The 72,089-nt window shown below is 32.2% G+C and overlaps 3 protein-coding genes and 1 long non-coding RNA gene across 4 annotated transcripts; all 4 read right to left on the reverse strand.

Moving 5' to 3' along the window:
* Window positions 1-20,692: 20,692 nt before the first annotated feature.
* Window positions 20,693-35,805, reverse strand: LOC134258411 (uncharacterized). Its single transcript, XM_062740959.1, has 7 exons — window positions 35,694-35,805; window positions 34,098-34,169; window positions 29,224-29,350; window positions 25,075-25,169; window positions 24,174-24,242; window positions 21,190-21,340; window positions 20,693-20,747 (listed from the first exon to the last, which is right to left on the reverse strand). Exons 1-7 carry the CDS (start codon window positions 35,760-35,762, stop codon window positions 20,704-20,706), a joined length of 627 nt encoding a protein of 208 aa, XP_062596943.1. The 5' UTR covers window positions 35,763-35,805; the 3' UTR covers window positions 20,693-20,703.
* A 223-nt stretch (window positions 35,806-36,028) lies between these two features.
* Window positions 36,029-38,702, reverse strand: LOC134258418 (uncharacterized). The gene is made up of 3 exons (XR_009990156.1): window positions 38,550-38,702; window positions 36,436-36,456; window positions 36,029-36,042 (listed from the first exon to the last, which is right to left on the reverse strand). It is a non-coding gene; the product is annotated as an uncharacterized LOC134258418 (long non-coding RNA).
* Window positions 38,703-43,356: 4,654 nt separating this feature from the next.
* LOC134258425 (uncharacterized) lies at window positions 43,357-51,869 on the reverse strand. The gene is made up of 10 exons (XM_062740975.1): window positions 51,816-51,869; window positions 51,250-51,267; window positions 51,107-51,133; window positions 50,921-51,015; window positions 49,196-49,267; window positions 48,869-48,995; window positions 48,380-48,474; window positions 47,388-47,456; window positions 44,902-45,055; window positions 43,357-43,486 (listed from the first exon to the last, which is right to left on the reverse strand). Exons 2-10 carry the CDS (start codon window positions 51,263-51,265, stop codon window positions 43,425-43,427), a joined length of 717 nt encoding a protein of 238 aa, XP_062596959.1. The 5' UTR covers window positions 51,266-51,267; window positions 51,816-51,869; the 3' UTR covers window positions 43,357-43,424.
* Window positions 51,870-59,103: 7,234 nt separating this feature from the next.
* Window positions 59,104-66,459, reverse strand: LOC134258434 (uncharacterized). Its single transcript, XM_062740987.1, has 10 exons — window positions 66,388-66,459; window positions 65,807-65,826; window positions 65,646-65,678; window positions 64,950-65,050; window positions 64,448-64,519; window positions 62,886-63,042; window positions 62,263-62,357; window positions 61,800-61,868; window positions 59,485-59,617; window positions 59,104-59,253 (listed from the first exon to the last, which is right to left on the reverse strand). Exons 1-10 carry the CDS (start codon window positions 66,420-66,422, stop codon window positions 59,201-59,203), a joined length of 768 nt encoding a protein of 255 aa, XP_062596971.1. The 5' UTR covers window positions 66,423-66,459; the 3' UTR covers window positions 59,104-59,200.
* Between the last annotated feature and the right edge of the window lie 5,630 nt (window positions 66,460-72,089).

The raw sequence follows: 72,089 nt of genomic DNA on the forward strand, positions 1-72,089 counted from the left end.
GTTTACTTAATGCCCATACCCGGGGTAGGGGAACAAAAATTGCATTTCAATTAATCAGTAATATTCAGCAATAATCAGTAGTACCCCTACCACACTTGAACCCCTGACCTTTAGGCCTTGATATTTGATAAATACCAAGGAGCAGATTTCAAACCATTCATTCATTTTCAGTATATAAGTAGAGGCCCCACCACTCTATGGTACCCCTGACCCTGGGGCCTTGAAATTCGCAATTCTGGAAGATTAGGGCCCTTGTCCATCCTAACTATATAGTTACTTCATCTGCTTAATACCCTGGAGCAGAGAAGAAAATTTTCAAAGATTTAATGTATTTTCACTATATAATCAATAGAGCCCCGCCATGACACCAGAACTCCTGACACTGGGGCTATAAAATTCACAATTTGGGAAGAGGCATTCTTGCTCATTATAACTAAGTACTTAGTAAGTTTATTTAATTCCTAGGAGTAGAGAAGAAGTTTTCAAAGAATTCATGTATTTTCACTATATAATCAATAGAGCCCCGCCCTAACACCAGAACCCATGACCCTGGGGCCATAAAATTCATTATTTTGGTAGAGGCACTATTGCTAATCATAACTATCTACTTCGATACTTTATTTATTACCCAGGAGCAGAGAAGAAGATTTTCAAAGAATTCATGTATTTTCACTATATAATCAATAGAGCCCCGCCCTAACACCCCTGACCCTGGGGCTATAAAATTCACAATTTTGGTAGAGGCACTCTTGCTCATCATAACTATGTACTTAGTTAGTTTATTTAATACCCAGGAGCGGAGAAGAAGACTTTCAAAGAATTCATGTATTTTCACCATATAATCAACAGAGCCCCGCCTAACACCAGAACCCCTGACCCTGGGGCTATAAAATTCACAATTTTGGTAGAGGCACTCTTGCTTATTACAACTATGTATTTAGTTGGTTTATTTAATACCCAGAAGCAGAGAAGAAGATTTTCAAAGAAATAATGCATTTTCACTACCTAATTATTTAGCCCCGCCCTAACACTAGAACACCTGACCCCAGGGCCATGAATTTTACAATTTTGGAAGAGAACTCATTGCTTATTACAATCATGCAAACAGTTTGACTGCTTGATGTCCAGGAGTAAAGAAGAAGATTTTTAAAGATTGCATTAATTTTAGTGGTTTTGGCCCAACCCCTCAGGCCCCAGAGGGCAGAGATCATGAAATTCACAATTTTTTTTCCCCTTCACCCATAGATGCTTTGTGCCAAATTAGGTTGAAATTGGTTCAGTGGTTGCAGAGAAGAAGCTGAAAATGTTCAAATGTTAACGCACGACGACGGACGAAAACGGATAGCAATAGGTCACCTGAGTTTACTCAGGTGATCTAAAAAGAGAATAAGTGCGGGCCAAGGTCAAATCCGAGCAAATTATGATTATTAAAGGTGGTTTGAGTGCTTTGTGTTTCAAAATTTGTTTTGGAATAATAAAAGAATTTATGACTTTTTTAATTAACCCAATTTTAATTACATAAAATGATGCAAATCACATTAAATGGTTATGTAATTATAACCTAATAAAAATTTGACATGCAATTATGAATATTCGATTATTGACCCCAATAATATTTTAATCAATATCAATTAATAACTCCCATTACTTTTCCTATTAATGATGTAAATGATGAAATAGTCTACTTGAAAAGGACAAGGAAGGTCCAATTTTTGTTTCCTTGACACCAGAATATTGGCTCGAATCTGTGATTTTGGATAATGCAGATCATAAGATTTTAAAACCGCACGTTTTACTGAAGAAAATGCAGCTAAACCAATCCGTCTATTCCTTAAACTTCAATATGCCAATAAAAGAATTGACGCTGTCAATATAGGTAATATTCTGAATCACAAAAGTCAAGTCTTGTATTTCACCATATTTCAAGTTAAAGACTAAACCTTGTATTTCTTACAAATATACGTCGGTCTCTTTCTTTAGTTTTCACTAAGATATTGAAAGAAGTGAAGGAAAAACTTCAAGAGTACTGTGCAACAATATATTCAAGGAGTGGTGTGAATCAAATGTGGATACTCAAAAGTTGCAAAGAACTTTCGGAAAATTTGAAATCACAAGATTTTACCAAAATCAACATCTTAAAAACTTACAACTTTTCAACTTTATTCTCAACCATTCCCCACAATAAATTAAATTAAGTTCAGACATTTTTGACATCATTGTCAGCTGCTTTTTTAAATGAAAATTGAACTCCTAAATTTACATACATATTCATGTACCTGGTCATTGGTCATTTGCAAAATTATTTTAGTAAAACACATTGTGATTACATACACAGGTTATCTGAAGTTGATATAAAAAAGATGTTTGAGTTTATGATTGACAATATCTACGTGATTTTGGAGACCAGGTCTTCCAACAATTTATTGGAAATCCCATGAGTACCAACTGCGCTCCGTTAACAGCAGACCTGTTTTTGTGTTCATATGAAGCAGAATTTGTGCAAAGTCTTATTCTTGGAGGAGTAAACACTTGTGCTGTGGCCTTCAACTCAACATTTAGATGTATTGATGACGTATTGTCAATTCCATTCCTATGTCAATACGATATATCCTGGTGAGCTTGATTCGATACGCAAGAGCTTGCTCTACGTATAAATAATTTCTGAAACGATGTAAATTATTGACAAACAAGTTGATGAAACAAGAATATCAGCAGTCTCATTGAAAGGCATCATTTCGTAAGATCTATGGTTGATACAATGACCTTGTCTGCAAATTCAATTTATCTTTGAGTCAAATGCTGACAAAACTTCTTCAAATTAATTGTTAGTCCATTATTTATACACTGAATTGACGACGGATTTTTCCGTTATTTGCCGATCATGACAAGGAGCACATGGCGGGTGTGTACTGTCGTCAGGGGATGATCATTTCTACATGGAACCTAATCTGTTGTTATGATATTTTGCTCTGCTCCTATTTTGTATTGTTTTATGAACTTTGATTTGTCTTACGAAACATTACCAGGGTTAAAGGATTTGTTATGTTCCCGATGTATAATTTAATCTCATATTTTCAGCTTTCACTGCATTTCACTCCCGGTAATTTGCTTAGGATTTCCGACATTTTTAAAATTTCATTTCTGACAATTTTATTTCATTATAGAAAATTTTTAGTATTTCCAGAATATATGCACGGTTCCATTATGGCATTTTTTTGTTTGCAAAACAGGTGGAAAGAGAATTTTAAATGAATTTTCAAACTACATTTTCAAAATATAAATAAATACACATAATACAATGCATTTTAATACAAGTAGTAATGATATTTAAGTATTTTCCCTTGTGCTACATGTACATAGGTATGTGATGTCTTCATATTTAAAACATTCTTCTGTCTTCAGAGAATTCCTTTAACGATGATGAATATTTACATGGCCGTGTAGGAATGGGGGAGGGACCATTATTGCCGAAATATAGAATACTATAGAAAACTTCTCTACAATACCAGTATACTTGCGCCCCCTCAATAATAATGTTTGACGATTCTTTATTTTATTTTTTTTTTTTGTTTGCCAAGGAATGTTTGGTAGTTGATAGCGCCCCAAACTGAAAAAAAGTATGGTTGTGACCCCCCACCTCACACACACACAAACACACTGAAATTGCATCCTATGGGCCTGCTTTTTTTTTTTTTTTTTTTTTTTTTTTTACAACGAATGGTTTCTGTATGCTTTTTAATTTCCACTCTTGCATATCTAATTTCAAACTTAAACCTGAATAATCAAAAAGGTGGTGAACACTTTCATGTGCCTCGGGGATTTTTAGGTCACATGAGTCACTCAGGTGACCTACATGTATTGCTATCTGTTTTCGTCCGTCGTCGTACGTCGTTTGTCGGTCGCAAACTTTTGAGCAATTTTAGCTTCTTCTCTAGAACCACTGAACCAATTTAAACAAATTTAATATATAGCATTTATGGGTTAAGGGAAACAAAATTTGTAAATTTCACGGTCCCTGCCTCCCTGGGGCCTGGGGGGCGGGGCGAACACTCTTAAATTCAAACAATCTTTATAAATATTTAAAAACAAATTTACTCCTGGACATCAAGCAGTCAAATTGTTGGCATGATTGTAAAAAGCATTGAGTCCTCTACCAAAATTGTAAAAATTATGGTCCCACTTTTAATGGTTGGGCGGGGCTATATAGATTAGATAGTGAAAAATGCATTATTCCTTTGAAAATCTTTTCTGCTCCTGGGTATTAAACAAACAAACGTAATGTACATACATATGTAGTTATGATGAGCAAGAGTATCTCTCCAAAAAATTGTGAATGTCATGGCCCCAGGGTCAGGGGTTCTGGTGTTAGGATGGGGCTTTACTGATTATTTAGTGAAAATGCAGTAATTCTTTGAATATCTTTTCCTCTGCTACTGGATATTAAACAAACTAAACACATACATCGTTATGATGAAGAAGGATGTCTCTTCTAAAATTGCGAATTTCATGGCCTCAGGGTCAGGAGTTCTGGTGTTACATATAGGGCTGTGCTCTTTTGATTATATAGTGAAAATACATTGATTCTGTGAAAATCTTCTCTGCTCCCTGGTATTAAACAATTAAAATAAGTACATAGTTAAGGTTAAGAAGGTGCCCCTCTGTTAATCGTTAAAATACATTAATTATGTGAAAAAGTGATGAACAACGTCTAGATTATTCATGAAGATGTGATTCAGTTGCCATTGTTAGGGGCAGATTTGGAAATGTGCGTGCTCTTGATAGAAAGCTCTGTTTAACTAGCATATTATAATAATTTTTCAAAGCAAGGTAATCTGTAAGCCTGGATCTTTTGCAAATTTGTATATGGATAGATACTCCTGAGACACTGATAAACTGTTTAGAAATCTGTTTAAGTATTTTGAGGCAAAACAGTTTAAATGCATTGCATAAATATATTTGCTTAAAATCACTTAAACTTCATAAGTCCATATATTATGTAACATACAAGAATGACGTTCAAATGTTGGTCAATGTTTAACTACTGTTTTGTTCTACTTCCAATAGATAAAAATCTAGCATGTAATTCAAATGCAGGTCAGTCGTATTGTTCTTCACACAAAAGATAGTACTGAGGCCCTAGAATGCATAACAAAATTTTAATACAGGTCAGTGTTTAACTGCTGTTTTTGTTCTACTCCCAATAGTCCGATTCTAGAATATAGTTCAACTGCACACCCCTACTAATGTTATTGTGAATTAAATTCAAGACACGTGGTTTATATTTACCTATTCAAAGGTTCTATGATAGAACCGGTTTTATAAATAACATTGGCAGTAAACAGGAAATTGTTATAGTCTATTTCTTCTAAAAACATGTCCTGTGGAAAAATGTTTCCACAACGTAATCTCCGTAATGGAGGAAATAAAAGATGAATGAATGAATGAACAGAAATGGGTGGCTTAAGGGAGGATTTAATAACAATTAATGCATCTTATCATAGTTTACTGCAAAAATTACAGCTCACTAGCGACTGATACGCTGGTAATAAAAAATGTGTAATATCATCTACTTTCATTTGACAAACCTTTGTTTGCCTTATATGGCTATTGCTATTAATGCGCACAGAGGATCTTACCACGGGCAACTGACCAATCGTTGACTGCATACGTTTACGCCAAATACATGTTTACATTTTACTTCGAACACGTGGTTCAGGTCAATCTATGATCATGTCAATGGATTGCAAAATAAAAAAAATATTCTTATGAACAAAATGCAAACATTAGAAACTATGAAAAATATCACGGGCGTTTTTAGTTTGTTGTTAACCATGTTAACTAGAGAAGAATATGTTTAATAAAATGTATACGTAGTTAGTTTTAAGTTCAGAACACCAGCACTTCAGTGGAAAGGAAAACGAGCAGCTTCTCGTTATACAAGCATTTAACACTGTTTAAAAGGACAAAACATTTTTTACATAACTATACTCGTAATCACGTGTGTTGGCCAGGGAATCCACCTGACAATTGTATTCACCGATAGTACAATAAAGGAATTTATCAAGCGTAAAATTCCTGTAGTATTCGTATAGTAACCCATAATGCAATTCTCATTCATTTGATTGGTCAGTTAAAGTCACATTGCTGCCCCATTTGCTAATCTGACGCCAAAAAATATAGTCCGGTTCCCATGCAAAAACATTTGGCAAAAAAGAAGCTTTAATTCATGACAGCAGAAAATGCAGAAAAATCTTAGAGAATACTTATAATTTAAACTTGAATGAATTCAAGAAAGATCGATTGAAGTACATTTCTACAGAATTATATTTTAGGGTTGTGAAAAGTAAAACGCAACATAACTTTTCTGTTTACCATGTCTCCACGTGCTAATCACTTCATAGCCACATTTCCGTGAATAATTTACCCTATCTCGTTGAAGTCTCGCTAACTCTCGCCAGAACCACTGCCAGAGCTACTCTGAACTCATCGGGTTTTATAATTTGCAGAACACCGAAAAATGAAAGGTTCCGAACACATTAGTAAGGGTGTGCAGGTCGGTGTTAAACTGCTGTTTTGTTCTATTTATGATAATAGTTAGATACTAAGATGTAGCTCAAATACAGGTCAGTGTTTAACTGCTGTTTTGTTCTACTCACGATAAATAGTTAGATACTAGGATGTAGTTCAAATACAAGTAAGTGTTTTACTGCTATTTTGTTCTACTCTTACAATTGCAAATACCTTAAGGAACATGTTCATTCCCACACTGACAGGTCAGTGAATAACTGTTGTTGGATATTTAATACCCCTCCCCTGACTTAGTTTGCTTGCTGGCTCAATTAACAAAACCTTTTGATTTTTCTTTTACTCTGAAATTAGTTTTCTTCCATATTTACATGTATAACTAGTCTTATCTTTATTTATTAACATTGCTCGGATATCATATTAATGCATGCATTTCCTTTTTTGTATTACATGTAACTACATTCACGTGAAATTGTGGTAATGGAATAATAAAAGGTAGATTTTTCATTTCATTTCATTACTTTAAGATGCAATGTATGAAGAGGCCAGTGATTAACTGCTTCCATATAGATTTGATGTGTGCAAGCTCACCTTGGATGGCACGGATGTGACTTGCATGTCAAATCTTACATGGATATGACTTGCACATCACATCTTGTGGCCTTTTTTGTTTTGATGTGCCATCTTTTTACTAACGATAATTGCTTGTCGTAAAATGCGACTAAATGGGGCGGTCCTTCGGATGAGACCGTGTAAACCGAGGCCCCATGTCACAGCAGGTGTGGCACGATAAAGATCCCTCCCTGCTCAAAGGCTGTAAGTGCCGAGCATAGGCCTAAATTTGCAGCCCTTCACCGGCAATGGTGACGTCTCCATATCAGTGAAATATTCTGGAGAGGGACGTTAAACAGTATATAATCAATCAATCTTTTTACTAACTTTTTCATGTAATGTTTTTCTTGTCTTGTATTACACTTTTTTCTAGTCATTCTTTGGGGGATCAAACATTATCATATTTTATATTTACGTAACCGATAATCAAAACTTATGAATCTGACCCCCTTCTTGTTTGTTAAATTGATCACATTTATACTATCATAGTCAAAAATGACATTATTAACCTCTAGGAAAGTGTTTTATTTGACTTTTAAAAAATTAGCAAAAACAAGCTGACCTTGCCTGTAAGCATTAGAAGACATAATTACATTTAGGCTAGTTTGTGTTTATACATGTAATATACGAGTATAAAACATATTTATTTGAAGCATATCATTCTGTTTTTAAGAAAATTACTTTGATACTCTATTCTGGCCAAAGCCCACTCGTAATTGCAATGATGTGTACAAATGTATGTTATCACTCATTTTAAGGACGCTCTATTTTTATCTTGTTCTTCTATTTCTTGATACGATTTTAGGGAGGGGGCGTCAGAGGTTTTATTACATAATTCTTTTTGCATGCAGAAAAAGGAAATGTACATAAATACAGTTTTAAAGCTTTTACTCAACAAAAGTAAGTATTCAACTTGAACAAAATTTAATTAAATATTTGCAGCATTTTGAGTTAACTGATTGGTAGATAAAAATAATAAAATTTGTTTGGGACATTGTGATAAATTGAATTTTTTAAGAGCATTCATGAAAAGTCTTTGAGAAGTATTTCATTAATATATCCTCTTAAAATTTTTAACAGTTGGATTTAAAATTCCACAACTACTTTTTGTTATTTTCTGTGGTATTTGTCATATTTTATATCATAGCATGTGCGCTGAAGTCAGTTCAGGGGACAGTTGATACAAAAGTAAACCATTTTTTCTATTGTGATTTTTACACAACAAAAACCCAGTTGCCTATCTCTATAATGCTTATACAATTTTATAATTTCTTATTGATTAATCTCCACTCGAAAGAGACGTCGTAACAAATAAAAATACGACAAAATAAAACAACCACAAAATAAACAAAAGTCAAAACTAAAGGAAATAAACCCCACGGCAAGTTTGGCTGAAATGGTTTGCTCCTTAGAAGAGAAAGACATTTTTTTAAAAAAAAGTTTTATGATAATATTGATCGACAGACAGCACAACATAAACAGACAGACAGACAGAACTTGGCAATACCATTTTGAATATGTTAAATCAAAGAAAGAATTATACTGGAAAATTTTAAACAACAAATTCTTAAAATTGAACATACTTACTTCCGTCACTAACCTATCAATTTATCTTGCATTGTAACTCTTTGCTAATAAGAACGCCTCTATATAGGTAAAGTTCAAATTCTTTGAATTATGACCTGTGCACGATAGGGGACTTATAGGTTATCTCATTTGTGGAAACGAAATCTATTCAGTGTGTGTTTTCCCTTACGACATTGTTCATTTCAATATATACGTTCTTATAAATGCTATTTGAAGTGTAGAAGTACAAAGAATGGAGGCGTACAAGGCGAGGGCAATCCCCCGCTCTGAAAAAAGACATTTCTTAATTAAAAAAGTAGTATTTTTCAAAATTTTATGATTTATATCATCTTTTACATATCAAATTTTGTATTTCATTGTTTTGATAATTTATTAATAATTTATTTTTTACTCATGTTTTTAAGACATTTGAAAACAAAAAAGAAAAAGCTTCATGTATGATTCGAACTCTCTCCATAGCGCATGCAGGTTTGATCCAAGACCAACCGCTTTAACCACTACGCTACGAAGTATATGCATTCTTGACGTCTTTCAGTGTGATTTAAATGAACGGGTTTGTTGAAGCGTAAATTTTTTCAGAAAAGTTCGATTTTCATTTTTTTTTGACAAATTAAATAGATTTCACATTTACGTTTCCATCATTTAAGCGTTCATGAAGAATGGAGACTTGACCCATTCATGTTCAAAATTCGTTGTTTATAGCTCTATTAAACCCGTTTTCCACTAAATATGCTTAACTATCAACTTTGAGATAAGGATTATCAAATGATAAATCGTTCACTAAAATAGAATAATAATTTCTTTTGAAGATGACATTACTGAGAACATGATTTTAGAAAAATATAAATTTTTTGTGAATTTTGAAAATTGAGAAACATTTTGTCTCATAGCGGGGGATTGTACACGCCTTATACGCCCTCCTTCTTTCATTATGATACCCATATATTTCGAAACATAAATTTTATTTTATTTTTAGACCTCAATATCACCAAACTACATTTTGAAAAGTATCTAGTCCTATTTTTCCTTCAAAATTCCGTATTTCCCATTTGGAATCTGTTGTAAAATATTTAAATTAAGACTGATTTATTCATTGAAAATAAATGCAGATTTTTTTTAAATTTTAAAACCTATTCAAAAGGTCGAAACATCAGGTCATTTACATAAAGCATCATTCAATACTCCTAGAATATATTCTATTCCTGCTTAAATTCCACTATGTAATTTATTTTTTCATTTGGTTTTTCCGAAATATACAGGGCTAATAAGTTAAGACTTGATGCTGTCATGAGACAGTCCTACCCGCACTAATGTGTTTGCCTCTAAATACACACTCCTTCATATTGGGCTTTCCAAGGAAAAAGGCAAAATAATTCTATGATCTACACAGTAGATATATTCGTCATATCGAGCATAAAATTCTCAGGTGACCGATGATCGTGCCTCTTATATGCATTTTCATATGCTTGATTCATTAGCAGTCTGAAATAACAGAATTTAATTAATGATGTAAATCAGATTTTGATAAGTTTTTTGCCCACAATATTAAAACTTTTTAAGGTAGTTCTATACTCGGCACTATATGGGCTCAATCTTTAAAAATCTGCTTTTATAGGATAGACATACATCCCAGCAATGGATAGACACAAGAAAAATTATATGTCAACATGTTCACTTTTCCGCTATAGCCTATCGGAGTATATACCGCGAAATGTAAAATACTGAAATTTTACCTATCCTAGATTTTGTTGTATATAAATTAATTTAAGTCTAAATATTCAACTTTAATACCCAAAATAGAGCAGAAACATGTTAGTAAACAATATAATGTCATTGTTTTGCATGAATTATTATAAATAGATGCACTTTGTTAGGCTATTGTATCAAAATTTAATGTGAGAAAATATGCTTCACAGGACAATCTAGGTCATTTAAAAAAAATTATGGACTCAAACTTCGTAAATTTGCATTATTTTTACTAAATTATATTTATGAAAAATAATAAGCTCAAAAAAATTATATGTTGACGCATTACTTTTCGTGGTATGAGCTCTACACTAAAGGGACCCCCTATTTTCTTTCTTCCAGAAGTAATATATTGCCGCATATTTCTGTAATACTGTTTATGTTTGAGTGTATACTTGTCTGAACAAGGCTGTACATAATTTAAAACAATAATTATACACACCCAAAACCAAATGTACCTAAAATTTATCTTATTTTACTCCAAAAAAAAAAAAATAAATAAATAAAACACACTTGTCTTTAAATTGGAGACGATGAAAATGAAAAGTAATTCATTGATTCTCAGAAACTGGATGATTTTGCTAAAGAAAGTAACGAAGTGTGCTAGAAGTGAATCAACTTTTGTCAAATACTTATTCAAAAGATAATTTTGCATTGGGATTCGTGGGTAAGCAGGTTGGGGGAGGAGGTATGCGTTTTATGCAATAATTATTATTCAAAGTAAATTTTGTAATGTTTGATTAGTAAAATCCATTAATTGTCTAAGTCAAATCGTAATCATTACTTTTCTTCCGAATTATCACAATTAGCTTCACCTTGGCCGCCGACAATAGTCGCCTCGATAGTTTGATACATGTTCTGATGTAGCATGTATATGGTCCGTGTTTTCGGCGCGGCATATAAAAAATGCATCATTCACAGAAATATCGTTTTATTACCTAATTATTCTGTCAACCGAAAGTTGTTCCCAGCCTTCTCTTTTTAATCAAGATTATTTGATTTTATATCAAATAGTAAATTATTAATTTAGGACAGGGTTTTAATGTTTGGTAGTTGGGCCGAAGTGTACACAAGGTATTACATCAGGAATATACAAAGATGTATTACGAGTCAAACTGCGTACGAGTTAATCATAAATGTGCACCGGAAGTTATCCCCCTTTTCAAACCAGCAAATATTGTTGAAACCAGACGCTTTTTTCTACACTAAGTAATCAAAGGCCATCACGTCCACAGAACCGAAATTATGCCACCAGTTAGAACGTCAGTGACCAAAGGAGCGTCCAGGAAGCGGAGGGAGACTATAGGAACCCCATCGAGAGGCAAAGGGCACCGGTGCAGGCATAGCACTAGGCCCAGGACAAATCTCTCGCCAACACGCCGGGCCCCGGCCGAGGCAACAGGCGCCGATGGAATTCCCACACTTCCTCTGCCATCCGATACTATGCAACCGATGTTGACACCACAAATAGAACAAAGCATCCCTGGAATCCCCAGTGGAAGCGGTGAGTCAAATTCAAATTTTTCGAGTCAACCACTACAAGATATCAGTTGTTATGATTCCGTTGGTTCACACGTCCCTCAGAAAATAAAAAAAAAAAAACAAATATGGGAGTGCAAATTTATAGAATTTCACTGCTTACTAAAACAGCTTGTGAATTACAAGATTATGAATCACAAGGGGACATACAAATTAAAGAAGGGCGGCTATGCATTGTGAAACCAAAAACAAATACCATTCTCACAATCGATAAGTGGACATCGGCTTTTATTATATTTACAAGCATAATGTTGGAGAAATTTCCAAAACGGGCTCAAGAACTACTCAAGTATCTCAGAGATATCAGAATCGCTGCTACTAGGTCAAATAATTGGTGTAAATATGACGAGCAATTTCGTTTAAAAATGGCCAACCAGCCTCAGTTGTCATGGGGTCAAATTAATCAGGAATTTTGGCTTTTGTACATATCTAACAAGGACGAAACTATTCAAACGTATAATCGAACCTCTTCTCAAAGTCAAAGTTTTTACCTAAGCAATCCAAACCGTACTTTGGCATTTTAGTAGGAGGAGTAGAATTTTGAAAAATTGTTTACAGACAGACAGACGGACGGACGACGGACGCATTACTTTTGCATAAGCTCTTCTGGTCTCTGACCAGTAGAGCTAAAAACATTTGTTGACCGTGTCCTCGGGCAAAATGAGTTTTGTCGCCCCTCGACCCAAGTTTAGTTCGAAGATCGACGAAATGCATGTTGCTCTCGAACTCGGTCAATTAATGTATAATATTTCTCGTACATGTATACAGTAGTTTATCGTTTCGATTCAGCGCATAAGTTTTAAAGACGGTCGTAATAACATTAACCAAACTTTGTAAACGACTAAAAGGATTATGATTGAAGTTGTTATAGAAAATGATTTAGCGTGCATGTAGCTGAAGTCCTGTGCTCGCTGGTCTGAAAAAAAAATGGAATGGACCACGCTCACCATAAAACTACATGGTCAGTTCTGCCGTTAGTGTGCATGTCGGTGTAGCTCGCCGGCTTTTGACTTTCTTGCTTTTCTTATTTTATTTTTAAAAACAATATTCCAACAGAGAATTCGAAGTAAATTCATGTTATATCATAAAACAAAATTGTAGAGCTATTGTTCTGATACAGGCAGAAATATAACCAGAATCTACATGATACGCGTATTGAACAAACCGAATTTAACCTTTACATTTCACAATGTCAAGGTTTTGTGTTATCGTTCCTCTTCACAACGTTGTATACGAGAGTTGGAATTTCATAATAAAAAAAATCTTGACGTTGTGTGGATATATCGATTGGTACATAGATGAACTAAATACTTGTACTTAATTTTACCCACGTAGTAAACAAGGAGCGAAAGGTACACTGTACATATATCACACGGTTTATTCATTATTAAACAGCATGTCAATTCTCGGAAAAGTTAACAGGGTTTATTTCATCTTGTACAGTGTGACACAGCAACTTCCATGGAGCAGATTAAATACATAGGAATAACAAAAACAAACCTCTTTCTTTCCTATATATCTTATCTACACTGTACTTAACAAGGTATTCTTGAACGTTGCACCCCCCCCCCCCCCCTCCACATGTCATCATGTTTTGGTAGTTTGTTGTATCAGTTTTGCTTTTGAATAAATAATATAATGAAAGGAACAGGGTGCAGCCCCCTTGAAAGACAGATCACTCTAAAAAAATTTTAAGAGGCGGGCGGTCTTACCAGATAATAAAATTGATACATTTTACATGTTCTAGGGGTCTATATAATGATATTAGCGGTGACAACAATATCATTATATTTGGAATATTTAAGTCACTTCTTTATAAATACACGTGTATAAGACCGAAGCACTTATAATCATTGATAAGCAAAATATAGCTGTACCCTAAGCAATTGTTTAGTTCATTGATAATTAATCACGCGTATATTTTTTTACATAACAAAAAAGTTGAGAGAGAGAGAGAGAGAGAGAAGTAAAAAGTTATGGTTGGAAGAGTATATAATTATGTTTATGGTTAAAGTGGAACATCAAGTAAGACCTAACCATTCATTTAGTAGTTAGAGGGTAGGATGATTAATTAAGATTTTTTCGACATGAAAATATATAAACGTAAACTGAGAATATAATACAAATTAAGAACAAATACTGTGGTTTCATCAATTTTCGTTGGCATCGATTTTCGTGGATTTTGTAAGAAAGACATTTTCGAGGATGCGTAATTTCGTGGCATTGCCTACACAAACGTATGTTATATTTCGTAATTCAATGAACATTTGAATTCGTGGATCTGCTCAACAACGAAATCCACAAAAATTGGTGCTCAACGAATATTGATGAAACCACAGTATGAGCTCTTTTCCAAACTTTTCACCTTTACACAGAGACATCTCGTCAAAGGTACATAATTATAGAGACGATCGATCGATTGATTGTAAACTTGTAGTTTAATGTTTAGGCCTGTGGAGAATATTTCACTCATATCTTGCCCTATGCTCGGCACTTATCCAGGGTCATTGAGTAGTGAGGTAATTTTTTTCGTGCCTACTACGACACGGGACCTCGGTTTATACGTTCACATTTGAAGAACCTGATTCCACGTCCCACAGTAGGATTCGAACCCGCGACGTAAAGATCAATTCCTTACTTCGTGACTCTATAGAGCATAATGCTCTAACCACTGCAATACGCTGGTTATTGTCAATTTCTTAGCAAATATATAAAATGCGTGTCTTAATAAGGATTTTAGTTTGGCATGTATGCTTTCTTGGAGCATAGACATAAGGCGCTTTAGGTCTATGCTTGGAGCACATGTATACTTTGTGATTCTTGACAATAAAAAAGTATCTTTTAATTAATTTTCTATCCTCTGCCCTTTTGTTATTACGATACAAGTACGCTTCAGATTAAATTGCTCAAAGGCCTATATCAATATCAAAAATATTATACCCCCATTGTGACGTCGTTATTTTTAGCTCACCTGAGCCGAAGGCTCAAGTGAGCTTTTCTGATCACATTTTGTCCGTCGTCCGTCCGTCTGTCCGTCCGTCCGTCCGTCCGTAAACTTTTCACATTTTCGACTTCTTCTCAAGAACCAATGGGCCAATTTTAATCAAACTTGGTACAAAGCATCCTTAGGGAAAGGGGAGTTTAAATTGTAAAAATGAAGGGCTAAGTTCCCTTACAAGGGGAGATAATCAAGAAAAGACAAAAATTGGGTGGGGTCATTAAAAAATCTTCTTCTCAAGAACCACTGGGCCAGGAAAGCTGAAACTTATGTGGAAGCATCCTTGGGTAGTGTAGATATTAAATTGTTAAAACCATGACCCCCGGGGGTTGGGCGTGGCCACAATAGGGAATTCAAGTTTTACATAGAAATGTGTAGAACAAATCTTTAAAAATCTTCTTCTCAAGAACCACTGGGCCAGGAAAGCTGAAACTTATTTGGAAGCATCCATTGGGTAGTGTAGATATTAAATTGTTAAAACCATGACCCCCGGGGGATGGGCGTGGCCACAATAGGGAATTCAAGTTTTACATAGAAATGTGTAGAACAAATCTTTAAAAATCTTCTTCTCAAGAACCACTGGGCCAGGAAAGCTGAAACTTATGAGGAAGCATCCTTGGGTAGTGTAGATATTAAATTGTTAAAATCATGACCCCCGGGGGTAGGGCGTGACCACAATAGGGAATTAAAGTATTACATAGAAATGTATAGAACAAATCTTTAAAAATCTTCTTCTCAAGAACCACTGGGCCAGGAAAGCTGAAACTTATGTGGAAGCATCCTTGGTTAGTGTAGATATTAAATTGTTAAAACCATGGACCCCGGGGGTTGGGCGTGGCCACAATAGGGAATTCAAGTTTTACATAGAAATGTATTGAACAAATCTTTAAAAATCTTCTTCTCAAGAACCACTGGGCCAGGAAAGCTGAAACTGATGTGGAAGCACCTTGGGGTAGTGTAGATTCTAAATTGTTCAAATCATGACCCCCGGGGGTAGAGCGGGCCACAATAGGGAATACAAGTTTTACATAGAAATATATAGAACTAATCTTTAAAAATCTTCTTCTCAAGAACCACTGGGCCAGGAAAGCTGAAATTTATGTGTAAGCAGCCTGGGGTAGAGTAGATATTAAATTATTAAAATCATGACCCCCAGGGGTAGGGCGGGGCCACAATAGGGAATCCAAGTCTTACATAGATATATTTAGGAAAAACCTTTTAAGAATTTTTTTCTCAAAAACTACTTGGCCAGGAAAGCTGAAACTTATGTGTAAGCATCCTGGGGTAGAGTAGATATTTAATTGTTAAAATCATAACCCCCAGGGGTAGGGCGGGGCCACAATAGGGAATCCAAGTTTTACAAAGATAAATTAGGAAAAATCTTTTAAGAATCTTTTTCTCAAAAACCACTTGGCCAGGAAAGCTGAAACTTATGTGAAAGCATCCTTGCTAGTGTAGATTCTAAAGTATTAAAATCATGAAAGGGGAGGGGGTAGGGGGGCATGATAGGTATAGCAAGAGGGGAAATCGGGTAAAGAACTTCATCACCCAAGTTACTCAGGTGAGCGATGTGGCCCATGGGCCTCTTGTTTTAAAATGACGTACTTGTATTTTCTAAATTGTTTTATCGATAAGACTTTATAGACAAAGGCATTGCAACTAAATGTATAAAATAACATTGACTTGATATTCATAATATTGGTGTGAAGAATTCATCCTATGAAATAACGATTTTTCAGCGATAACTGGCGAGTATTATTATGTCTTATAAGCACCATTCTGTCTTATTTATTGGTTTTGGTGGTTTAAAGATTAACACATTTTTGAAAAATAAACATAGTCCGCAAAATAACACCACCGTAATTTTTTGCATAAAGAATGCTTCTGCATCAATATGCCATCTGAGAAAATTTCAAAGTGGTGTTATGATGCGGACCTATTGAAAAATGCTTTCAAGTAGTTGATTTTTAACGATTTTTCCGGAAATACGCATTCCATGCATGTTTTGACCGCCATAAAATAGTTAAACGGGGACACATTCTAAAAATTTTGGTTTATATTTTAAGCAAGCATATATCCAACATTTATTTCCACTATAGAGTTTTGATTCAGTTGAAACTTAAATAAGCGGAAATTCTCGGGGCCAAATATAATAAGAAGTGAATTTTATTCTTTTCCAAGAGGTGTGTACATGTAAACATGTAAAGTTCAAGAACAAATTTTAATAAATTAATTAATAACAAACTATGTTTAAACATAGCTTTTCCATCTATAAGTGTAGCCTATTTAAAAAAAAACCTACGTTTCGTGAGATCGAGGGTGTGTATGTGTATGGTGTTGGGGGGGGGGGCATTTTTTAATTTAAAAAGGTTCCAATTATGAGCAAAACGTTCACACCATTAATTAGATTCTATTTTTCAAGCACATAGGCGTCGGAGCCGGGAGGGTGGGGGGGTAGGGGTTGCTTTAAACCTCCTCCCTTTTTTGCAAAGATAGACATTTTCTATGTATTGAAAATTGGGGTTTACCTTTTTTTGTTGGTCTAGCCCCCCCCCCCCTTTCAATTAGCCCCCCCCCCCACTTTCAATTTCCTTCCGATGCCTAAAAAGTTTATAAAATACTGAGTCATAAGTCACAGGGTCTGAGAATGTTTTACTCTATGTGACAAATACATGTACTGTGTAAATTATAGAATTATTTTGACTTTTCCTTGGAAAGCCCAATATGTACGGGTGTGTTTTAGAGGCAAACATATTAGTGCGGGTATTACTGTCTCATTACAGCATTTAGTAATTGAATTATATTTCATGAGGTTGACAGGACAGGACTTATGATAGTCGGTTAGTACACGTTTAAGTATAGATTGGGAAAGATAAACCGAAATGAAAAAAGGTTAGATTAAAGTTAAAAAAGGGTCAAAGATCATCGCTTGCCACAATAGACAATTTTCCCATTGTGAAGTCATCTCCTGTTGTCGACATGAGATTCAATTACAGGCACAGATCCAGAATTTTTTTTCGGGGGGGGGGGGTGTCAAACCTCAGTCAAAAAATTCCAGCCAAGAATTTCCTAAGATGCAAAAAATAAACAAATAAACAAAATAAAAACAATGATGGTGGGGTCCATGCGTGAAAGACGTCCAAAATTTTTTTTTGTTTTGTTTTTACTTCAGTATACAGTCGAATTTAAATAACTCTGCAAATTCCAGAAGGGGGGGGGGGGGGTCCGAACTCCTTAACCACTCCTTGAAATGATAAATGATCGTTTGACTCCGAAATAGTGGAATTTTTTCCCATTTGACTCTAGGCCTCTACATATTTTAATTGTTTCTCGTGTTTATATTATGTCTGTTTCTTCTAAGTTGGGCTAAACACATGGCTTCAATATTTCATAGGCAAATTCCTTGCAACACGACCTTTTGACTGGGTACCACCAATTTTGACCTCTTGATCTCTTGATCTTGGAGTTTGACCCACTTTTACAAGAAAAATACCAAACTTTAAACTTAGCCTAAAATTTGAACAGTTGATGCTAGGGCTCTCATGCTTAACATGTGTATTCATTATGAACTTTCAACAGGTATGAATTTCTTTAACCTTGACCCCAGAGTTTGAACATGTGTATTCATTGTGAACTTTCAACAGGTATTTTTTTTTACCTTGACCCAAGAGTTTGACCTACTTTAAAACTTCTTAAAACTTGGCAATAACTCTGGAACAGGAAGTACTAAAGATTTATATTTTATTTTACATGTGTGTATTCCTTGTGACAAGATTTTCGTTTTGATAGCAACAATTTTTACGCTTTGACCTTGGAATTTTACTTACATTTGAAAAACTTCAACCTTCACTAAAAACTGCCATACAGGGGCATAAGTGTTTCAGAAACACATCTTGTTTTCGTTATTTTTAAGTGATGGTGTCTCTATATGAGTGAAAAATTCCCGAAAGACATGTTTGAACAACAAACAAACAAATTACTTAAAAAAACACAGTTTTCATTACTGAATATGTTTTATAATATTAATCAACAGATACATGTATACTTCTGGTCATATCTCTAGTTCCCCCTTTGCATCAGGAATGATGATATAAATATTTTAAAAATAATCATTATAAGAGTTGAAAAGATTGTGCATATTAAAATTGATAAAGATCTGCAGTTGAATTAGCTATACCAGTTTAGCTTTATTTTGCTTCTCAAAGCACCTTGATTAACTATTTTCAATCATACTGTTTTCAGAAATGTGCATATTTTTCAACAAGGATACATATCATACATTATCAGCTTCTAAAAAAATACATGAAAAAACAGCTTTTCAGAAACTGTAATCCTTTCCAAATATTTGCGAATCATACGTTTTTAGCTCATTTGAGCTTTTCTGGTTTCCTGATCATATTTTGTTTGTCGTCCATCTGTTTGTCTGCAAACTTTTTTTTTACATTTTTAACTTAATCTCTAGAACCATTGGGCCAATTTCAACCAATTTACATAGAAATATGCAGGGTACTTCTTCCATCATAAATCTTCTTCTCACGAACTGAAAGGACATTTATTGTCCCCCATTTTCGCAAAAGATAGGGGATATTAAATCTCATTTGTATGTCAGTCTGTCCGTCTGTCACAGTAAAATTAACCATGATCATCATGGTCAGATATATATATTTAAATGCACTTTTTAAGTTGTTACCAAATATTGCTCACGTATTTTCCTGAGGTATATTCGTTATCATATACGCTTAACCAGGCGTTAAAAGTATAAGAATTGTTAAAACGTATTTAAAGAGACTTAGTGTACAATGTAAAATTAGTGTCACACTACAAATAATAATTTACAAGTGAACTTTCATTCGGCAAAATGTGTTATACTTTGCTGTTTTTTTTTTGCTATCAGTTACGATTTAAATAAATATACTTTTAATATTTTACAAGTTAACAAAACTGTGTTGCTTGGGCAAAAATTTGAAATAGGATTCGATAAGAGTTATTCCTCTTTATTAATACAAATATAAGCCGCTACTTCTTTATAGCTGCAGAAATTTGGCTTTGACTGATAGAAATGCTTAATCAGAAGTGTTCAGGAAAAACAAAACATTTATATCTACTACTGAATGCCAGATGTGATAAAAAAAAATATTTTTCTGGTAATGCATTTTGAAAATACTTTGAAGAGTTCAAAAAAATACGATGACATTTTATGAAATCAGTATTTAATTTTTAACCTTAAAATAAGTTATTTATTGAAACGTCCCTATGAAAAATTGATGATGCTAGATTCTTTTACAAATTCTGCATCGTACGTGATCAACAACCAAAACATTTTTTTTTTTCATTTTTCATACATAGTTCTTAGTGCAAGATAGGTCCATGTTTGGAATATTATAAAACTCCTCATTCAATTTCTTGCTAAATGATTAATGGCGATGAATTTGCAAACGTGGAAAATATCTGAAAACATTTGGTTGACCTTAATATTAATTCATGTATATAAAAAATACACTTTAATCATAACAAAACATGTAAAGCAGTGCATTGAAGAAAGTAAAACAAACTTGGTCATACCTTAACTTATCGTCTTTACCACTAACAACAGCAGAATGATATGTTATGTACATGTAATACAGCTGTAATGAAACACACAGCGAAAGGTGATAGTTTTATTTAATATATAATACACCAGATTGCTTTCTCTCTCTTTAACCTGTAATTGTTCCATTGTTGAAGTCCGAGAGAGTCATATCTGTTAAAATGTAATCATGATTTATTAGGGAAAAAGAAACAAATATAGAAATAATGATTAATAGAATAAAAATATAAATAATATTATATAACAAAATTAGATGACTTTTGATTGAGAATACTTTTTCGTTTTGATAAAAAATGGATTTTTTTTGTTTTGTAGTGAATTTCTAAGAATTATACATGTATATTTAAAGAAAATTACCACGTTTTACATGTAATAAGAATGTAGAGATATTCCCGAGGACAAAATAGTGTTATGTTATAAAACATGATCTCTTTGTCGAAATAATACCACCACCCACAGACTTATATAAGTTATTCAGAATCATCTCAGGCGCAATGTTATGATCCTACTGATGTATGACAGTACTTCTCAAGAGAATATTTGGGAAAAAATTTGAACGTTTGTAATCAAAAGATTTAAACAATTTGGTCCTTACTTGCTTTGACTTGGAAACAGTCTGCGACGTTACATTTGTTTCCTTTACAACAAGCATCACAGATTGGCATGCCTTGATCACCGTGAATAACTCTACCAGGTCGATGGAGTGAATCGGTTTTATTGTTATTTGCTACCATTGCATAACACACCTAAAAGAGGGATAAAACAATTCAGTTTGTAACATCGTTATTTAAGTTTAAAGTAGGAAAATTAATTTTGTAGATCAGTTGCAAGCGTAATAACGAGAAGAAATTAAAAAACTGAAATTATTAAACACAATATATAGCATGCAGTTTTCACGACCGTGAACAAAACTAAATTGGTAAGTGATTTTTCAATCGTAATCAATAGTTTAGAGGTGTTAATTATATACTAAGTTCAATCTATTTAAACAGTTAAATCAATAACCTGTGATTTGTTTAACATAATTTTTGTACAAAAAAAAAACCCAGTGTCACACTTGTAGGCTAGTACTACTTATACCAACGGGAAGTCCTACAAATGTACTTAAAACGAACCTTTTACTTCCTTTGGGTTAGTCAACTTAGTAACTGCCAATAAGATTTTAGTACAAGTATATACAGATATTTCCAATATTTCTCAAATATTTTTTCAAAGAGATGAACAATATGGACAATGAATGCTAAATCTGAATATTTCATTTCCGTTTAAAAACCGTCATATCCTTAAATTCAGTTTTGAAGTCTGAATTGCCATTAAATGAAAAGCATAGTTTTTATTCATATTAAAAAAATTCTTGAAAGTTATTGAACCTTAAAGAGACACCGTGACGCACAAAAGGAAAAATTGACAAACGTATAATTTTTGCATGACCCGAGTAAATTTTTTTCAATTTCTAAAAGTATTAGGTTTCAGAAAATTACAGGTCTCAGAACCTATAAAAATCTATTTTATGGAGAAAAATTAAAGTAAAAATAATTTCAGTATGCCCCATAATGAAAATATTGCTAAATACTTCTTCCTCCCCTTGTACGCGTGCGAAGAAAAGTTGAATAAGTTACCATAGTTACCATGGTCTCAAGTACCAGAAATGAATGTATGTAGACCAAATTTTTTTTTAAAATAGTTGTTAGAATATATCTCTCACCTTTGCATGTTCCAATTATATGTTGTTTACAAGTTTGAGCTAAAAAATAAAGTGGCGTGACCTTGACATACAAAACTACGAAACGGTAAATACAACCTTTGTTTTCCGGCACTTGTATTGTGCAGGCTTTTCTTGCTTTACAGACCGTCTTAAATGTTTAAAATTAGGCATCAAACTTGGGGATAACGAATTGGAATTTTTCTTGTATATGCATATTTCCTATACATACAATGATGAAATCCAACTATATTTTTGCCTTTTCACTTCATAATAATTTATTTTCCTTTCTAACTTATCAATTAAGAATAATGGCACATCAGTATTCGTTATTTTCACCGTTATCATTGAATGTAGAGAAAGGAAGATATTGTTATCCTGCCATTTCTGAAGAGATTAAAACTTTTTTCATAAAGAAATATTGTTAAAATATATTGTTAATGAAAAGGAAAATCCAAATTAAAACCTGGATTGTTCCGTGTATGATTATATATATAAAAAAAACCAAACAGAATAACGAGATGTTAAGGACAGACGAGACGTTCCTTAATAATAGATAAAGAAGATGGGCGCATTTGGCGTGTGATCTGCAGGAATTAGTTGTACGAAACATTTATGGTTTAAATGTCCATGATTTGGTTGGCTGAACATAGCTGGTCAGATTTTACAAACGCGTCCAAAGGTTTTTTTTTTATAATTTAGTTTGAAAGTGTGTGATTGTAACATTTTGTCCGTTTTCCTAGGGGATACTATAACATAGTACTTAATGTTTCACAAAAAAATAAACACCTAAAATATTTAATGCATATTGATGAATGATACGTGAACATGTACATTATATAGAATAGAAGATTATTATTGATTTCGCTCGAGAACCAAACTGAACCAAAATTTATCTAATTCAAAATTTTAATACATCAGTACATAAAACGAAACTGACAAAATAAATGGTTGTTTGCATGAAAAAAAATTAACGCCCCATGCAAGGCTCGAACCCAAAACTTTTCTATTCGAGTGCAGCGCACAGGTATCCCAACTTACTGAGCTCTCACAGCTACACATAGACAAACGATTTTAAAAGGACAAAGAAGCACCACATTCACACATTTGGATTTTTTGTGAAAAGTTCGTTTTTCGTTGTCTCTGGGTTTTCTCTCCATTTTTTAAAAAGTGTATTCGTTTCTTTGAATTAAAATACACACTTTTCAATTACGCCCAGATTCCTGCCGAATGCCAATCAAATGCGCCATCGTTCTTTTTCTAAGAGTTTGTCATTGAAGTATTGCTACTTAAACATGTTTACTCACAAAAAATTGAGGTACCTTACCAGGCATTTCTGCAAGATACCAGGGGTAGTTTTTCTTATATAATCCTTTGGGGAAGAAAAATAATTTTTCAATTTCAAATGTTTAAGTGTTTGGATTTTTTAAAAATGTTTAGAAACTGGTTTAGAAATCATAATGTACGAATATTTTACATACATTACGAAGATATACAAAACAGATTTTGAGGAACGTCTCGTCTGACCTTAATATCTTAACTTGTCTTAATTACTTTATCTAAATAACCTTTTATTTAAGAACAATTTGTCGATAAATCCCAGACTGCTTTAATTCATGAAGTTCAACAAACTATTTTGATGTAACATTAATTTGTTCATTAATTTTTAACTTAGGGCTATATTTCAAAACACTACAATTTATAATACAAATTAAAAAAACTACAAAGATATAGTTTCTTTTTCATATTTATTGAGACTTTTAACGAGATTTTCTGTAATATAGACCATATCAAATGAATTGAAAACATTCATATTCCATATTCTAATTATTTTACTTAAAATTTTATTTCGTAAGTAAACGTAAAGCGCAACTTACGCGTTCTTCATAACATCCAAAGACATAACGCACTCTCGTGCCAACAATGCGAATTCCCGTGAAGCAAACCTACAAGAGTTAATAAATGATTCTTTTTTAATTCACTATGTTATATTAACAAAGAAAATTCTTAAAACAGAGAAAGGATTTGAATATAAAAACTCTGTGTACCAGAAAAAAAGGAAAATTTGAAATGACAATTGTAGCTATATATATGAGTGTCGTTCAATATAGTTTGTCATAATAAATGTAAATGTTTAAAATTTATTTAATCACAGTCGAAAAGTCCTATTAAAGAATTTCTAATCACAGAAAAGTCCATGATTTTCCAATTCTTTTTGCAAACAAAATTCACTTTTAAAGTAAATATGGTCACTACACTGAGCTGAAATGAACCAAGAGGATGAAAATAATAGCGTGAAAGTGAAGCCTTATCATGCTTTTGTATCTCCTCTGAAAAACGGATGAAAATGTTACAATCTGAGAAGATATTTCAAGGTAAATGGAAAACAAAATCTTATGGCTGTGTTTCTAAAATTTGACCAGCTATGGTCAGCCAACTAATTAATAGATATTTAAATCGTAGAAAGCAATTACAGTTTTGGGGGCACATCCAAACAATTTCAGTTGCGTTGCATGGATTACTATAAATTACCACAATTCCTTGACAAGCAAAAAAGGTCAATAAACGTTTTTATTGAGAGGGAATAAGCATATAGTAAGTAACTTTTCAGTGCTTCTTGGAAAAGTCCAGTATGACAATATGAAATATAAAAGTGCATTGAAAAAAGTTTTAAGTGAGATACAAACTCAGACGGTCACTGCACCTCGTCTAAGTCCCGTATCTGACGTTTTAAGCAATGTTCGTCTTGTTTCCTTAACATATACTGATTATACTCGCCTCATTCGGCGGACAGGTAGCTAGTGTATTACAAGATTGGACGTCAGCATGTACTCCATCGCAGACAGCACAGGTGTCCGGCATCTGAGGTGGGGCTTTAAAAATTAAAGGATTGCTTTAATTAGTACAGGTAGCAGTTTTAATATTACCGATCGGGATATACTTTTTCCTCACTTCTGCTTGCTCTAATTCGATGGTATTTTCAAGTTTAAAGCTAAAGACTTTGATATTGTTGTCATTGACAATAAACATTAAACGAAAGGTACAACTTGACTTCCTGGCCTTTGCATTTTATAACATTTTTCTTGTTTTCAGGTCAGTTGAGCTGTCAAAACTTCGCTTTATCCACATTTCACATAAATCTTTTGTTCTTAAAAGAAACATAATTTTGACTAAATTTGCGACTTCAGGCAAAAGTACGGAATCCCAATAGTGCAAACCAAAAATAAAAGAAAAACGAAATTATTAAATAAATCATTTCGTTTTTCTTTGTTTAATAATTTCGTTTTTCTTTATTTAATAATTTCGTTTTCTACTTTTAATAATTTCGTTTTACTGTATATATTAATTTCGTTTTTCAAGTAGAAAACTGAAACTAAAATACTGAATTTACAGATGTGCATGGTAAGGGCCTGAACCCATAAATCATTAGCGCACGCGTCTGTTAGACCTGATTTTGTTTCGACAATAAACAAGTGTGATGTTTGCCTTTGCATTCACCGACTCCCTTATCGAATATATAACCATTACAATACATGAATGGGGGAGAATTTAACCTTTGGTATCTAATAATAATATTGTGTAGATTTATGTTTTTATCTTGCATTAACATAATTAATGTGAACTTTAACCAGTCTGATAATTTGGCCAGTAATTCGGTGAGATGTTGACGTTAACAACTGGTAACATTAGCTTTCTTAAACCCTCTGCTCGAAAGGTCTAATGATCAGCAAATAATGAACAGGGGTGTGCAATTAGAAAAAATCAATAACTAGCCCACGGGCTAGTGGCAGCTATAAAGTTACTAGCCCCAAGTGAAAAGTTACTAGCCCAAATATAGGGGCACAAATTAAAATAAAAAAATATACGTTGAAAAGAAATTAATTGTTGAAAAAGTCAGGGTACTGAGGTCATTCTTTTTAAGATTAAAGTTTAATTCTCACTATGAAATTAAATCATGTATAAATAATAATGAAAGAAAATTAAAATGAATTTAAATAAATTATCTTCCCTTTCTCTGAACATTGCACCACAGGTGCTTGAGGACAGGACCCCCCCCCCCCCCCCTCAAATATAGACTTCTTGTATCCCGGCCTTTTCGATTTTTTTTTTCTTAAACTATCCTTAAGTGACATATTTGTGATGTAATCCATACCATCAAACCGAAAAAATACGAAAAACAAACAGTTTATAAAAATTCGTAACCCACTATATATAAAAATAACTGTTATTTTTATATATAGTGGGTTACGAAGTTTTATAAACTGTTTGTTTTTCGTATTTTTTCGGTTTGATGGTATGGATTACATCACAAATATGTCACTTAAGGATAGTTTAAGAAAAAAAATCGAAAAGGCCCGGGGTCCTGTCCTCAAGCACCTGTGCATTGCACTAGCTCATTTAGAATGAAATTTAATTCATTTTGTTTTCATCTTAAATCATTAAATACAATATAAATATATTTTATGTGAGTCATAAAACACTTATCTTTCAGTTGATTGAGTGATCGTAAATAATTCAATGAGATATCTGTATGTATTTACCAAAAACGAAAGAATAGAGGAAATTCGGATTAGGGAAAAAACGATCGTTTTTGGAAGTAAATAAGTCAGGTAGTGCTGCAAAACAGATAAGATTATAGAGATTTATTGAGAGTAGGAGCATGTTATCAGAAAAATTTTTACTGGTTGGGAATTTGATAGCAAAAACGAGTGAAAATACAGTTTGTGCTTTTCATGTATTGCGTGTGTAGTTTTAATTTTTACTAGCCCGACGGGCTACCTCCATGCAGAAAATCACTAGTCCGACCCCAAAAAGTGGTAGCCCCGGGCGTCGGGCGATATTAGTTGCACATCCCTGAATGAATCTGGACATGCAAATAATGACTATGGACATGAAACGTTAAAGAGATTATCCTAATAAATTACACAAATATTTAAGATAAACATGAAGGTTTACATTCCGTTGTTTACAACATGTACTGTTGAATTCTCAACATTTAGGAAATTCCCATGGCTTTACAGTACATGCATTAGAAAATGCCGTAAAATAATACGTTACCGATCGAACTTTGTGGGTTTGTTTAACATTGTAAAAAAAATATTTAAAGAGAACAAGTGCAAAAATTAAAACAAGTCAAAGTGGTTACAATAAGTAGGTTTTAATGATTGCTTACTATATTAGAAATAAAGCAAAACACTTCTGATTTCTTGTTGTTAATAAATGTCAAACTCTCAATCTGTACTATTTATAAGTCAGTGGTACTGCATGACTACTATAGTACTTGATTTCACATATTCTTAATCACAAACTCTCAATCTGTATTTATAAGTCAGTGATATTTGTGCACAAACAATGTACACACTTGCACAAAACAAATCCCACAAAGTAATCAAATCACTTTTCTCTTTATAGTTTCAACAACGTAGGATTCATGGGTACACAGATAGGACGCTAGGTTAAGTTCGGGGGAATTCAGTAATACGATACTTAAGGTCTTGACCTTCTCGCGATTCATGAGCTTTATTTGAAATGTTATTAATTTTATGCAAACAGAAACAGCCATCCTCGCTAAGTCCAGGCTTACAGACTCCAACAATGATGTGGGGATATGACACAGCAACAAATTCCCGTAAACAAAATTGAATAGTTTATGAATTGTTTACGGAAATGGGAATTTTAGGCTGTGCGCACATATTTTTTCTACGTTTGTTAATTTGATATTTAGATCTTCTTTAATTTTTCATTGCCATGCACCACACACTTGTAATTTCGATATAAGGCGTAAAGAGTTACGAGGTGATGCTTTATTACACATGCGCTTTATGGAATTATTCATGGGTTCAGGCTCTTACTATGCACATCTATAAATTCCGTATTTTAGTTTCAGTTTTCTACTTGAAAACGAAATAAATATATAAAGAAAAAAGAATCTAATATATAAAGAAAAACGAAATTATTAAAAGTAGAAAACGAAATTATTAAATAAAGAAAAAACAAAATTATTAAATAAAGAGAAACGAAATTAATATATAAAGAAAAAACGAAAATAATATATAAAGAAAAACGAAATTATTAAAAAAACGAAAAACGAAAAGATTTACCGTATAAGTGGAAATCCTAGCGAGACGCAAATTTAGCGATTTCTCCTTTAAAATTTGTACTTTATTTTTAGCGATATGTAATTTTAGCGATATTGAAAACTTCATTAAAGAAGCTATTTAAAAAAAGTGGAACTGAATTTAAGCGATATTCAATTTTAGCGATCTCGTCACCCTCGCTAATAATGCCAAAATTAAATCCTCGCTAACAATTTTGCTTATACGGTATTTAATTTCGTTTTTCTTTATTTAATAATTTCGTTTTTCTTTATTTAATAATTTCGTTTCTCTTTATTTAATAATGTCGTTTTTCATTATATATTAATTTCATTTCTCTGTATACATTAATTTCGTTTTTCTTTATCTAATAATTTCGTTTTTCTTTATTTAATAATTTCGATTTCTTTATTTAATGATTTCGTTTTTCTTTATTTATTTTTCGTTTGCACTTTTGGGCTTCCGTACAAAATTAATGGTAAGAAAAAATGTTTCCAGAGTACCAAAATGTGTGAAATACCCCAGAGGGGGTCTACTGATTTTAGAGAATTTGATTGAATAAAATGCAATAGTTTATGATGGTTATAGTTAACGTTGAAAGCCAGTCTGATTAAAAGCAGATCCTTTGATTTGCTCACACGAGATTGCTACTCAAGGTTAGCCATCTTTGTGAGCGGATCAAAGGATCTGATTTAATCAGATTGCATTGAGAGCATGGGAAAGATAAAGAGATTTTTGAGTGATAATTTTATAATAAAATGTAAAATGTGAAACAATTTCGTGATCGTATGGCATTTGCAATTACTTATAACCTATGATGATTTACACTCACTAAGTCCACACAGTTGTGCGTTGCATGGACCGTTACTGTCTGGGGCATCGGAACAACAATCAGCGCAGTTCACCAGCCGCCGTCGTCTTCCTGGAGTGCCACTCATTGCCCTCATTATCATGCACACCTACCGGTAAATAATAGAAACGCCTTTTATATTGAAAGAATAACGATCGGTACTGAGAATAGTCGCACTATATTAAAAGTTCTTTACATACATGAATTCAAAAGCGGTGGTATCATCTGTTCCAGTTTACATAGCTTAAAAGAAAGACTCTTTTGGGTGAAAAAGGTAAGCGTGATCTTAGGCTAATTATATCATTCAAAACATTCTTCACACCGGAGAGATTTAATGAACATCTATTAAATGAAAAAAAAATCATGGCCTTGTTTCAATTATTTTATCTTTTTCATCGTTAACAACTTAGAAGTTCTGAAACCAGATTCTCGTATATGTAGACAAGATATCATCATGCTAGCCCCTTAATAACATATGTTCTTTTCAATCTATGCAAATGAAAATATTAGATTTTGACTTTAAAGGTGCTTGGACACAGATTTGAAGTTAATTTTTTCTGTATAATATCACGAATTGTATATTTTAATACCATTTCACACAAAAATTAATTAAAAATCTTATTTCATTTGAAAGATATTAAAACTTTTAATTTTTTGGCGGGTTTGATTGACACATCCTTTCACTTCCACAAATTTTAACTTTATTCTTAATCCTTAGGGAAAGTGGCAATCTTGTTGTGTATTAATGAGAAATATTAAATTTTTAATCCAGAAAAATAATTTCATTCAGAGTAGAAATGTTCGAAAGCAAAACTCCTTCACAAGTATCGTCATTCCGTTGTGTACAGAGTTTAGCAAATCGAGCACACTCGTGTTATGTGTACAGTTTTTGTAAACAGGGCGAAAGATCTGTTATTGTTTGGTGTTTTGGTTCACCGGGTGCGTTCAATCGCCAAAGTCTGCTCACCACAACTGCACGGACTGACAATATATTGTGTGTTTGTTTTACTTTCGAACATGTCCACTCTGAATTTTCTGGATTATAGTATTAATATTTTTCATTAATACACAACAAGACTGCCACTTTTCCTAAGGATTAAGAATAAAGTTAAAATTTGTGAAAGTGCAAGGATGTGTCAATCAAACCCGCCAAAAAAATTAAAATTTTAATAACTTTTAAATGAAATAAGATTTTTTATTAATTTTTGTGTGAATAGCTATTAAAATATATAAGTCGTAATATTATAGAGAAAACATTAACTTCAAATCTGTGTCCAAGTACCTTTAACAGATTTGTTAATATTTTTGCAGACTAAAGTTGACGCTCGTGTCTATAGTTATACAGTGTACTTCTGTTTTAACATTGTACATATATTACATGGCTTCGATGGCAGCATACAAGAATATTTGCCCCAAGGTGACAGGAAAGCCCAATCTCCCATGCAGAGTTGTCGTTCGTTCCTCTCTCAAACACCTCTGCACTGGGATCAAGTCAAGATTTTTGACATAACGTATAAAACGAGATATATGAAGGGTTGTTTCAAATTAAATTAATAGTTCTGGATTGATTTAGTAAATATCTACCTCAAAACTCAAACATAAGCATAGAAATTGAATTATAATGAATTAAAATAAACTATTTCTCGTGTTTATCACTGTGATATACGCGAGCCAATGACAGAGGTGAATGTATGAGCCGATGGTAGAGAGTGATGAAAGCCTTGGAGTGTTATGTCGCCCGAGGGCTTCTGAGGAAGTTTTGCCTCGAAATTTGGCGACATAACACTCCACGGATTTCCTGTCATCGAGTGGCAAATTTTCTGGTATTGCTGCCCGAGAATTAAGCCATGTAATATTTATTATCCTTTCATTTTAAATACTAAAATCTGATTGGTTTAGACGCAGTTAACAATCTGTTCTATCCCTAACAAAAAATACTATAGTAAACTATAGTTAACTATAATTTACTATAGTTAACTATAGTGGAAAGTTATAACTTTGGAACTTTGATTTACTATGGTGAAAACTTTGGAACTTTGATTTACTATGGTGAAAACTTTGGAATAAACTTTGATTTACTATGGTGAAAACTTTGGAACTTTGATTTACTATGGTGAAAACTTTGGAACTTTGATTTACTATGGTGAAAACTTTGGAACTTTGATTTACTATGGTGAAAACTTTGGAACTTTGATTTACTATAGTAAAAACTTTGGAACTTTGATTTACTATGGGGAAAACTTGGGACTTTGATTTACTATGGTGAAAACTTTGGAACTTTGATTTACTATGGTGAAAACTTTGGAACTTTGATTTACTATAGAGAAAACTTTGGAACTTTGATTAAGCACTATAAACCCTTAAGATTATGGTTTTGCTTCCCATTCTGTACATTATATAAATTTCAAGTTTAAAATTCATTAAAGCTTCAGAATTTTTTTTCAAAAACCCAAATCGTCCCCCAAATAGAACAAAGTACAAGAAATTGTTTTAATGTAAAAATAGTCTGTTTCACCGATAAATAAGCTGTATTTATATAAATATATTTAATTTCAACTATAAATAATTATTAATATTTAAAATATTTTAGTTGTTAAAGTAAGTACAAAAAACATTGGAACTTTAATTTACTATAGTAAAAACTCTGGAACTTTGTTTAGCTATAGTAAAAAATTTGGAACTTTGAAAAACTATGGTATAAACTTTGGAACTTTGTTTAGTATCGCGTAACTTTAGAACTTTGATTTACTATGGCGAAAACTTTGGAACTTTGATTTACTATGGCAAAAACTTTGGAACTTTGATTTACTATGGTGAAAACTTTGGAACTTTGTATTACTATAGTAAAAACTTTGGAACTTTGATTTACTATGGGGAAAACTTTGGAACTTTGGAACTTTGATTTACTATAGTAAACTATAGTAAACTATAGTTAACTATAGTTTACTATAGTATTTTTTTGTTAGGGATTACCCTCAGCCTTAGCAACACGCGTGACAACGGGTAACACAACGGTAATGCCACATGCGTGGAAATTATGCGCGTACGGTTCACCGTAGAATTCTCAAAACGTCAGTTGCGCATTTGAAAGAACCGGAATAAACTTGACGTCAATAAAAGCTTGCGTCCGATGTAGCTTACTTGAAAACAACAAACGACAGACGAAACATGCTTGCAAGTGCAGAAATAACGAAACTTTAGATGATAAAGGACTCTTAGAGTATCAAATAAACAATAAAGAGGTCAGAAAATCTTTTTCGAAGTAGCGGGGAGTTTGAAAGCTTTCTAAACGTGAACGATTTGTATTGCTGACATTGTAAATCTAGAAGACATTCAGTATAATAAAATAAATGGTGCCTGTTTTGGAGGGTAACAGTTGAAATTGACACCCCTCGGAAAACCATTGTCAACCTCCGCTGACGCGTCGGTTGACACATGGTTTTCTTTGGGTGAAAATTTAACAAAAAAATGTGCAAAACGGGTAGCACACATTTATATAATGGTACATATAAAATTTTTAAACATTGAACCGAAATCGGTCATCGAACATATTTATCGAACACTGTACACATGTACGTTGAGTATAATTCCGAAATATCCTGTCATGTTTCATGGCAGAATGTTTTCAGTATGCTGACACTTGTGTTGATATTATACATATATTACATTTTGGTAAAGGCAAACGATGGCAGCCTCCGATGGAGAGAATATATTGCCCGAAATCGAATGGAAACCAAAAGATGCACACAACCAGTGATACTTTGACCTGGAAACAGAGAATAGTAAGCGTAAAAAGAAACTCCAAACTCTGATCCCCTCAAAACGACAAATACAGATATTTCAAATTCAAACCGGAAATGTGTTTTTTTTATCCGAATTCAGTTTTTGGGATATATTAATTCAGCTGTGTATTGTTGGATAGCCGAGAATTGAAAGCCATGTAAATATATGGTATATAATGTTTTTTATAACATTGAACCGAAAATTCGATGTAGTTTTAATGGTGTAAACATTTTTATGGGTGACACTAATATGTACACATCAGTGTACATTGAGTATAATTCCGAACAAATATCCCGTCCTTTCACGGCAGAATGTTTTCAGTATACTCAACCTTGTGTAGATAACCTAATTCCTTTGTTGTATTTAAGGATTTTTTTTCTCCCTAATTAAATTATCTAATTCCTCTGAATTCAGATAAACAAATCGCAGACGATGTCCCGACTTTATTAATTTTAGCGGAACTGTTTACGTTTGCTTAGCAACTGCCTCTGTGAATTTCAAACCCGGCATATTTAATATGCAGAATGATTGTTTTAACTGTTCATTCTGGGAACATAATTCTGTGTTCTTAAAAAGAAGGGCAATATAACTGTTTAATGGATTGTGGAATATAACTATATAGAATGGACAACACCAAAAGGCGTGATTAAGAAGCTTTATAGGGCATATGGATAAAATTGTTATATTTGTGATATAATGGGAAAACTTCTTCAAAAATGTTTTATACTTTGTTGTATTTAAGGAATTTCACTCCTCAGTTAAATTATCTAATTCGTCTTAATTCAAAAGGAGAGATCGCAGACGTTGTCCGGACATTTTTTTTTAATTTTCGAGGAACTGTTTACGTTTGCTTAGCAATTGCCTCTGTGAATTTTGAACCCGATGTAATTAATATGCAGAATGATTGCACGCGAAGGAACATAACTGTGTTCGGGGGGGGGGGGGCAATATAACTGTTTCCGGTAAAATTGAACTGTATCCGGCGTAATTAAGCAGTTTTTTGGGACATATGGATAAAAATATTATATTTGTGATATAATGGGAAAACTTCTTCAAAAATGTTATATAATAACCTGATGTGAACGACATCCTGCATTGTACACGATACTAAGGTCTTCTTCTGTGCTTTTCTCCAAATAACATTCCTAAAAGGAATATATTTTTCGTAAATAACATTTTTACAGTAACAACCTATATACAATGTATGTAAAACTTTCATATACATATGTGGAGGTTCTCAGAAATTTATGATTTTGCACTCACAATTTCTTTCTTTTTTGACTATAACCCATGCATATGTAGAAGGAATTATTTTTGGGGGGTCATTGTTACTCTTGAAACAGGGACAAAAAAAATTTCCTAACAACCGGTCAATTTTTCTTTTTGGATTGATGAAATTTCACTCATTTTGATGGCTCTGTACTAAAAGAGAATATCGATTTCTTTCTGATCTAGTGTAATAAGAAAGATACATTTTTGATGTGTTCAATGAACGCAATATAAATTAAGAAATTATGTTTAAAATATTTTCGCTATAAACACAGGAAAAGATAAGTATATTTCCCAATTTTTGCTGATTCAATATTTTGCTTGAATTTAGAAATAATCCAGTCTAAATAAATCATTTCACCATCTTAATACAATTGGTGCATCTATTTCACATAAAACCAGATGAAAGTCTTTTGTTTTTACTTCCATTCATATGTCGACTCAGTATATACCCTTGAAATTGAAATAAAATATGCTACATAATCAGCTGACATATCTGTTTCTTATTTTGATATTTTACTGAAAAAGACGTTAATTGTAACCTAGCAACAAAAGTTTTTGATAAAAGTGATGACTTAAACTTTTCTATCGTAAATTTCTCTTACTTATGTATAAATATACTCTAATCATCATTATTTATGTTTCCTAATTGTTTCGATTCGAAAAAGCAAGCTCTACGTGCGAACAATTTCTAAAATGAGGCAAGCTATTTCAAAAAGTCGGAAAGCCCAAGACATCAACAGTCTCGTTTTTGATAAAATCTTACCATTACATATGTATGTGGCTTGCTTGGCCAAACAAAGTCGTTTAACTATATATCATCTTTTTTCAGTGAGAGATGTTTTAGTAAGATATTTACAGTAATTTTGGGTGAGCCAAGCAAATTTCAGTAATTCATGCTTAATTAAATAGATTTTTCAATTCTGACTTTTTCAGTGTTAAACCAGTACCTTTTTATGTTTCATATAAAGTAATTAAGAACTCGCGAATGTAAAAAAGTATTTTTTCCTTGTCTGAAAATTTCCATATCTTATTTTAAGTTTACACTACTTGTAAAGTCAGAAAATCCTCTTACATGATGAATCATTATTTTCAGGTATTATCTCCTCCATGGCACCTGATCCCACCTCTGATGTTTCGGGGGTCCGTGTTTGCTCTGCCCCTGTTTTGTATTGTTTTATGGACTTTGAGATTGAATACTGTTCGTTATCTCCATATCCTTCTCCCAAAGCACATTAAATTGAAGGAAATTCAGAATAAAAACAGAATGAATCAGACAAATATTTAAAATCCTTCTACACCAGTGTTGATAGCCATTCTTCTACTGTATCATTCCTGAAAGGATTTTATAAATAAATAGCTTTCATTAAAAAGGTGCTATATGCTTCCTTAAATTTTACCTCATTGTCGCCACAAACAGCCAAATTTGTGAAACATTCTGTTATATCTGGAGCATCAGTGCATCGCATACAGGTTGGTCCAGCACGAATCAACCCTGATAAACATGTTTAAGACAAAGTTGTTTGTCAAATACGGTAAAAATCTTTCTGTCAATGTAGCATTTTTGAATCATTAAGTTATTCAAGTATGATTTTTTTTTTATCTTTTACAGGATTAATATACTTATGAATTCTTATGAGAATTTGTTTTAATAAACGTAGTAAATTTAACAATTAATACATATTAAACAATTTTATAATAGTCAACGCCATTTTTATTTACCGTATACAGATAAGCTGATGTATACAACTGAAATTAAAAAGATATAAAGATTGATATTTCTACAATATAATGCTTTCTTCATTCGTTAAGTTTAAAAGTTGTACCATTTCAAAAGTCATCTAAGCCGTTTTTGCATTCTTGTCTATATTGAATTGTGTGAAATGCGAAGAATGTGTGATTGATAAGATTGTTAATAAATAGCCACGAAACAGTGGGCACATGGCACTTCTTTAAAAGAGTTCTCCTAAATGGTCTGCAAACGAGTTTACTGATTCATTCATGTAATAAACGATCAGTGTTTTATAAGTAATAAGAGAGAAAATATTAAATCGATGTTAATATATGATCAAAATATGTACTGAATTTTGAGAAAATTAAAACGGTATATTGTATATATTATAAATCAAACGAAATACTCACATAGAAATGGCGATTTCATTCCTTTAATGAAAAGTTAATTAAATAACTATGAACTGAATAATTCATGTTCAACAAGCATCATATGTGACAAACTCTTTACTGCAAAATATTGGTTTCTAAAAGGTCAAGAGGGGTCACACTGCTCAACTGAATCAACTTCAGTGTACCTGCTTGCTCTCCATCATAATTTCAAATAAATAACTTATCAATCGATATAGCAACGGGGCCTTAACTTAAACGTGAATCTTCTCTGCATTGAGATACTATTAAATTAAATTTTAAAAAAAATGTTGCACTGCTTTATTAAAAAGCAGAATACGAAATTCTTTGTTTTTATCTTTTTATATTCTCAAATATAATTGGTCAATTTTTACTTCGTGGTATAAATAATCTTGACAGACTTAAAACTATTTTATTTGAAGATGCTTCAAATTAAAACAGAAATTTTATTAATAGTTTCTGATACAGGAGCAAGGGCCTATTCAATTAGTAAACTTTCTTTCTATTTTAAACTACAATTCTCTGTTGCCTTTCACCCACCTACCCAGCTGCCTCACCCCGTGGGAAAAAAGGTAATTTTATATGACCTTGCAAGTACCATAGCATACATGACCGGAACTTTGAACGGTATAGAGAAAACAGTCTTAACATCCAATTGTTTGGCACAGCTAATTAAGTCTATTCTATGATTTTGGTATTTCATCAAAGAGATCAATAAAAAAGAATTTTATTTGAAATTTTCCATGCGAAAGAATTAATTTTTACAGCCAAAAGTGTCAATAAGCAAATGAATTTTTTTCCATTCAAAGCATTGGAACTGATTTCAAATAAATGTTAATGAAAAGAATCAGAATTCGTTAATTTCACATATATGTTATATAATTTTACTACAAATCTACAATTACCATAAGTTACTTGTATGTATATTTGATATAAAATAAATTCATGATAAAACCATCACTTCAAGATATCCATTTGCAAACCAATCCTTTCGAACAAAAAAAGGAACTGATCTAATAAAGATTTTAAAGCATGTTAAATAAAATATGATCATCTAAATCCGAAAGAACTCTTAAATACTATGACGTTTTGAGACTAATAGATCAAATTTGAAGATGCCTTTAAACTAGATTTCCTAACAATACATTTAGTTTGTGTTTATAATATATAAAAACATATTTATCAGAAGCATATCATTCTGTTTTTGAGATGGAGATTTTAAATTACTTAAATAATCTATTCTGGCCAAACCCCGTTCGTAATGGCAATTATGTGAACAAATGTATGTTTGCACTCATTTTAGAGGCGCACTATTTTACCTTGTTCCTATAATTCTTGATAAGATTTTAGGGGGGCGGCTGGAGGTTTTATTGCATAATACTTTTCGCGCGCAAAAAAAGGAAATATACATAGTTTCACAGTTTTTAAGCTTTAACTCAACAAAATTATTCAACTTGAACAAAATTCAATCAAATATTTGCAGCAATTTGAGCTTTTAACTAATTGGTAGATGAAAATAATAAAAACATTGTTTGGGACGTTCTGATAAATAGACATTTTTTTAGAGTGTTCATAAAGTCTTTTAGAAGGTGAAGTATTAAATGAATATATGCTCTTGAAATTTTTAACACAGGGATTTAAAATTCCACAACTACTATTTGATTTTTTCTGTTGTGTCTGTCGTATTTTGTTTTCTGGCCTGTTCGCTGAAGCCAGTTCAGGGGACAGTTGCTATAAAAGTAAACGAGTGATTTTTTACACAATAAAACCCTAAATAACGTTTATACTATTTTAGAATTTGTTATTGATTTATTTCCAATCTAAAGAGACAAAAATAACAACTAAAAATACTGAAAAAAAATTAAACAAACACAAAGCAAACAAAGATCAAAAGAAAACAAAAACAGAGAAAAAAAGGAATTAAGAGTTTTCTTTATAATTACCAAATAAACACTGCGGAAAAAGTTTGAAGGCAATATTGATCTAGACAGACAACACAAGACAAACAGACAGACAGACGAAACTTTGCAATATCATTTTGAAAATTTTAAATCAAAGAAAGAATTATACTGGAAAATTTTAAACAATAAATTCTGATAATTGAACATACTTACTTTCGTTCCCTAACCTATCAGTTTATCTTAACTATGCGCCAATAAGAATGCCTCTTTATATGTAAAGTTCAAATTCTGTGAATTATGACCTGTGCACGATTGGAGACTTATAGGTTATCATATCATATGCGGAAATGAAACTTATTCATTGTATGTTTTCCCTGACGACATATTTCTGCTCAATATATACGTTCTTGTAAATGTTATTTGGATATGTAGAAGTCTATATGTTATTATGATACTCATATATTTCGAAGCATTTGTAAAACAACATGAATTTATTTTGTTGTGAGGTGTTGCCAATTTGACACCCCATTGATTATATTGCTAGAGGTCAATATCAACAAACAACATTTTGAAAAGAATCTAGTATCATTATTTCTTCAAAATTCTGTTTTTTCCAGTTGGCATCTGTTGTAATTTTTTTTAGATTAATATTCTTTTATTCATTGAAAATAAATGCATTTTTTTTAAGCTTTAAGCCTGCGAACCTAGTAGAAGAAGTCGAAATTTCAGGTCATTTTTAATGCATTATTCAATACTCCTTAAATACTCGTATATTCCATTCCTTCCTAAATTCCATTACGTAATTAATTTTCATTGTATAATTTTTTTCATTCGGTTTATCCGAAATATTCAAGGCTAATAAAATTAAGAAAAATCCCAGTTGTGAAGCATATACAAAGGTCGTTCAATAAATAATGCAAAATTTCACCAAAAAATAGAAAAAGCACGTAATACCTGGTATTATTTTCCATGACATATCTGACATTGTACAATCTTCCTTTGATTGGTTCCCGTTTTGGGGGAATAAAAGGATCTCACATTTGTGAGATCTAGAGAAAATTGGTAAGAAAAAATTTCTGTATACCTTCTTTTCATCAAAATCGTATTTACTTCTCTTAACTTTTTTGTAAGTGCCTTAAATTGTAAGGTACAGGAGAAATACCCTGGTCACCAGTATTTGGACTTTCTGTTCGGGAAATCTTTTTAACTTTCCTTCGTGCACATTTCACGCGTGTTTTCTCTAAAGCATTTGTAACAAAATAGGACACGCGATTTTCATACAAATGTTTTTCCTTTGTCAGAAGTCGCCGGCGTGGCGGAGTTGATCCTTACGTCGCGGGTTCGAATTCCACTGTGGGACGTGGAGACCGTATAAACCAAGATCCCATGTCGCAGTTGGTGCTGACATGAAAAAGATCCCTCCCTGCTCAATGGCCCTGAGTGCCGAGCATAGGAAAAAAAGCGGTGGTGTCTCCATATGAGTTAAAAATTCTCGAGAGGGACGTTAAACAATATCCAATCAATAAATCAATCCTTTGCCAGAATTCTACAAAATACTATGATGATTAAATGTTCAGTATCTTCATGTATTTCCATGTAAATCTAGCATTTTTAGATATCGTACGTGTGGCATATACCATCGATATTTATTGGTGTTCCCACAAATTTCAACTGTTCGACAATTTCTTAAGTTTTTAATTAGTAAGAATCTTCTTGGCAGAGATCATTTATTTATATATCAGTTTTCAACTTAGTGTAGTGGCCGTGCCAATATACTTTAAAGATGAATTTCTTTGAAAGGACAATAGAAAAAAAAATCATGGAATATATACTGCTGTGTTCAAGAAACTCTTTACTAGATCTTTTCAACTTTGAAAAAAAAAATATAAGTCCCAACATTTTTTATGATAGACTGTATATTGCATTATTATTGAATGGCCCTTGTAAAGCGCAAACTCGAGTAAATTCTAAACCAAGCCTATATCTTAACAACTCACAGAAATATTAAGTGCTATGTAGGAGAAACTTCAGACGTATTATGCTACAGCTTATTTTACGAAATCGTGTCAATCCTGGATCCTCTGTAGATGCAGACAACTTCAGAAATTTTTTTGGAAAATTTTAAATGAACATTTTTCTCAACACAAAAAAGTGTTTATTTTTTTTCATCTATTTATTAAAGATCCTTCACAATAGATTATAGACGTCTTGGTTTCTTACACATCTAGTCCTTCATTAAAAAGGAACACATAAATGTTGATTCTAATTATTGGTCTTCTAAAATAGCTTCTTAAAACATTCTGATTATGCAGACCTCAACTCCAAATTTGATCTTATAAAGTCAATTGATTTCTTCATTAACAATATCTGTTGTTTTTTACGGTCTTCCAACAATTTTCTAGACTTCGGCTGGACACTAATTTTGCTGCTTTTTAGCCGACGTATTTAATACTCCTATAAACAAAAGTTCATCAAAAAATTATACAGAAGGAACATTAACGTTTAATTGCTATATGAATTTTAGCAAAATTCATAGTAGATATATTGATGACGTTTTATCGATATCTTGCCATTCGATGCATTCCAGTAAACTCGAAATTAGAAACAGCACACGTAGTTCACTACATTAGTGTCTTTTTTTAATTGATTTGACGATAATGGTCAACTAACAATAAAAATGTATGATAAAGGAGAAGACAAACCCTTTTCCTTTGTCCTTTGGATTATCATCTGACCGACATGTTTATACTATTTTCAACAAATCTCTTCGTTATTATTTGCAATGAAATATGTTCAAATCAAACCTATTAAAGTTGTTATTTTAATGTTAGGATTATCTAAGGATCTCCCTGTCTATCTGATCCATAAATTAGGATGTGGCGTACCTGTCGACATGTGATATGTTTTTATACTCGTCTGTATCGTATGTAACGTGTATATCGTGCATATCAGAGAGGCATCCCTTCTCGACCACACACTCTCGGCGTGTGTTTTCTGCTTTGATCAAGCAAATGGTTGTTATGAATATGTTTTAAAAAATGTCAATTACCAGTCATTATGATGATATATTTTTTTTACGAAAAGGGCCATGATATCAACCATAGAATAAGCAAAGTGATTATTTAAAATAAGAAAATTTGTCAGTTTCAGAACTTGTTCGTGTGACGAGCATGCTCCTGTACAGCGTATTGAATAAACTGGAAGACAAAAACTCCAAATGCAGGTAAAAATGGGATATCGCTAGATGCGACGAGCACTTTTTAATGAAATATAAGGAGATAAAGTACAATATTCAAGCCGAAAGGTGCATGAAACATTTCAAAATAGAAGAAGAGTAAACACGGACATCTAAAACATGAGAGGTCGGATCAAGTTCTAAGTGGAGGAGTGAACATTCCCTGTCGACCAGTCACAACCGCCGAGTACTCCTTGTCATGATCTGGAAATGACGGGAACATCCGTCGACAATATTAATTATGTGTGTGTGTAATGATCGAACAATAGTTTGAAAAGCATCAGTCAGAATTTGACTTAAAAATTAATTGTATCCGTTGATTATGTCATTGTATCGATCAAAGAACTTTAAACAAATGTGTTAATAGCCTTGTTTCATTAACTTGTTTGTCTATAACTTAGATCGTTTGAGAAAATGTTCATACGAAGAACATTTGGAGGCGATAAGGGTATATTTCTGCATTAGAGAAGAGAAAAAAATAGCCATGACGTTTTTATAAAGCTTTGTATTGAAATTTTAGAAATATGAAATATGTATTTAAATTTGTGGTATTTTTTATTCCAAGCTCGCTGTGATACATCGTGTCGACATATGAATAGAAATAACTATCATTATAAATTGATAATAAATCGTAAAAAAATATTTTGATGTCGAGTTGAAGGTAAAAAAAAAATGATGTCTTTTCACTCTCGGCGTGTGTTTTCTGCTTTCATCAAGCAAATGGTTGTTATGAATATGTTTTAAAAAATGTCAGTTACCAGTCATTATGATGGTATTTTTTTTTACGAAAAGGGCCATTTATAGGATTTTGAATAATCTGTTTTACATGAATACAAAAAATAACGGTACGCCATTGGTACATGTGGGAATTCCCACAGATTGTTGAAAAGCCTGGTCTCAGGTCGCAGATATTATCAATCAGAAAGTCCAGAAATTTCTAGATATCAAATTAAGAATGCTTGTATGCACAATCAAATTATCTGATTAGCAAAATAATTTTGCAAATGACTTATGACAAGGTAAGTTTCGCGGGTTTTTTTTCATTGAAAAGGCAGCGCTTTCAATGGTATTAAAATGTCTGCAATTTTATTAATAAACGTAAATTTTCATGTTAATTATTTTGGTAAAACTGTGTTTTCAAATTTTCCACAAGTTCCTTTGCATTTTAAAGCATCCACATCTGATTTACATAATAACTACGTTTACTAATAAATGACTTATAAAAATAAAGGAAGTTAATGATAGAAAAGTCATAAAGATTACTTTGATCATTTATTTCGAGTTCAAAGGGATTTATCGAATATTGGTAAGAATGTTGTATGTATAGGAAATTCCGAAATATCTTAATATTGAATTAAAGGCATCAGTAAGAGACCTCTCGAGAAAAAAAAAATATTAAATTCTTAAAGAAGATTTGTTATCAAAGACAATTTATATCAGGCATTACCCATTTTTATGCGTAAACATTCAGCACTAAAACAACCACGACAGTGTACAAGTTACTGTAAACGTATTGCAATTTGACGCCTGTTCTTTTTAGTGTCTTTGGTAGAAAAAATTCCGGTAATACGAGTACAGTGGTTTATGTCTTGTACGTATATACCCTAAGCAGAACATTGAGAAATGCTCTTGTTCAAATCTACCTTTAACTATTCAAAAATCATTTTCCGAAAAATATCTTAAACGCTATATATGTAATTTATATTCATAGTATTTTATACTGAACAATATTAATATTACATCGATTTTTCAGCATAAAGATCAAGAAAGGAACCTAAACAAATGTTTTATAAAAAAACACATAGGTATTAATTTTATTCATTATACATTAATTAAAAACCATTGCTTGTTTTTTAACCAGTGGGGGATCCAGATGGGGATACTGAGCCATTGCTAAAGTCACCAATTGTCATATCTGTAGAAGAAAATACAATATAGCAAACACATAGTTATAGAATACAAAAGACATAAACATTCTAGGCTTAAAATGCACGTTGACGGTAGCAGAGGTGCAAGGTTATGATAAGACATACAAAGGCCGCCAAACCAAAGAAGCAAATCTAAGAGGAATATTTTTTGTTCTGAAGTAATATAAATTCTTTTTTTTTTTCTTCAAAATATTAAGCTAAAAAGATTTCTTTTAAAACAAACAACATTCATTAGAGGCTTTGACAAACGCTTTCGAATCAAATAATTTTGTATGTGTATCCCATTTTTTTTTAATTTGTTCGTTTGTTTTAGTCGATTTATAATACCCAAGAGATTGAATGTTAAACCAGCAAGAGGTAGGGTCATAGCTAAAAAAATATGTGTATATCAGGTAAGCAAAATCGTTTGCTAAGCATAAATTGAGAATTAAGAAAATAGTCGTACAAAGGATGATTTTTTTTTTAATTTTAATTTATAATGCTGTACAAAATACAGATAATTTTGTTTAGCCTGCGGTGGGTACTGCAGTGCTGCCTGCGGGTGAACTTGCTGAATTGGTGGGTTGAACGACTGTGGGATTTGTTGGGGGAGACGTGGGACTTGTTGGGGGAGTCGTGGGACTTGTAGGGGGAGGCGTGGGACTTGTTGGGGGAGGCGTGGGACTTGTTGCAGCAGGAGGTTTGCGTGTGGTTTTTACTGAGCCATTGCTAAAGTCAGCAAGCGTCATATCTGTCAAAGCAATATAAAAATGCAAAAGGCGAGGGAGAACGTGAATATAATAAGCACACCAATAAATGACTGGAAAGCATATCAGAGAGAAAGGGGGAGGTTATAAAATATTATTCTGCCAATCAATTTCTTAACATCTACAATCAAATGCTTCAAAATCTTTTATTTCCTTTTTGCCATTTCATTTTGATGTTTAAATTGTAGTTGCTTTAAATCTTTTACATTTTAGAAGATGGGTTGGTGAATGTTATAGAATAAGGACGATAAGATTAAATTGTTTTGGAAATCATTTATAAAATCAATATTGTAATATTTCATTAATTCATCATTATGTTTTACGTGTTTTTCCTTTCTATTTAAATTGATTTAAAATCAAAAATAAAAACATCGTGTCTTTCGATTTGTACTCCTTGTAAAGCAAAATGGCACAAAATCAACAAGTACTCCATTCAGAGGTACCGGTATTTATATTTTCAAAAAATAGTCTTGGGTATGCTTCTCATTTTTTTTTCACTTAGTACACATACATCTCTTATTTTTGCCCTACACTTATATACATGTATTAACGAAAATAGAGAAAATTACATTAATATAACAACCAAAATAAAAGGAGGAATATATACGATGTGAATAGCTTTCTATGAATCCTAGCATAAGCACAAAGCAACTTACTTTTCCTGAGTTCAAAACAATCAGCTGCATTACACCTGTCTCCTTTACAGCATGAATCACAGATAGGTGTTCCTTGGTCGCCGTGAATAACTCTTCCAGGTCTTCCATGGGCCGTATGGTTTTTATTGTCATTTTCTAACATAGCATGACAAACCTACAAATTTAAGGTTCAAAAGATATGTAACTGTTTATTATTCAAGATTTTCTGTGAACAAGTGTAAGGCATTGTGAATTATATAACAGAATTATATATCTCAATAAGATAAAATATCATAATTAAACAATAATTAAATGTACGAGGGGTTATCAAAAAGTTCGTGGACTGAGGCGATAAAATTAGTACTACGTAGTTTGTGCTTTCAAAATTTATAAGGAACAAAAAAGAACAAAAAATGAAAAAAATGTTTAAAATTTTAGCTTGATAAGTTCATTATTTGCTAAATTATTATAAAATAAAACCGATATTATGTGTGCCGTCGCCCTTTAGTTTCATGACGTCCGAAAACACCATTGTTTTTCAATGTCCGCTTCTTCTACTTCATACAGTTATTTTGATGAGATTCTCTGAAGCTGAGTAAGGACTTAAACCTGTCTTGGTTATTTCACTTTACAATGTCATGAAAAGCGGCTGTCAATGCATATAATATTGAAAATGCATTTACACATTGGAAGAGATCCTCGCATGATTGTCCTACATATTTGCTTTTTTGAGTTTAATATCTACAACACATGATCAACGTCATTTTTTTGACGTGATTGATTTCACACCTGGACTACAAATCGAATTTAACTGTGCATCCCTTTTCTTTCTGAATCTCTTTTGGCATTAAAAAACAAGTACCAGTGAGTACCCTGGATGTATTTTATTTCCCCGAAGTCAGTTTAAACATTTCCTAGGTCTTTTTTTATGGGCAAAACTTTATAGAATGCTGGAAAAGGAAACCCCTCCTCCTTTTTGACGTCGTTTTCATAGCCTTATTTGTTTAGACACTCCATATTAGATTTACGATAAATTTTCAAAGAACTTCCAGAATGAGGTAAAAACTATATATTTTATGGAACAAAAGTGTCCCAACACATACCTGAATTAACAGGATTTTTGGATGTCAAATGTTCTTATTAAAAGAGTTTTTTAATTTTGTGGGATGGGGGTAATATTTTTGGGGGTTTTTTTTTCATCAAACAGTGTTCGGTGTCTTTACCTTTTTCATTAATAAGAGGGCTGTCCCAAAAAAAGTCGTAGACAAGGAAAACAGTTTAGTTTCTCTTTGCTAAATTAAATTTCTTTTCATGTCATAGCAAAAAAAAAAAAAAAAAAAAAAATTATGATCATGCATTCCAAGTTTCATGATGATATCACATTTAATAAGAAAATCATAAAGAAAGCATGTAAGTATACATCGATCGGCGCACGAAAACAAGCTTAATTTACGTCTCTTATAACGTCATGATCTCTTTTTTCTGCTTCACACGCGTCTGTTAACATCCAATATTTTTTTAAAAGTGAAAAACCTCTGTTGACTAAGTGACTTTAAAATTTGAATTCACTAGTGTCCGTTTTTTTTTTTTGGGGGGGGGGGGGGGGGGGGGGGGTATTTAGCAGATTTAAATTTCAGTCGTAATTTAGTCGAAAGATCACCTTAAATTGTAAACAGCAGAGAATACACATTGTTTGACGTCATTCGTGGACAGAACGTTCACCAACGTCTTCGTTTAACAAACGGTACTCAACTTTTTACACGTAGTAACTATTCTTTGTATAGAGGATAAACTATCATTGAATCTCAAAGCATTTAAAAGCAACTTCTCTTATTAGAATCTAGTGTGTAATGTCACTTCTGTACTCTTTTTTACCGTCTCTGATGTATATAAACCATATGCAAAACAATTTATTACATCCCCGTGCGCTGGGTACGCCTTCGACGACGTCGTTTTCATCCAACTCAATTCCGACAATACTTTGAAAATTATGACACTAATCGTCTGTTTTTAATGCAGTTTATATGAAAATTTGACACGTTATTAAAATTTTAATTCTGGTTTCACTGATTTAAATTTGAGCTCAACTTCTTACATAGTACCAAAGAAATAAAAGCAAATGTAATAGCTATATACATAAGTTATTCCCAATATTGCGCCGACAGACCATATCGGCCTTCATATAAATCGTCACAATATTATTAAAATGAAAGATATTATATTTAAGAATGAACTAATTTAAAGAACATTAAATATATTATGACTATGCAAAATTTTGATAACATTGGTGGCATATTAACAGAGTTATAAACAATGTCTACGACTTTTGGACAACCCTCGTACATTTGACATCTGAATATTCAATTCCTGATCATTTACATTAAAACTTGCAGTTTTTGTTTGAATGTTTTATATTTAAAAAAAGTAGGCTAGGGGCTCTACCAAACGAAATATATATTATATATACTTCTGGTTTTAACTTTAAAATTCCGAAACCAAACACTTACGCGTTCTTCGTAGCAACCAAAGACATATCGGATGGCTGTGCCAACGATACGGATTCCAGTGAAGCACACCTGTAAAAGTAAAAAAAAAATCTTTAAAAAAAACAATCGCAATAAATTAAACTGATACATTTTTAAAAAATACAATAAGTTAATGTGTTTGTGTGTAAGTGTTTTTTTTTTTTTTTTTTTGGGGGGGGGGGGGTAATTTTTGTGGTAAACAGAACTTTTTTCCTGCCTGGAAACATTGATTTTGCTTTGCTTTTCTATTGGTACAGCTAATGACTGTATAAAACCTAGCTGTCGTGGAGCCCAAATTTGAGAACAGGCTGAAGTCAATTTTTATTTTAAATGGTTTGTTATTTACAATACATAGGTAAACAAAACTTATGGCCTTTTTTGGTCCTGTAAATGTCTGAAACTGCTTAATTTTAGTAAACAATGCATTTAATATCATTTAGACCTTTGGTGATTGCTTGTTCATCAAAAATGATATAGTTTTCTGGCTAGTCAATGCATTATGACGTCAAGAAATGCGTCAATTTCCTCATATTTTGAAAAAGCCTACAAAAACAGAAAATTAAGATAAGCAACTAGTAAATGATAGAAATGTTTCTGAGGATTATAAGACGTTTTATTTTTTAGATCATAGGGTGCGCTCAAATTATTTTATTATAAATTGGTATATCTACAGGGCCGTTTTATGCATAAAGGGAACCGAGCTCTTTACAAGTTTGTATTATATTCCAGTTTAAACGTATGGTAAAAATTTTGTTTTGTTATGAAAATTATTTCAAAACTTATATCGATTTGAAATTTTGACCTAAGTCAGTTCTCATGCAGTTTATTGGTCTTGAAGAAAGAATACAAAGCGAAGAACTATTCACGAATGATATGGCGTACATGTTGTTTGTCAGTTACTGATTTATGGTTCCAAATTATTGTTATAGATGAAAAAGCTTTAAAAAAAACAAAAAGAAACATTGTCCTCTTACCTCGTTAGGAGGACAAGTAGCAGCTGAACTACAGGCAGCTACGTCACTGTGAACGCCTTCACAGACAACACATGAGGCCTGTACTTGTCCACCAGCTTAAATAAGGAAGGAAAAGGGTAGCTTTAATTAAACTAAGTAACACAAGTACAACATGTACAATGTCTTGGACACTGTTGATAAAAGAAAAGTATTCAAGTTTTAATTTTCATGTGAGGAATGGGGCTTTAACATTATAAATTTTGACCTGATTTGTTTTTTATTTATATTTACGCTAATCTTTATCAATTTTTTTTTCAGGGAAAATGTTTTGGTACTGAAAAAAAGGGCCAAATCAAGACTTTTGTGGTATCTAAAGATTTAAACTTATCAGTTAATTACAACAAGTGCATGACTGGGAAATTTATCTACATTCTGTTTTATATCAGGTACCTGTAAGAATGTATAATTTATTTAAAACTGGAATTAACAATTGATTGACGATGTACTTACCAAGACCACACAGTTTGGAGTTACATGGACCGCTTTTATCCGGGGCATCACTACAACAATCGGCACAATTAACAAGGTCACGCTTCTTCCTTCCGCCTCCATTTAAGGCGGCCATGATAGCACATACCTTCATAGAAAAAATACGTTGATGTTGTTTATTTGTATATCTCTTTTGTTTTGAAAAGATAGATTGTTTGTAGATTGTAAGAGAAATTTGGAATCTTTTTCATGGATATTTAGACTTTTTTCTCTGTATAACAGTTCCTTCCCCTTTTTAAATTAAAAAAAAGTAAATAAAAATGCATCATTGTCTGAATATCAAGAAACCTGTTTTGAACGACATCCGGCGTTGTATTTGATGCTAAGATCTTCTTGTGTTACTTTTTCCAGATAGCATTCCTAAAAAAAGGGATACTCCGATCAAATTGCTATACACAATGCAAAAAAGAAATTTGCATGTTTTAGATCAAACAGTATTATCTAAAATATGGAAGACTGATAGAAATTTCAACGTTTAAGTAACACTCCTCAGCAAATGAAAAGTTGTCTTCTTTATATTTTGTAAGGTAATTTAAAACATTTCAATAAATATTAATGTATATATGAGATGTACCCTTTCATTCACAAAATGATTCGTTAGATTTCCCAACAATATCAATTGCATTACGCATCAATGTTTTCCTCTATATATTTGAAGCCTCATAAAAGAGTCAGTATTTATCATAAAAATTCATATTTGGGACATGTTTTCAAGATATGCAAAATAACTGAAAATATTACATAAATCTCTCTAGTAAAAAAGAGATGTTTTTGTTTCTTTTTACGTTAGATTATTTTATTGAAATACGCAGAAAATTGCAATACCAAAATTCAATGCAATATTTACATAGAAAGCATTTTATTGTTTTTTTTTCTATGGCTGTTTTATATTCAGAGAATTCGTGTCCCCCGCTTAGGGAAAATGTTAATAAATTAAAAGTATACATGTATACTGAAGGAAATAAAATACATGTATGTCAATATGCATATAAAGATTTGATTGCTTATTCTTTATTATGTGTGTAGAAGATTTTTTTATATGGAATATTTATCACACTGTAATGTTGATTTTATAACATAAATTTTTCATTTACTGAATACTATCAACAAGGAAGAGAAACATTATAGTAAAGTCACATGTATATAATGTTTTCATGTCAAAATTTTATTTAGCCTTTATTATTATTTAAAGTAACAGCTAAAAATAGCGAATGTAATACTATAAATACTAATAAAACAAAGTGGGGCACTTTGAGAGGGGCGAGAGACTAGGTAGTTTTGGTATAAAATTTTCATAAGCTCAAAATCTTCTTGAAATTTCGCCGGAAATGATAGTGTTACACACAGACAGAATGACAGGAACACATGGCTTGTGTGACCGATATCGTGTGGCAAGTGTTTTAACAGGAATTTGCTTATTTATGACCTTGACCTTTGACCTTTTGACCTCAAAATCAATGGCACCATAATCTATGCTAAATTTCATTGCACCTCTGATGTTTTACAGACAGACAGAAAGACGGACGGACGGACAGACGGACGGACGGACAAACCCAAATTAATATCCCCCACTTTTCAAGCGGGGGACAATAAACAGGATTGAGTGAAAATACGTAAAATTCCGCATTTTCATTTATACGTTAGGTCAACCTTTACAACAAGGAAGAGAAACATTATAGTAGATGTTTAACATGTCTTATAATTATTATTTAAAGTAACAGAAAGCTTTAGTATACAAGTAAATTTTCAGTTATTTCCCGATCATGACAGGAACACATGGCTTGTGTGACCGGTGGGCAAGGGATGCTTACTCCTCCATGGCACCTAATCCCACCTCTGATGTTTTAGAGGTCCGTGTTTGCTCTGCTCAAGTTTTTTTTTTTATTGTTTTATGGTCTTTTGATCTTGAATAATGTTCGTTATCTCCATATGTTTAATTAGAAATGAAGAGATATTCAGCGGTTATAATTAAAGGGTCTTATTTTTATCTAATACATCTTAACATCATTTTACCTCATTGTCACCACAATTAGCGACGTTTGTGAAACATTCTTGGATATCAGCTACATCAGTACACCGCATACAGGTTGGTCCAGCCCGAAGTAAACCTGTTTAATGAGGAAATGGTTTTAAGAAGATGTTTTTTCTTAATAATTACTATTGAACAAAAGCAAAATGATATTTTTGTAAGTAACTTACCATATAGGGCGAATAAGATAGTTGTAACTACAAAATGAATTATTAAAGCATGAAAATATTTTTTACCTACTGGCAGTGCGTTTCTCTTATAAATATATTAACATAAGCAAAAAAATCATTTATAATTAAATGAATATACTTACAAAATGTTGTTCTCATGCCTTAAAAAATTAAGAAAAATCGTCTCAAAAAAATAAACTGCTTATTTTAAAATTTGGGATATTTGGAATATATTTAGCTTACTTATATCACCAAATATTATAATATAAATAGACATACGCAGACGAAAAAAATGAGAATGTAGATGTAAATATTAATTTCTTTTCAATCTAAGAAAAAAATACTAACAAATATTGTTATCCTAAATTATAAGAGGGATAATATAAAAACCCTTAATAATCTTACAATGTAGTTATAAATACATATTGGTTTAAATTGCTACTTATATGAAATAAGCACTTCTGAATGGAAGCTGTTTCTAGCAATATTGGCCTCGATTATTTTGAGATAATTTAATTGATATTGTTATCCTAAATTATAATAGGGATAATATAAAAACCCTTAATAATCTTACAATGTAGTTATAAATACATATTGGCTTAAATTGCTACTTATACGAAATAAGCACTTCTGAATGGAAGCTGTTTCTAGCAATATTGGCCTCGATTATTTTGAGATAATTTAATTGATATTTCTGAAAGCTACTCACTTGCTGTGCGATCCCTCCACTAATAATCTGAAATCAACGTTTAGCTTAGTGGCTCTTTTATCTTTGACGACCAAGTTACGAAAAAGCTGACCTTCACGTGACAGCAGACCCAAAAGGTTATCTGTATGACACATGAGAGAACCCATTCATCGTAATTCCCTTTGTCTCTTAGTAAAATTTCAACGATTATCAGCATTATCAAATGAATTACATGATACTTTTATTAAAAGGAGAGTAAATGCGGGTCAAGGTCAACTCAGAGCAAATTATGATTATTAAAGGTGATTTGGGTGCTTTGTGTCTCAGAATTTGTTTTGGAATAATAATGGAATTTATATTTCCGATTATATGTATACGTGAAACATATTTGTGGATTCTTATTTGCAACCTGACGAATTCGAGCCGCAAAATTTGAATAGGATACCTTATTAAAAATATTAATAGGAAAACATTTGCGTGTGAGAAAAGGGTGACTGCTCTTTAAGGACATGCTAAATTTGCGTAAAAAAACTGTAAAAACTGATTTTTTTTTAAATTGAAGGAATTATCAACATCTAATCTACAATCTAATCCAGAACTGTACTTAATTATGTACAATAAATAAAAATAAGTTTTACGAAGTACGGATCTGTTTTCTAAGGCGTATGCGGGTCATCACAATTTCTTCAGTCTCCCTACGATAATGAAGACGCCCATATTTTTACTGATTTTATACATAGTCAGCGCATGTTTTTCCATGGGTCTACTTTTAACAGTCATTGTACTCGTATATATGCATTAAAAATGCTGTGTTAAAAGAAGATTATTAGACAAAGATGCGCTCATGATTTAAAAGAGAAAAACTTATCTCTCTCTCTCTCTATTGTATCCAATGACTATGATACATTGACTATTATAATTTGCCGCGTGATAACTTACCTCGGGTAACTTTGAGAATACTAAATTTAGTCATGTGACGTGTAAGGTAGCGTGTTTTGTGCTCGAACATTTTAAATTGTCAGGCATCGATTTAAAACATGTTTTACCTACATGGACGGGCTCATAGTGTTAATTACTTTTTAAACGTTTTTGAAATAATAGACTTGTGCAATGCAGAATAAATGGAGATTGAAATGGCTATCTCGTATATTTAATACATGGCATTGTTATTTATTTAGTCTAATTTTAGTCCCATCCTTACGATGTTAGATCCGCCTTGCTAACACAAATAATGTTCGGTCAATGGTAGATAAGTGTAAATTCTCTGCATTTTGAAAGTAAGGACAAAAAAATTCATTACAGTCTAAATCCATTTTTAACATATAAATTTGGTGCTAAATTGACCGAGATCTGTAGTAAATACGAGGGGTGATCAGAAAGTTCGCGAACTATCTCTATATCTACAAAGCCACAATTCAGATTAGAAAAAAATTTGGTACACACAAAGTCATACACAAGTTCTATAAATAGCATACGCTGAATAAAGTTTTGCTCCTTGTTTGTGACGTCACAATGTGAAAATATCGTCACTATACAGGTCACTTGTGACGAAAAATGGTTGTCTCAGTCGAACTCGTTCAACAAACGACTGTTAAATTTATGGTATATCTGAGAAATCCCTTCGAAGAAGCGTATAATAATTTGTACACAGTTTATTAAGACAAATGACGTCCTATAAAATTCAATCAATGATTGGATTGAAAGTTTTAGTGAATGAAGGCAGATGGTTAAAAATGATACTTGTTTTGTTGCCCAGTGAAAGCAAGTTTGAAAAGAGATGTACGCAGCACAGTTAAGGTTACAGTAAGGAGGCGGGGCCTAATTTGTACGGGAAATGTTTACTATGACGTCACGCATAATATAAGGTCTTCAAAATACCACAAAATGAAATTATTTGCTATTTCAAACAGCTGGATAGCTGTATACTACATACAAACTTACTATTACGTGCAGTTGTGTCGTTTGTTAAATCCCACACAACAGTATATAAACGATGCATCGATCGCAATGCACTTGTCAATGTGACGTCATCTCGCAAAAACGACGCAGTTTTTACACAGTCAGAGGCTGATCAAGTCAAATTTTGTACAATGAAAAATGCCTTTTTTTCTCAAATAAAATATTATTTGCAGTAAAATAAAAAGCCATTAACTTGGATGCGATGTCTATTTCAGTATTTTATTCATAAACTGTACGTGCATTCATCAGACAAGCGATACTGTCGTGTGTTTGTATGCAGATTCATTGAAAAAGTAATGGAAGGGCCCTAATAAATCGATTTATTGCAAGGGCATACCCTCAATGTATCCTGTCAAAATTTTACACATAAACTCAAGAAGCATTAAGATATTTGAAAAGTGCTGCGAACCTCTTGAAATCTTGCAAATAAATTAATTATAGCTATATTTAATGTAGTTGACCAGCAAAATATTCAACCTGCCGTCCAACAAATTAAATTTTACCAATTAAAAAAGGGAACCTATATAGGTTTGCAGCACTTTTCACAAACTACATATAGTGTTGAAAAGGATTATAAGATTTTAAGCTTGGTTATCCCCTTGCAATATTGAAATTTATAGATGACCTCTAAACTGCAAGTATAATTGCCAAAGTCAGGTAACGTCGACATCACATGACAAGTCTAAATAAAAAATCTAAATGTCTCCAACATGTAGATTCAAACCACATTACATTTTTTTTTATATCAGTCAATTCCTAAAAAGATTCGCCCATCCTAATAAAGTATGTATTTTTTATCTTAAAAAATCTCCGATATTTCCATTAGTAACCTTAACTGTGCTGCGTATTTTTAATTAAGCAATTTGCTACCAAAGACCTCCAATTTACACTTTGAAAAATAGTTGAATATTTCAACAATAATATAATTATCAAATACCTAAGATATCATTTACTTTAGATTTTAAACATATTAGATATGATAAAAAGGAGGCACCCACTCTCCATCCACCTTGAATAAACGTCTCTCCCGACACAGAAGATTTGGGTTTTGATGGTCGCCATGCTTATTTTTGAAAAGGATATTCCTATCCACCCATTCTTTGCTGAGATTTGACCATTTTTGACAAATTAACCGTTCTTGTTATAAAAATTAACTTACTTGGAAAGAAATATAAAACTCAGAAAAATATTTCATCTTTTGTGACAGAACGCTACGGAGGGGGTCACGTGACCGCCCATATCACGTGAATTGCGCATGAGCAGAACGGTGACAGATGTGCATTAAAATTGGAGAGGACTAATTTAAAATATAATCAACACTGAAACCAAATATTGTTTCTTTTATGGAAGTTATTCAATTAGTTCGCGAACTTTTTGATCACCCCTCGTATGCAAATGTGAAATTAGATTAATATTTAAAAGCAACAGATGCGACCGAAAAAGATTCATACCACAGCGTTAAGTGCAGTCATCCTTTATATATTTCTTCCTGAAACAATATTATCACAGAAAATTCAATTTATGCCGCTATGAGAAATCTGTTAAATCTGACACCGTCGGATAATTACGGATTTTTTCAAAATCTATGTTTTTGTTGCGCCAATTTTGTTAGACTGTTAGTGTGACGGGGAAAAAAGGCTTATATTTTTCATAGAAGGCATAAATGGGCTTTCCATTGTACATTTATTTCTAATATCAAGTGAGAAATATGCAAGTGTTTCTTACGTAGTTACGTTCAAATGCACAACAATACAATATGCATTTAATAAACTAAACACTTACCCCAAAAATAGCACTCGATCGTTTTCGAAAACAATCAAAAATTTAAATTTTAGGCAAATTGTTCGAAAAAAAAACACCATTTGTACTGTTCATTGAAATCGGAAGAAGATTCATTTATGTTTTTATTGAAAATGACAACTACTTAAGGTAATTCCACCCTTCTATGATGTCATAGATTTTTGCAAAAACTGTCATTAGTTTAAATTCATACCTAATAGAACAATATCTTTTGGAAGAATGCTTTACAATAGGTGTAATGATAAATATTGTTAAGTGAAAGAATTTAAAAAATGCACATTTTCTTTATTTAATCAATTATTCAATCTTTAAAAAATGTTGATAAGGGCAATAACTTCTATTAAGGTCTCTTCATTCAGGCATTTGCTTTATTGTACTTCTAATGTAAAATACCGGTAGTTTCCCTGATATTCACAATTCAAAAGTATCTTTTACTTAGGAAGTATTTAGGAACATTCAGCATCAGAATTATGCATTTTAACCAGTTTTTACATATTTTTATAATGCTTTTTACAAAAAATGTTCGATTTTTGATGTTGACATACACTTCTCTTTATTTATGTTTCACATCTTAAATAATTTGGTGACCTATATATTTTTTGCAATAATTGGAAATATAAAGTATATTAAATGAAAATAAATGCAGTTTTTGTACTTTGAACCATTAAAATTGTGAGGGTGGAAACATCGTAATTACATGTATTGCATCGAGGAACTGATGTCATCGAAATATGCGTACTGGTTTGACATTTAAGACTATATTTCGTGAAAAAGATCAAAGTTCATATAATAGGTAAATTAGTGCTTATCTTAATTAAAAAAGATTCGTAAAGAAAAAAATAAAATGTATATATAAAATGTGGCGATTTCTGACCGTCTATGTATTTTACGCAAGTCAGACAGTAGCAGAAGGATACTCAACTAGGAGCACAGGTCACCCGAAAATGGGTCGTCATTTTGCTTAGTAATAAAATATTTTTGGTATAAGAGGCACAAAATTAAATCAACCAATATCAATACGGTAACATCTGGTAACCTTATATTTTGATTGAATTTTATCTAATAAATAGTTTTCCTTGTCTTACTCCAAAACAATCACATTAAAAACGTTCAGACAGATCTACTTTCTTATTACATGTATATCCGCAGAATTGTGGAGGCAATAATTTTAACATTTAAACACGACAACAAGTTGATGTCAAAAGACTCGGAGTCATACATGTCCCCCTCCTGTTCACAAACGTTTTACTGTTTAACTTCATCAAACAATACATAAATTATTATCAGCAGTTTGAGCAGAGAGCTACACACCTGTAGCTACATTATCATCAGTCATGGCTTTAAGATACAAGTCTCTGCTTAACTCAAAGACAACTGAAAAAATTAAAGCCAAAATATATCAAAATAAGCTTCTGAGTACTTTATCATGTGTAGGAAAAACTACTGTAAACCAACTTTTATTCGCGTGCGAGAAATTTTTGCGAAGTTCGCGAAATCCTCGTCATCGCGATTTTTTCTCGCCACGAAGCGCGATTATTATAATATCTGTGTCTATCAAAAACAGATTCAAAAAAAGGTTTGACAGCGGAAATCAATCGTTGTGAACTACTTTACTTGCGGTAAATCGCGAAATAAAGTCATCGAGAATCGTCTCTATATATATAGTAGATCAACAGGGAGGTCTTATATTGTACATCCATAGGTAGATCAGAGATAACTCTTTATTGAAAATCATTAGGGAGACCAGAGGTCTCCTCATATTGTAAATCATTAGGGAGACCAGGGGCCCGTTTAACAAGAAAACCTACGACTTGGACCAAAAACTTCATTCGAATGTAAAATCTTGCAAAATTAATGTTTGTTTAAAATTGCTAGCATTAAAGTATCTTTTTACATATCCTTTTAAAAACCTTAAAATCCATTTTTCTACAAAAGATAATTAAAAAGGTTATTTGGAAATGAAATTTTCGTATTATGTGTTAGTTTTTTTTTTGTTTTGTTTTGTTTTGTTTTGTTTTTGTTTGTTTGTTTGTTTTTTTGTTTTTTTTTGTAAAACGGTCACCAGAGGTCTTTTCATATAGTAAATCAACGGGAATGCTAAAGTTTCCTTTCACTGTACATCAATAGGGAGACAAGATGTCACTTTATTTAGTACATCAATAGGGAGAACAAAGGTCTTCTCATATTGGAAATTCAAAAGGGAGACCAGAGGTCTCCTCATATACTAAAATCAAAAGGGAGACCAGAGCTCTCCTCATATTGTAAAGGAGACAGGAGTCAATGGGAGAATAGAGGTCGCCTTATATTTGAAGTCAATAATAAGACCAGAGGTCACCTTATATTGTGAGTCAAAATGGAGACCAGGAGGTCACCTTATATTTCATAATCATTAGGGAGACAAGATGTCACCTTATTTTTGTGCATCATTAAGGAGACTAAAGGTTGCACTATATTGATAAACCAATAGGGAGACCATATATTTTAAAAAGGGAGACCCGGGGTCACCTTATATTGTAAGGCAGTAGGGAGACCAGAGGTCACCTTATGTTGTACATCAGTAGGGGGACCAGAAGACACCTTATACTGTAAAATCAAAAGTGAGATCAGAGGTCTCCTCATATAGTAAAAACTTAAGGAGACCAGAGGTTACTTTCTATTAGTCAATAGGGAGACTTGGGTAATCTTATACTGTAAAATAAATAGGGAAAGAAATGTTATCTCGTTTAAAGTCATCATTTCGTAAGTTCTATGGTCGATACAATGACCTTGTCAGCAAATACAATTCATCATTGAGTCAAATGCTGACTGACGTTTTTCATACTAATTGTTATCCATTATTGATACACTGAACTGACGACGGATTCACTCACTCCTCCATGGCATCTGATCCCACCTTTGATGTTTCGGAGGTCCTTGTTTGCTCTGCTCCTATTTTGTATTGTTTTATGGACTTTGATATTGAATAATGTTCGTTACCTCCATATCCTTCTTAAATTGTAAAACCAATAGGGAGACCAGAGTTCTCTTCATATTGTAAAGCAATAGGGAGACCATAAGTCACCTTATATTGTTAGTCAATAGGGAGACTTGGATCACCTTATATTGTAAAATAAATAAGGAGAGAAGGGGTCTCGTTACATTGTAAAATCAATATATAGACCAATAGGGATGTAAATCAATGTGGAGACTAGTGGTCACTCCATTAAGTCAATAATAAGACCAAAGATCATCTTTAATTGCAAGTCAAAATGGAGACTCGGGGTCACCTTATATTGCAAAATCAATAGGGAGACCAGAGGTCACCTTATATTGTACATCAATGGGGAGCCATTGTCGGTATTTATCTCATTTTTTAAGTCAGACAGTTTAACGAAATAGTGTTGAAGAAATGTGTTTAAATTATAGAAATATTTATAATAGTTCTGTATATAAATTATACAGGTTTCTAAAATGTTAAAAGTATAGAACAAGCTGAAAAACAACAGTTTAATTTTATAATAATGCCTTTAATTCACGTCATGTTATAAAAAGCACAATTTTAGAATCGCCTGATTAAAATGGAAATGCATGAAGAACGCCTTATGGTGCAGTCAATCATTAACATAACATAGACACAATCCACTGAAATTTTGAATGCTCCATTGACGTCATCCAAAAGTTGTTGATGTTGTATTGTCTACGTAATCACTATATTTCATTACTAAAAGTAAGAAAACAATCAGATTAACACTCATATTAAAGAAGTTACGAGTATATATAAATATTGAATACTGTACAACTCAATTAAAACTTCTACGCGAACACAAAAATTTGTTGCAATTTACAGGTCCTCACGACATATCCAACGTTTTGGGGATATCAATTTTATACAGATAACAAAGTTAGTATTTTTTACGCTGTTGATATATTTCAATTGAAAAATAAAGTTTACCGTTCTTTAGAGCAAAACACTCCGCCTCATTACAATTAATTCCAATACAACAGGCATCGCAAATACTTAAACCAATATCCCCATGTATTTCTCTTGTTTCTCTAACATTGTCCGAAGCTAATGACCTACAAATCTTAAAAAAAAACAACAAACTATAAATTATTCCTCGAAAAAAAATTACTCCAGTAACATGCAGTTCATATTAGTGATTTCAAGCTTGAAATGTTGTATTATCGATATGACATATTACCAAAGTACATCAAAGTACTGTAAACGTATTACATTTGGCTGTGTATTCTTTTTAGCGTTTTCGGCGGAAAGCAATATCCGCTAATTCAATTACAACGCTAAATGTCTCGCACACATATCTATAAAGAAGACTATTAAGATATGCGCTAAATCAAATCCACACTAACTTGTTCAAAATCCAATTTCCGCCAAATATCGTTCGCGCTAAATATAATACATTTACAGTATATAAACCAAGGATAATTTTTTGCCCTGTCCGTCTTTCTGTTTGTTTGTCTGTTTATAATTGACATGTATATCTTATGACAAGACCTTTCTAAAGGTATAATCAAATGTAACTAATTTGTCTTGGAATTTGACCCACTTTTACAACAATTTGCTTTTGAACAGTTGATGCTAGGGCTTTCATACTTCACATGTGTATTCATTGTGACAAGACATTTCAATGGATATCTTCTGTCCTTGACCTTAAGGTATGACCCATTTATTAAAACCTTCAACCTTAACGAAACTAAAACTTTTAAACAGTTATCATTAGTGCTATATCGACGACGCATTGTCGATTAACAATGATTCTTTCCATTCTTATGCTGAATCGATATATCCCAGTAAACTTCAAATAAAAGACACCACAGAATCTGTTACATCTGTTTCAAATTTGGATATTTTACTTTAACGACGTTATTGCTGAACTAACAACCACGCTCTATGGTAAGAGTGATGACTTCAACTTTTCAATCGTCAGCTTTCCTTATTTATGCAGCAATATACCTTCATCACCTGCATACGGATATTATATCTCTTAGTTGATTCGATACGCAAGAGAATGCTCTACGCATCTACAATTTATAAAACACAGTATTTTATTGACAAACATGTTGCTGAAACAAGAATATCAACAGTCTTGTTTAAAGTCATCATTTCGTAAGTTCAATGGTCTATACAATGACCTTTTCATCAAATACAATTTATCACTGAGTCAAATGCTGACTGATGTTTATCATACCTAATCCCACCTCTGACATTTTGGAGGTCGGCGTTTGCTCTGCTCCGATTTTTTTTTAAAGACCGGTTTACACTATACATCTTGACACATGCAGCTTGGATGCATGTGTCAAGATTCACAGTGTAATAGCCCCTTGTGTAAATTAAATGGGTGTTGCATCTTGAACGATCGAATAGAACTTGTTTTATTCCGTGCTTCAAGATGCATGGAACTGACCAATGAAAAGAAAGGTCAGAGTTGAGATTGAATCATAAGCCTTATTTTCCTCCATATAGTTGCAAAAATAGCTTCCCAAGATACACAAAAACAGAAAATACTGATTAAAACTACAAATAGAAAAACTAATTTGATTATTATAATATACAGGAGTCTTTGTTTTGGAATATATATAAATTATATCTTCCAAGAATTAACATTAAAAGGAAATTAAGAATGATTTGTTCAGCTAAAATAAATCTGGAAGTGAAATTTGAAGGTATTGTATTTTTTTAAGTAGATGAATTTCATCTTTATAAAATACTCTAAAAATGCATGTGTCAAGACACAAGGTGTAAATAAGAAGAGGCATGAAGCAAAATAGAAGCATGAGTTTAGATGCATGTGTCAAGATGCATAGTGTAAACCGGCCTTAAGGTTAGACGAAACATTCCTCAAATATATGTCCTGTTTCTCTTGGTACTATATAAAAATTATCTATATTTGTCATTCTCTTCTGATTTCTACATTGTTTTCAAAATGTTTTTAGATATAAGTACACCCAAAATTCTGATATAGGCCATTCAAGAGATTACCCATAAGGGTTATATAAGAAATATGACCCTGTGGTATCTTGTCCAAATGCCTGGTGAGGTACCCGAAATTTTTGTGAGGAAACTTGTTTAAGTACCTTTACTTCAATGACAAATTCTTAGGAAAAATTATATATTTTTGATGAATGTGTCATTTGACCATAATGGACTTCTGAGCTTGAATACTGGTCGTTATCTCAAAACATTTCATAATTCATTTAAATACCAGTAAATCTAAAGTTTATATTTGGCAGGGTTTTCCTCTTACTTACTCGTTTCTTGGCACATCCAAAAACATATTTTGGGACACTGCCAACAATACGAATACCTGTGTAGCAGGCCTTCAAAAATGAAATGAAAGAAAATTAAAACTTTTAAAAATTATAAAGATAAATATTCTCCAAAAGAATTACTAAATTATCAGAAGAAATAGAAAATTAATGTTTATGTACAATTTAAATAGTGTTTTGAATTTAAAATCATGACGATATCTACCCTATTACACATTGTATATTATATATATCATATTTGCACTGCAAAAAAAATACAGATATGTACATTCGCATCATATGTCAAATAGAGAACTTATAAGTAAGTCCCCTGTTGCACATTTATCTTGCTGATGCGTTTAATATCAAAAGAATGAGTAATAAAATCAAACAAAATATTAACTGAATGAAAACATAAACCAACAACGCAATTCCTGTGCACAAAAATACAATTCCTTATATTTACCTCTCCTGGAGGACATACGTCTTCATGTGAGCAGCTTTCGATGTGATCATGAACACCGGGACACATTTTACAGGTCACTAACTCTGGACCAGGTGCTGTGAAGAGGAAATTTTTTAAAATTATTATTTTCTTGAAATTTGATAAAATAAGTTATTTCGAAGCCAATTCATTTTAAGATTTCAATGTAAAATCAAAATGGTTTGTTTTACCTACGCAAAAAAAGATAAAATGCACATTCATTTTTTTAATTTTTCAAATAGAAAATTAATGTATATTGCTAGTACAATTCTCAGTTAACCTTGGACTTTCAGTAAGCCATGGTATTTTCGACGCTTTATAATTAGCGTCGGAAATTTACATAGCCTTTCATTCACTGTTGAAATATACATTCCGGCGAATGTCAACGAGTGTATCAATGATCCAATGATAAAATTTTGTACGAGGTGGGGCTTGTCAACGACAATTTAAAGTTGCTGATATTATTAATTTATTAACCACTGAGAATATATTCGCCATTTGAGAGACCTTAATTACGTAGTGTCGAGAAAGTCACACTCTATTGAAAGTCCAAGGTTAACTGAGAATCGTACAAGATTATAAGAAAATGGCGTCAATCGTCATACCTTGGCCACAGAGATGGGAATTACAAGGACCACCATGTACAAGAGATCCATTACAACATTGAAAACAATTGGTGACTTCTTTCTTTGTCCTCAGTAGATCTACATTTCGCTTACCTACAGGGTTGTCTGAATGGAATGAATTCAGAATGGAACATGTCTTCAAAATAAAGTTAATTGTATTAGAAAGCATATTTACAACGTTTAACTTTTTTTTTCTTATTCATGATGAATTAGACTTTTGGTAATTGATAGGTCCAATATCATTATTAATTATTATGGTCTATTATTATTCATTATACGAGGGTTGATCCAAAAGTTTGTGGAATTCCTTTCTAAAATATAATCGTGATTTGACGTAAGCCAACAACATATTTATAATATAGATTCATAATGTAACAATGTTGCAAAATTTCACCACTTTCCAATCACCAATAAGGTCACACGAGCTTTCTGAAAATGGATTGTTGTGAAACCCGGAAAAACTTTGACGTTACGTCAAGTTTGATATGTCACGCCACGTTATAGAAGCACCTCACCCTAATGTCAAATTCGAATACGTAATTCTACAAAATACTGCCCTTTTCTCCATTTTTTTTCTCAAGAAAATCCTGAGTATCCTCTCGCACCAACTCACCTTCATTTTTCACTCATATTTCAAAATACACCCTATCTTTTCACATGATGTTCCAATTTCAGTAGCAATGTCAAAAGCAGTACCTTAGCCGACAACGTCCATTAACGCTTACAATTTATTTAGGGGGATAAACACTTAAAACAAAGCCTCCAAAAGGCGGCCACACCTTTAATCAATGTCCTAGGACGTTCTATTTTTCTTAATTTTTTTTATGCTGCTGGAAAACCAGTAACTAAATGCATTTTTTTCCCACAGCTTATGTCAATAATATACGTGTTTAAGATAAGGTGATCCCGGTATTTTCACAAAACTTATGACTTGCCTAAAATTTGACGTTGTCTATCAACTTAAAGATGACAATAAGTCATCAATTAATAAATTAAATATCCAATAAAATCAGTAAAACTCTCACACAAATGTTTATAAAAGATCAAGCAATTGTTATAATGACATAATTTTCGTTTTATATACCACGTAGGGCTGTTTTATTCTCATTTCACGTATTAAGAATTGAAATGAAAATAAACGCGTTAATGTCTCCCCTGCATTTCCAAATAACCGTTTCTATGGCAATTGCCATACAGTTGCTATCATAAATATTTAAAAATTTTTTTTAAGTTAAAATGTTCAAAAAGTGTCTATATTCTCATTTGTAATTTTCAAGCAATTTCACTTAAAAATAAATAAAATATAAAGAAATTCCACGAACTTTTGGATCAACCCTCGTAAAATTATGATTCACACTTGAAGAACAAGGAGGAAAAAATTATATCATCTACCCGGTATTATTTTAAGGTGGGGGAGGGGCTATGGTCAACAAATTATCAAATAAATCTACCTTAAAATGATGTTCCACGTCATAAATCATTTTTCTTGTTCATGAATGGAATCGACATTCTTTTACGCTGATTGAAAAAGAAAAAAATACCGATTTTGCTAAACATCCTGCCTCAAATCTGATCTCTGCATTATCTGTCGTATATTTCCTCAAAAAGCAATCCTAAATTAAAAAAAAAAGAACAATATGTAAATTTTAAAATGTTATCTTTCTGATGATCTCTACAAATTTCAGTGTAAAAGTAACAAATTTACTGCTCAATTAAATTAAGAGAACCAATATGTGCTTGGGAAAAGAAAGCACTTAAAGACAGCGCAATTAACAATTCTTCTCGTTTTGTTTATAAATTTATTAATAATAAATTACTTTATGAATATTATATAAGCGTACATATAATTATATTGATAAAGATTTAAAAGAATTTTAGAAAAGAAACAAGTACTGAGTATTACATTCAGAATAAACTTGAGAGAACTTTATGGCATTAGTTTAAGAAACTCAAAATATCGAATATTATATCATAAAGACTGGATATTTTTTTAAAGGAAGACCTAGTTTTCTTTAACAATGGTTTTTAATTTTTGCAACTTACATCTCTATCTCCACATGGAACTGTATATTGCTGTCTGCATTCTTCTATTGTAGTTGCATCCTGGCACTTCATGCACAGCGGACCATAACCAGTAACAACATCTGTTAAAGTACTATGGTGTCATTATCATGGTTTAGTTGTGGAAAAGATGTACATAAAAATATGTGTTTAAGAAACAATGGTACCCCCATGTGGCAGCTCAAGGCAAGGGTAAAAGTTTTTTTTTTTCAAATAAATGTCAAAATTTAAGGCCAATTGTGCAAAATTTTAATTTATTATATTTCTCTCTTACGCATTGTTTTTATAACGATAAAAAAAGAGATACCTGGTATTAACAGATACAACAGAAAATATGTCTGTGTTGGATAAGGGATAGGTTTTCTTGCCTCATTAAGAAATAAAACACGTACTCCAGAGGTAAATATGTGAACATATTAAAAAAATTAAATTCAGTTTTGAAAATAACAAAGTTTTGAGATATGTAGTTAATTTGAATAAAAGTATAATAAAGGTTTTTAATATATAACGTCACCAAAGAATTTTGTCTTTTTTGTTTATTTACTTTTTTTTTAAAGTTATGAACAGAAAAATGCATAATTATGCTCTAAAAAATAAACAAGAAATAAAAATGATTTGGGTGTTGTGTTTCTTTTTAGTGGATTTATTTATTACCGTAACATAAAGCACACTTACCACTTGTCGTGAACAACAGAACTGCTTGAAGATGTACTTAAAAACAAATGATATTATATATTTCTTCCTGTTAAGGGAATTGAAACAAATAACACAACATTCACATTTTATTGTTATTTTATATGTTCTACTACAAAGATTTAAATGAAATTATTATTACTTACTAATGATATTCTTCAGCATTCTACAATTATAAACATAAACTGTTCGTTTATAAAAGCAAAAAATAAAAGATAAGAATAATAAGTTCATGTACATAAAAGTCTTGGAGAAGAAATGTAAATCGATAGCTTGTAATCTGGTTGACCTTATGACCTCTGGCAATGTTTCAGAGGATGTTGTCAAGTTATTATGATAGCAAGCATTTGTAAGTGTAATTTATATATGTGCATATTGGTATTTGGTACTAAAATGAACGTTAATAAAAAAAAACTTTCAAAAGACAAATTTCTTGAGATTGTGCCTTTTGCGTTGGGGAAAACAATTGCGCTATTTTCTACGTTTTCTTTCTTTTAAAGGGAATCTTATCATTTGTATAAGAATATGGATAGGCCATTTAAAGAATAGGATTATTGTTTCCTAAGGATAAGAAAAAAATTTCCTTTTATACCTTTACGAGTGTGTTTTTTCTTTCTTTTTTTTTTCTTTTATTCGGTATAAATGACTTATTCAAGTACATACCATTTGCAAGACGGTGTAAAATTTTCTTTCATTAGAAATCACAATAGAAAAATTATACCAATACCTTACGTCGATGCGTGTTATGTGGAAATGGTTCATTTCGTACAAAACATGGCTTATCTAACTTGCAAAGTTCAATAAAGATCATATAAAGAGAGGTTTAAAAGAGAGCAGTAGTTTAATGTAGTGTAAACAATGCACTACAAATCGGTACTTGACAAACTGTTAATGCCACAGAGTGAACTTTATATCCTTCAAGTAATAATAAACTATTTGTTTATATTATATTATATAATATTGTCGATTTTAAGGAATTGGCATTTTATTTAAACCTTAATTTGGATTTATTGCGTTTTTTATGTTTAAAGATGGAATTTGGATCGACGAAACCAAATCATTTCCTAATCACTTCAATATTTTTATGATAACAATTTTACCTCATTAAGAATAGAACTATATTCATATACATAGCGGGTTCATGTAAATGTTTAACAAAGCCTCTTTATTTACTCCTCACTTAGATATTAATAGTAGTGAAGGAGAAACTTCAAGAGAAATCACAAGATTTTACCAAAATCAAAAGCTTAAAACCTTACGATTTTACAATTTTATACACAACCAATCTCCACGAAAAAATTAAGTGCAGTCTTTTCGATATCATTCATAGCTGCTTTTTCAATAGAAATGGAACTCTAAATTTACATACCTTGTCATTGGTCATTTGCAAAATTATTTTGTGTACGTACAAGTATTTGAAAATCTAAAAGAGATTGAGTTACTGGTTGACAAAATCAAAAGTTTTTAGAGACCAGGTCTTGCAACAATCTATTGGAATTCCTATGGGTATCAAATACGCCCCATTGTAAGCAGACCTATTTTCGTATTAATATGAAGCAGAATTTGTGCAAAATCTTATGCGTGAAAAGAAGAAAACACTTTGTGGCCTTATCGACATTTAGATAGCTGTTTTTTCAATTAACAATGATAATTTCCATTCTTATGTCGATATTTACATTGTATACCTGGTGAGGAGATAAAAGATTGCAATATCTGTTTATATTTGTGTTTTACTTGAAAAAGACATTAATGGTAATCTAATAACCAAGCTCTATGATGAACGAGATGACTTTAACTTTTCCATCGTCCCTTACTTATGCAGCAATTCAACTTCATCCACCTGCATAAGGAGTTTATTTATCTCTGTTGATTCGATACCCAAGCGCATGTTCTACGTATGAACAATTTCTTATACGAGGTAAATTACTGAAAAACTGATGAAACAAGAATATAAACAATCTCGTTTAAAATCATTTCGCAAGTTCTATGGTCGATACAATGACCTTGTCAGCAAATACAATTTATCATTGTGTGCTGACGAACGTTTTTATACTATAATTTTTAGTCCATTATTTATACGAGGGGTTATTAAAAAGTTCGTGGACTGAGGCTATAAAATTAATACTATGTAGTCTGTGCTTTCAAAATTTATAATGAACATAAAACAACAAAAAATTAAGAAATGTTGAAAATTTTAGCTTGATACGTTCATTATTTGCCAAATTATTATAAAATAAAAACAACATTTTATATCACCGACGACGTTTAGTTTTTTTAACAATGTCATTGTTTTTCAATTCCCTTCTTCTTATGTCGATTTATGATACATTGTATATCCTGAGTAACGACTTAAACCCGTCTTGTTTATATGAAGACAATGTCATGCACATAAGTCTGAAAATGACATCATTCATTTCATATTTGGATGTTTGATTGTGCCAAAAAGACATTTTTAATGGTTCAATATCTACAAACATGATCAAGTCATTTTTCGTTATTGATGAACGAGATGACTTTAACTTTTCCATTTTCTCTCTGAATCTTGGAATTGCAGCAACTCAACTTATCCAACAGTTTAAACATTTCCTAGGTCATAACAGTTTTTTAGGGGCAAAACTTCATAGAATGTTGGAAAAGGAAATCCCTTCCCCTTTTGACGTCATTTTCAAGAGCATGTTCTACAGTCCATGTAAAATTTCTTAAACGAGGTAAATTAGGATGAAAAACAATTGATATAATGGAAAAAAAAACATGTACCTGTTTAAAATTTTTCGTCAAATGTTCATATGAGTCGAGGTGACAATGACCTTGTCAGCTAATTTATTAAAAAATACAATTTATCATTGTGTGCTGATGGACGTTTTTATACTATAATTGTTAGTCCATTATTTTATACGCCGAATTGACGACGGATTTTTCCGTTATTTCCCGATCATGACAAGGAGCACACGGCCGGTTCAAATATTCAAGCGGCGGGTTTGACCGGTCTGGAGCGGATGCTGACTCCTCCACGGCACCTGGTCCCACCTCTGATGTTTTGGATCGAGGTCCGTGTATGCTCTGCTCCTATTTTTATTGTTTTATGGACTTTTGATTTTGAATACTGTTGATTATCTCCATATACATGTATATGTTTCATTCATCCAGTCGACCAGGTCAGATTCATTTGGGTCTATGATTCCGACAATCTATTGGAATAACCATCGTGTCATCATCATGGTCATTACTGTGAAATCACTTATTTTCGTGGGGGTTAATTTTCGCTGTTTTCGAGGTATGGAGAGACCCACGAATTTATGACCACCACGAAATATAGAATTTCATATGCATTGCTACTAAAAAAATTCCTACCACGAAATTAAATCCCAACAAACCAATATTTTTCCCTTAAAACCTTGAAATTTTTACCCCACGAAAATAGGTCATTTTACAGTATTTATTGCACACATTTATTACATGTAGAAGACATATAGTTTTGTATTCATTTTAAGCAGAATTCTTCTTTTTTTTTAATTCTATATGAAAAGAAGTTTCTTGGTGTGGTCTGAAATAATACGTCTAGTATTGAAATAATTATTTCAATTGTAATTGTTATTTCACTAGCGGTTGAAATGAAATGTTCTTGAAAGGAAGTCTCAACCACTTTTGAAATAATGTTGTATTGTCTTTAAAATGCACTTTCGTGACTGTTTACATATGTATTTCAATTGTGTTTGTGTTGATAGTTTTTGTAAATATGTTTTGTACATTAATAAGTCAATATTAATACATAATTTAATTAATATGTTCAGTGGCAAAAATGGACGCTGTAGCCTTGTAAAACCTACCCTGGAAAATTTCTTATCTTATATATATAAACTTTGAAATAGCACTAATAATGCTATAATGCTGCATAAAACATACTTGATGAATGTTGCATTTTTCAATAGAATTCTCTCTAGACAACCATTGACATCTAGAAAATCGTCAATAATTTATAGAGATAACGAACAGTATTCAAGCTCAAAAGTACAATAAATAATACAAAATAGGAGCAGAGTAAACAAGGACCTCCAAAACATCAGCAAAATTCACAAAAATGAGCTAAACATAGTTTCACAGTCGATAAACTATGTTTATCGGTTGTAAACTATAGTGTATGGACTGTAAACTATATAGTTAACAACGTTAATCTATATTTTACGAGGGTTGTCCGGTAAAATCATGGACAAAGCGTTTTTCTCGAAAAATAATGGACGCACTAGGCTGAAATTTTCAGTGTATATTTATTTTTCATATTTAAGTGCATTATAATTTTTTGGATAAAATAGAGACAAAAATAAAGATTTTTTTATGCTTGAATGGGCATAGGGTAAGGTCCTATGGCGCACGGTCAAAAAACGAAGGTTTTATTACAGAAGACATGAGTATTGATTTGAAATAAAAGATTTACGAGGACTGTTCAATATTAAATAATGTCCTCGGTGCTCGGAAAGAAGCAAAAGACGCTTTTCAGTGATTTAGTCTTAATGATTTAACTTAATATTCTCTTTTAATTAAAATACATGTCCGTAATTTTTTTTTCCTATTTCCGATTGTTTTTAGAACTCATTTTCGGGTATAACCCTTAGTATACTGAAAAATGGCAGATCTCATGATTTCTTGGACTCGTTTCTTCCTTCTGAAAGGTGTTATTTTTTCAAGTTTGGAAAATGAAACAAGTGAAAAGACGAAAAATCTGGCGAATATTGTTAATGTGAAAAAAAATACTTTCTGTTTATCCCCAAAACTCCTTTACTCTTCAGGGCGTGCGTGTTTAGAAGCAGTCATGAAGAAAAATAATGTAGTGGATTCCTGATTCTGGTTCCTTCTTCTCATTAACCTTTCGATTTTTTTTGCAAAAAATTGCTTTCTAGACTCTTCCAGAAATTAAACTACCTCCTCGAATAGGAATTTGAACAACAAGACCAATAATATTTAAGAAAATTGCATATAAATCTGTCTTCGTGCTCTTGCAATTCTTTGCTCTACTCAGACATTTGGTGTTTTTGTCAAGAACATCTCCTTGCAAATTTTGTTTCGAGGGTTTTAAGCAATAGATTAAAGCCTCATTATCTGTTTGAATTTCAAACAAACATGGATAACTAAAATTACTGATATGTTAAAATAATTGTTTAGATATTCTTACACGTGGTCGTGTTCACCCAGTTTTCAAAACATAGGGTGACCTTTGAGTACTAAGCTTTTTTATTGTCAAACGTTTCTTTTAAACAGTGTGAACTACTCCCGAAATGATGTCTATCAAATTTTCTGTGTGTCTTAACGTCAATCATACATCATCAGTGATTATTTGTTGAAATTTAGCAAACTGTTCATTAATTGTTATAAGTTTTGTTGGCAAGGACAGTACCCATTTTTGATGTCCATTATATAATTTTTTTGTCATTGAAATCCACCTGCTCATGAATGTGCATATAAAACAGACATTGGTTGCTGTAAATTTTAGGTATTTCAGTGAAAATTTCTTTGGGATTTTTAAAGAGTTTTACAGCAGCTTTAATGAAGCCTTTGATTTCACTCTAGTCTACTGATACTTTACCATTCATTTTTAATGCAGTGTATCGAATAGCCCTTGTTTTCCAGCTTCTCTCAATGAAACTATGTGATGAAAAGTGGTCACATGAATTGTTATAAATTCATTAAAAATTCAATAATGCGAAAAAGTCAAGCTTTATGTCATATGATATCTGTGTTGTTTGTCATACAGTTCAGGACATTATTTATTGAACAGCCCTCGTAAATAGATAAGATTAGGATAAAAATTATCCTTATTCGATTCCAAAATTTATTTTGTCGTCTTTTTAAAAATTTCAAGGCATTTGGTCAATTTTTGGCAGTTTCCTAAGCATTCGAAATGGGAAAGTGGTAAACACAACACACGAAAAATGGTGACGTTTGTTGACGTTACGGCGCACCGGAGAGCAGTTTGCTTTGATTTAGATGGTGTAATAACTCCGTAAGAAAATTTAAATGAATACAGAAGAAAAAAAAATCCCAAAAATTACCAGATCTTTAGTATAGAAATGAAATGGGAGTTTTCTTAGTAAAGTCTTTCTTGATCGAGTCCCGAGGTAGTACAAAACATACGGACAAACTGTTATTGTAATAGCAGAAGACGCTGTTACTGTTGACCGTCAATAAAAGATTGTCTATTAGTAGAATGATCGTGAGAGTATTGTCCGTATGTTACTAATAAATCCTCAGAAGATCGCACGTTTGTGCCAGATTGGTTCCTCAGTTGTTTGTGGAGACTAAAGTAGGTGCATCAACGAAATTCCGAAATTTGAGTGCGACTTATCCAACTATATTCTTATCGCAAAGATGAAACGTGATGCTGTAGTATCGTTTACAACCGTTATATATGCATGTAGTTTTACAGATGAAAACTAT

The sequence above is a fragment of the Saccostrea cucullata genome, unplaced genomic scaffold, assembly GCF_032062105.1.
Source record: "Saccostrea cucullata isolate Sc308-1 unplaced genomic scaffold, CSIRO_AGI_Scuc_v1 ctg1966, whole genome shotgun sequence".
Taxonomy (NCBI): Eukaryota; Metazoa; Mollusca; class Bivalvia; order Ostreida; family Ostreidae; genus Saccostrea; species Saccostrea cuccullata.

Bases quoted from the DNA above. Each gene is read 5' to 3' on its own strand.
- LOC134258411 (XM_062740959.1), bottom strand. From the start codon at position 35,762: ATGCGATGCACTGATGCTCCAGATATAACAGAATGTTTCACAAATTTG. The intron at 29,351-34,097 runs GTTATTATATAA...ATTTACCGGTAG, and splicing joins CAGGATGTCGTTCACATCAG to GTGTGCATGATAATGAGGGC. The intron at 20,748-21,189 runs GTAAGGACCAAA...ACATTTTAACAG, and splicing joins CTGTTTCCAAGTCAAAGCAA to ATATGACTCTCTCGGACTTC.
- LOC134258425 (XM_062740975.1), bottom strand. The intron at 51,016-51,106 runs GTAAGTTACTTA...CTCATTAAACAG, and splicing joins TATCTTATTCGCCCTATATG to GTTTACTTCGGGCTGGACCA. The intron at 48,475-48,868 runs GTAAGTACATCG...TCCTTATTTAAG, and splicing joins CTCCAAACTGTGTGGTCTTG to CTGGTGGACAAGTACAGGCC.
- LOC134258434 (XM_062740987.1), bottom strand. From the start codon at position 66,422: ATGAACCATTTCCACATAACACGCATCGACGTAAG. The intron at 65,679-65,806 runs GTAAGTAATAAT...TTTGTTTTTAAG, and splicing joins AATGCTGAAGAATATCATTA to TACATCTTCAAGCAGTTCTG. The intron at 64,520-64,949 runs GTAAGTTGCAAA...TTTTTAATTTAG, and splicing joins TTCCATGTGGAGATAGAGAT to GATTGCTTTTTGAGGAAATA.